At 41.9% G+C, this 72,089-nt stretch overlaps 2 protein-coding genes across 5 annotated transcripts; one reads left to right on the forward strand and one right to left on the reverse strand.

Moving 5' to 3' along the window:
- Positions 1–6,430: 6,430 nt before the first annotated feature.
- On the reverse strand, positions 6,431–36,124 carry EXOC5 (exocyst complex component 5). Of its 2 annotated transcripts, none has more exons than XM_069951422.1 (18): positions 35,451–36,123; positions 29,266–29,357; positions 28,860–29,007; positions 26,976–27,170; positions 24,446–24,510; positions 20,673–20,701; positions 20,473–20,582; positions 18,649–18,693; positions 18,422–18,562; positions 16,140–16,222; positions 14,318–14,527; positions 14,056–14,203; positions 12,638–12,746; positions 12,281–12,401; positions 12,106–12,192; positions 11,790–11,898; positions 7,288–7,503; positions 6,431–6,623 (listed from the first exon to the last, which is right to left on the reverse strand). In XM_069951422.1, exons 1-18 carry the CDS (start codon positions 35,475–35,477, stop codon positions 6,435–6,437), a joined length of 2,124 nt encoding a protein of 707 aa, XP_069807523.1. In that variant the 5' UTR covers positions 35,478–36,123; the 3' UTR covers positions 6,431–6,434. The 2 variants fall into 2 exon arrangements, with proteins under 2 accessions (XP_069807523.1, XP_069807524.1); XM_069951423.1 differs by having other exon boundaries at positions 6,500–6,623; positions 7,272–7,503; positions 35,451–36,124.
- AP5M1 (adaptor related protein complex 5 subunit mu 1) lies at positions 35,479–55,104 on the forward strand. 3 transcript variants are annotated; one of them, XM_069951427.1, is made up of 10 exons: positions 36,163–36,270; positions 38,536–38,591; positions 40,011–40,111; positions 40,222–40,867; positions 46,098–46,325; positions 46,514–46,653; positions 47,604–47,689; positions 53,595–53,713; positions 53,980–54,076; positions 54,955–55,104. In XM_069951427.1, the coding sequence occupies exons 3-10, from the start codon at positions 40,044–40,046 to the stop codon at positions 55,035–55,037; spliced, it is 1,467 nt and encodes a 488-aa protein (XP_069807528.1). In that variant the 5' UTR covers positions 36,163–36,270; positions 38,536–38,591; positions 40,011–40,043; the 3' UTR covers positions 55,038–55,104. The 3 variants fall into 3 exon arrangements, with proteins under 3 accessions (XP_069807527.1, XP_069807528.1, XP_069807525.1); XM_069951426.1 differs by lacking the exons at positions 36,163–36,270; positions 38,536–38,591 and adding an exon at positions 35,479–35,691; XM_069951424.1 differs by lacking the exon at positions 38,536–38,591.
- Positions 55,105–72,089: the final 16,985 nt, after the last annotated feature.

The following is a 72,089-nucleotide window of genomic DNA, read 5'->3' on the forward strand; positions in this document are numbered from 1 at the left end:
CAGAAGAACAAAAGCTTTAGAGAGACACAAGAAACACAAGGTATAGATGCAAACAGCAATGGCATAAGCCAGGGTAACAAATAGGAGCTCCGCTGTAAACAATCCAGGGCTGACAGTCGAGATCCAGAGCAATGGATCAGCTGTGAGAGAAAAGAAACGGTAGATGGGAGAAAGCTAATTTATTAAAGTTGTCCAGGGAGCAGAAGACTGCTTAACCCTTCTGCTCCCCCCAGGCAGTGACGTAGCTACCATAGAGGCAGGGTAGGTAGTTGCTATGGGGCCCATGCAGGAGGGGGGCCTGGGGGTGAAGGTAAGAGTGTGTGTCCTTCTGCTTAACCCCTTATGTACTGCAGTGTGTAAGTGACCCAGTGTTTACTTACATGCTGCAACACAAAAAAGGATTAACAAAAAGAAGACAGAGATTTCTGCTTCACTGCACTGATAACCTCTGGCCTCTGTTCTCCAGCTGGCTATCAAGTAGGAAAGAAAAATGTGCAGAGCTCCATGCAGGGGTCAGGGGTTATCAGTGCACCAGCAGTAAAGCAGATATATGCGTTAAATGCTTTGTGTTGTGGGTAGTGAAGGGAGGCCTCTTAAAATGTTTTGCTATGGGGCCCTGTAAATCCTAGCTAGGCCCCTGCCCCCAGGCCTTACTTTTTGTGGACCCATGCCTTCCAAGACATGGAGGGGGCAGACGTATATCCAGATCATGGTGTGCGGGTGGCATTGTGCAGCTATTGGACATCCATGATCAGGATTAACACTAAAAAGGACACTATTGGTTTTATATAAAAGCGATAAAATCAGTCTGAAGCAAATCAGTAACAATCTCATGCAGTTTAGCAGGATCCACCCAGATATACTTGTGGTCCAGATGGTCCTTATCATCAGGTTGCTCTTGTTCCATCTTTGTACATGGAGCACATACAGTACAACAGTTTTTACCTTGTTCTCTGTGCTGTTTGTGTGCATGTTATTAAGAAAATAATTCATTTGTAATTGGAGAAAAGGAGAATTTGTGTTTTGTTTTTTTATAGAATTTTTAAACTTTTTTCCCCATCAGTACTGTAATCCCTTTTATACAAATTTTATTGCACTACTGTACTGTGTTAGGCCTGCTGAATATACCAAGGCCTCCAATTGTGTTGCGAGGGGCCAGTGAAGCAATCTCCCTCTTTCAACTTGATTGCACAATCACTACTGACTGCAGCATCTAGGGGGTTAAAGAACTTGAATCGGAATCATCTAATAGATTTATTTATTTTCCAATCTGTCAGAACGAAGAAGAATGAAGACCACCGGATATCATCTTATATATCATATAGATGGGTCGGTGAATTTGCACTGGGATGTGGAGAAAGAGATGGCACCATAATGCACAATTGGAAGATGGAGAGTAACTGAAGAAAGTGTGATGCCCTGGGTAACAACAGGGTTCTGGCATTCATTATGTTATTTTAACACATAATACTGGTCTTAAACATTGTTACAGACCAGGTACGCCACATCATGACAACAGTACTTTTTTAATCTTAAAGTAGCCTTCATTTAATCCCTTCTACAATGCATTGAAATACAGTTTAACACTGACAGGCAAACTATTATGTCATGCCTCTGGCATAGCCTAATAAAGCAGATGCTTTTGGCAGACCTGGGAGCCATTTTCAGGCGTATACCTGCCATAGCTAAGCATTGTGATGCTCATGTGCCGACAGATGGATTGGGGCTTTGATGCCCAAGGCTGTTGTTAACATCCCAGGCGCCACAGCACCGCAATCGTCTTCTGAAGTGTCACCGTAAAAAAGAAAAAACAATGCATTAGAAGGTTTCTAAACAGATGCTGAAATAAACACTATTCAGCACTTGGGAAGTCATTAACAAAATAGCAAAGAAAAGGCACAAAATTATATGGGTTTATATTGTGTATTTTGTTGGAGTTTACCACAGTAATATCAATGACATCATAACACACAACTAAGTTAATTGAAGGGAAGATGTACGACAGGCGCTCTATGTTTTTGCCACTGTTTTACTGGGGGGCTCGCATGAGAACAAAATATGTCTATCCATCTCTCTCCTATCTATCTATCTATCTATCTATCTATCTATCTATCCATCCATCCATCTCTCTATCGCTCTCCTATCTATTATCTATCTATCTATCTATCTATCTATCTATCTATCTATCTATCTATCTATCCATCTATCTCTCTCCTATCTATCTATCTCCTATCTACCTATCTATCTATCTATCCATCTATCTCTCTCCTATCTATCCATCCATCCATCTATCTCTCTCCTATCTATCTATCTATCTATCTATCTATCTATCTATCTATCTATCCATCTATCTCTCTCCTATCTATCCATCCATCCATCTATCTCTCTCCTATCTATCTATCTATCTATCTATCTATCTATCTATCTATCTATCTATCTATCCATCTCTCTCTCATCTATCTATCTAGATATAATATTACAGTGGTCCCTCAACATACAATATTAATTGGTTCCAGGTCGACCATTGTATGTTGAGACCAAAACTCTATAGAAAACTGGTAATTACTTCTAAATCCCCCAAAATGAGAAAAGTATGAAAATTTTAAGGAAAATAAGCAGCTAATATGGATAGAGAAGTTCTTACATACAAGTCAGAAAGAGCTACAAGAGACTCTAAATTACTTTCTATGTAGAGGACTGGAGCGTTTTCAGGTCCTGTATAGGTCACAAAGACGCCCTACCTGGTGCCCAAAGGCGCAGCTCATCCTGGGCCAGGTAAAGAGCAGTACAGGACATGTAGTATCACACTGAACTGTAGAGAGGAGATACCAGACAGCCAACCACTGCATGCACTTCACTAATACTGGGATTTTACCAGTAAAATGGCCACTTTCATTGGTCGATCAGCAATTTTTTTTTTTTACATATTCCGCAGATCTGGACTGTCTGTAGCAATGTATGTTGAGTCTGGTATTTTTGTTTGTTTGTTAATGGATGTTATATCCTTCCTGCTCGCTAACAGGGTGTTTTTTACATCAGCAAGCCCCCTATCTCTTAGGGTATGTTCACACTGACCAAAATGGCGGAATTTCACGGCGGCACTCTCCGCCGCGGAATCCTGCCGTGCTCAACGTCCTTTAGTGAGTGAATGGGAGAGCGCACATGTCCGCTTCCTCCCCTCTCCACTCAAAGAAGTGACTTGTCACTTCTCTGAGTGGAGAGCAGCGGCAGCGGAGGAGCATGCGCTCTCCCATAAAGATGCTATGCCACACTGAGGCAGGCGGAATTCAGTGGCGGAGAGTTTCGCTGCGGAATTCCGCCTATTTTACTTAGTGTGAACATACCCTTAGGGTATATTCACACAAACGGTCTCGCAGCGAGATTCTCACTGCGAGACCGGCAGGTCCTGGCAGTTCCCACAAACTATATACTCGCTGCGGAGTATGTAATTCTGCCGCCCAGCCGCAGCCAGTGTTGCCCAGCCGCAGCCACTGATTGGCCGGACGGGAGAGCAGGACGCCGGACCCGTGCAGCGAGGACAGGTAATGTATGCTTACAGCGGGGGAGCCGGCCGGGAGCAGAAGGGGTTAAGGGCGGCAGAATTACATACTCGCTGCGGTCGTTCAGAATTCATGGACACTCTGATTGGTCAGTATCCTCACCTGGAAGAAGGGTTTTCCCACTAGAATACCTTTCTGATTCTTCTTCTGTAGAAGATATTAACTTAATTGTTCCTTCCTCTAGAAATTCGCTCCGCCTAATAGATTCCATATCAGGGGCCCTCTCAGGTGCAGGAGTAGCGGCACCTCCCTAACAGGCCTTAGGATACCTTTTTCTTAGAGCGTCATTTACACTTGGCACACCACTTATTGGCGCAGGAAATAGTAGTAAAAAAAAAAAAAAAAAAGATGAATAAGATACTCACCAAGAGAGTCCTATCATCTCTCAGGTACCAGGCTGGTGGACTTAAATGGTTTCTCATGGTGTCCTTTAGAGATAAGCGGGTAGTGAAATATTCAAATATCGAGTCGAGAAGACCCTGATACTCTAATATGCGATCGAATATCGGATTCCATTAAACTGAAAATAAAGACAAAAAGGCACAGGCACCTCGTGTAATACCAGAGGCAAACGTGGAGAGTGTAGGGGTGGTATTGTGCTCACCTTAAAGCCACTTGGGCTAGTAGCGTATCACCCTAATTAGGGTATATATCCAAGCCGGGGTCTCTTGCTTGCTAGCTGGATTCACAGGACTGCAAAAGCTGGTGGTACCTCTAAACGGGATGCTCCCAGGGGGGGTCCGTGTGTAAACAAGAGTAAAAAAAAAAATCCTGTCACTGCCAGAAAATCCAATTCACCAGGCGGATGAAGAAAAACTTATTTATTTAGTTGAACAACGTTAACATGTTTCGGGAGAGAATCCTCCCTTCCTCAGAACCAAAGTGCATAGTGAACTCATGGAAACAGTGTGGTTTAAAAGACATGGCAAAATCAACCACACTCACCCAGGGGGCGGGGCGGAGGAAAGAAAGCAAAACATAGGTTAATATATATTCAAATATAAAAGATATAAAACTACTGTATATAGCACAGCACTAGCGTATATATGTAGGTATAGGCATATGTGTGTGGACCTAAGCACCTTCGGATTAAAAAGGTGCACTTTATTCAGACACAAGTATTTCTAGTCTGCCTGTATCAGTGAATGTACCAAGAAGCTAACAGAGGTCCCAGCTGTCCCAGCGAGACAGGATTCTGAACTGAATTAGCATAATGAATAAGGTCCAGCTGAGATAGTGGACTGGCTGACAGGGAAATCCTATACAGCCATCAAGGAGTACAAAAGAGGCGGGCTCTCAGGACACCAAAATTTCCAAGCTGGTATGAATTATGATTTAAGTATGAATTATAAATTAATAATGGTTATGACGATCTAAAGTAAAATAAAATAAAATGAATGAAGTCAAGATAATAAAAACGTCATGTCTCTATAACAATAATGTGAAGATAAAAAGGATATAGCAATAGATACATGCTGTTAGTGTGTGTAAGATAAAAAGACATAAGTCACTCAGTATCAAATATTAATAGATAATGGGAAATAGAAAATGTATGTATAAATTTATGGCAATAAAAAAAAATAAAAAAATAATGAATATATTAAGAGCAATAAAAGTATGATTAGACCCATAGGTGTAATATCTATTTTTTTTTTTACATATATATACACATACATACATATATATATATATATATATATATATATATATATATATATTAGAAAAATATGTGCAAAGAAATTTAAAAATGAATCCTATATTCTATTCCATTTGTGGACATTCTCAATGTAGTTTTATATCTTTTATATTTGAATATATATTAACCTATTTTTTGCTTTCTTTCCTCCAATCTGTAGGAAAACCAGGCAGAACGTGTTTCTCTTCACTGCAGCACCAACAAAGTCAAATTACATAGTGTCCATCGAAGTCAATGAATTGTCTATGTAATGCATGGACAATCCATATCCTCCGGGGAGAATATGCTTTGTAGTTGTTCTCCTCCACTCTTAAAAGGGAACTACCCTTTATTGGGGCATAGATTTTATAAACCCGGGCGCACCATCTATACACCAATGACAACACGGCAGTTGTCAATGATGGGAATCCACTAGTGCAGTGATGGAAAACCTTGGCACTCCAGCTGTACCAAAATTACTAATTTCCATCATATCTAGGCAGCCAAAGTCATATCTTTGGATGTCCAGGCAAGATAGGTATTGTGGTTTTGCAACAGCTGGAGTGCAAAGGTTCGCCATCACCACCCTAGGGAAAAGTCATTTTACTGGGTGAACACAATGTAAGTTCTTGCCCTCCTTGCAAAGCCAACTAAGCAAGTAATACATAGAGCTCCAGGACCAAAAACTGTGATGGATGTGGCTCCTGGCTTTAGTAATAGATGGAGATCAAGGTGAGAGTCCACATAATAAGGAGAGAAGTTGTCAACAGCAGAAAAACACCTTTAACCTTTGTACAGAGTAAAAAAAAATGAGCAGTTTGTTAACATCAGAAATTAAACTCCAGTGACAGCACAACACAAGGAACAGGACTTTTATTTCTTATTAGTGAATTTCTACCATTTTATTACAATGAATACTGTCCCTTTAAAAATGAACTAGATGAGCAAACAAATCCCTTTATGATAAGCAGTTCTTTCTGAAGGTATATACAGGGGTGGAGTGTTGGCCTTGGAGCAAATACACATCTAGCATCTTCCATGGGAAATATATTTGCTCCCGTAGATTAAGGCAAAAGAACAGAAATACATGGCCGCTCTTCTGTACTAAAGCCAGTCACTGAATTGAAAGATCTGAAGTAACTTCCATGGGGAAGCGGATTCTGTGCCATTCTCTAGCCATGGCTTAGCATCTCAGCTACTCAGTTAAAGTGCCGGGCAAGGCGGGATGACCTGTAGTCAGCTCTCAGCTGCACAAAGGAATGAAGAATATTCTTATCCAGGGTGGCAAGCTGCTCTCCAGAACACACCTGCTTTAAGTTTTCTGGGGCCACCACCAAAAGGTTGCAGAGGGAATGAAGTGTATCAAACAGCTGCAACACAAGAGGAATCTGCAACGAGACAAGGCAACAGTAATAAATGGTTCACCGTTCTCCATCATGATAAAAAAAAAAAAAAAAAAGTTTACCTGGAGTGGGTACTAGGGATGGGCGAAAATTAAAACTACAGCTTCGAACTCTGTGTCGCTCCACTCTGGGTGCCTGGAAAAACTCAATCCAGTCCTGGGATACTTCTCCCAGTTTCCCAGGACTGTATTCAGCTTTTCCAGGCACCTGGAGGGGAGCGGCACAGAGTTCAATGGCGGTCCGCTTACAAGCTGACGGCTGAGCCTACAAAGCGCTTTGTTAGTACTGTAAAGTCACTCATCCTTTGGGGTTACTATATACACCAAAACTGCTCATACTTCTTCAGTAGCTGTTGGCTGACAGCTCCTGTATTCCTCTTATCTCCCCTAACATATACACACACACTAAACCAAGTTTGCAAGTATTCTCAAAAGACAAATGGAAATAATGTTATTTTGATTACAAAGACCTTCAATTTTGTTGTCAGATTTTGTTATGCTTTACTACTTAAAAAAAAAATAAAATATGAGTCAGAATAGGGCAACTCAAAGCAACTTTTTTTTAGTTTTTTTGTGTACAGAGCTAAGTATGGGAGCTATATTTGGCGTCATGATCTGTAGTTTGTATATGTACCATTGTGAAGACACACCTTGAACTCTTTGGCACACTTCCTATACTCTGCAACATCACAGATAGCCATCATGCCTCCCATTAAGCTGTAAGAAAACTGCTGCAGATGGTCATTTATAAGGCGATGAAAGCGCACCCCGAGTTCCATCAGTAACGTGTCCACATTCTTTCCATCCATTGACACGCGGATCTTATCCACTTGTTTTCGGATATAAAGGCAAACTTTGGCACAAGCCTATTTATAGGGTACAAAAACAGAATAAATAGAAGAGGAATGTCTGCTACCGAACAAACATTAATATATCTCCTAGAAACTCCTATTCATGATCTGTGTGTAACGGTGAGCAGCAGCACTAGAAAAAGCTTGTGTTGCTTTTCCTGAGCAAAAAAATAAAAAATAAAATACTTGCTTTAATGTGTACTTTAAGATAATTCAGACATCTCTTAAAGTGTACCTGTCGTTATAACTTTATTTTTTTTTTTTAGTTATCATGGAAAATGAACAGGAGACAGTCAGAAAACAGGAAGCCCTGTGTATCCCAGGCCATCTGAGCACTCACAGAGAGAAGGCAGTCATGTGATTGATGGACACATTGAGCCGTAATTCTCTGTACTGTCCGGAATTCCTGTGTTTAGTCTGTTTTTTTTCAACCAGCACAAGACTAAAAATCTGCCTTCAGGAGACTGGACCTAGATTTCTGGTAAGTACAGCTTTGTTTTCCAGCAGGATAGCAAAAACAACTTGCTTTATATCACATCTACTGTTGATTTAGAGCATGGGTCTCCAAATTGCGGCCCTCCAGCTGTTGCGAAACTACAACTCCCATCATGCCTGGGCAGCTAAAGCTTTGGATTTGGCTGTCCAGGCATGATAGGAAATGTAGTTTTGCAACAGCTGGAGGGCCGCAGTTTGGAGACCCATGATTTAGAGAGTTATAACAACAGTGACAATTTAAATAAGCATGGCTGACCTCTACCTGATCTAACAGACTTGCATTATAGGAGAGTCTTGGTCACATGGTACAGAGACAAAAGAATGAGTTCGTTCGGGCTCCAACAATCAGTTGGGGTCAAAACGGTCAGACCCGGACCAATTAAAAATTTTGATACATTTTTACAACCTATCAAACTTTTTTTTTTTTTTAAAGTATATGGTCATATAATTCAGGACACACCCATTAAAAGAATAATCCCATTATGAAGTGGTGGCATACTGCCAGGATATACCAACACTTTATAATCAGTGAAGATCTACACCTTAGAACTCCCACCAGTTCAGAGAACACAAAGCAAGCCTCCACAGACTGTACGGCAGTGAAGCTATGGCCTATCTTACTGTTATGGGAATACACCTGGGGGCTGGGTTCACACTATGTATATTTGAGGCTGTATTTGGTCCTCATAGCAACCAAAACCAGGAGTGGATTGAAAACACAGAAAGGATCTGTTCACACAATGTTGAAATTGAGTGGATGGCCGCCATATAACAGTAAATAACGGCCATTATTTCAATACCACAGCCGTTGTTTTAAAATAACAGCAAATATTTGCCATTAAATGACGGCCATCCACTCAATTACAACATTATGTGAACAGAGCCTTTCTGTGTTTTCAATCCACTCCTGGTTTTGGTTGCTATACAGCCTCACAAATACAGCCTCAAATATACATAGTGTGAACCCAGCCTCAATATCAAAACTTTTTGCAGATCTAAAGCAGAACAAGCAAAATACTGGGCATCATTCTTGAAGTGTCACTTTTGTTTTTATTTTTTTTCTCCAGAAATCAATAGCGCAGGCGATTTTAAGAAACTTTGTAATTGCGTTTACTAGGCAAAGATGCCATTATCTGCATTCAAAAAGCCTTTCCCCAGTACCCCCCTCCCTCATTTACTGCTTATTATCAGGAAATCGCGTCTTGTTTACATCAGTCGGGCCCTGTCTAATCTATGGAGAGGGGAGGGGGGAAAAGGGAGGAGAGAGATTAGACACCAGCAGAGAACAAAGGATTACACAGTGGGAGCTGTGTGAAAGCGGTATTCAGAGGTCAGAGAGGTCAGTGCTGACTTCAGAGGAGATAGCTGTAAATTAACCCTTTGTTGTCCTGTTTTGGTGCCTCATCTCCTTCCACCCCTCCCCTCTCCATAGATAACCATGAAGACAGGGGGGAGAGCCTCAAACTGCTTTTTAATGATAAAAATGCATTTTTCGGCTAATAAACCCAATTACGAAGCTTCTAAACATCGCCTGTACTATTGATTTCTGCAAAAAATGGAAAACCTTGGCACTCCAGCTGTACCAAAATTACTAATTTCCATCATATCTAGGCAGCCAAAGTCATATCTTTGGATGTCCAGGCAAGATAGGTATTGTGGTTTTGCAACAGCTGGAGTGCAAAGGTTTGCCATCACCACCCTAGGGAAAAGTCATTTTACTGGGTGAACACAATGTAAGTTCTTGCCCTCTTTGCAAAGCCAACTAAGCAAGTAATACATAGCGCTCCAGGACCAAAAACTGTGATGGATGTGGCTCCTGGCTTTAGTAATAGATGGAGATCAAGGTGAGGGTCCACATAATAAGGAGAGAAGTTGTCAACAGCAGAAAACCACCTTTAACCTTTGTACAGAGTAAAAAAAAATGGGCATACTGCCAGGATATTCCACTTTATAATCAGTGAAGATCTACACCTTAGAACTCCCACCAGTTCAGAGAACACAAAGCAAGCCTCCACAGACCTTACGGCAGTGAAGCTATGGCCTATCTTACTGTTATGGGAATACACCTTTAATATCAAAACTTTTTGCAGATCTAAAGCAGAACAAGCAAAATACTGGGCATCATTCTTGAAGTGTCACTTTCGTTTTTATTTTTTTCTCCAGAAATCAATAGCGCAGGCGATTTTAAGAAACTTTGTAATTGCGTTTACTAGGCAAAGATGCCATTATCTGCATTCAAAAAGCCTTTCCCCAGTACCCCCCTCCCTCATTTACTGCTTATTATCAGGAAATCGCGTCTTGTTTACATCAGTCGGGCCCTGTCTAATCTATGGAGAGGGGAGGGGGGAAAAGGGAGGAGAGAGATTAGACACCAGCAGAGAACAAAGGATTACACAGTGGGAGCTGTGTGAAAGCGGTATTCAGAGGTCAGAGAGGTCAGTGCTGACTTCAGAGGAGATAGCTGTAAATTAACCCTTTGTTGTCCTGTTTTGGTGCCTCATCTCCTTCCACCCCTCCCCTCTCCATAGATAACCATGAAGACAGGGGGGAGAGCCTCAAACTGCTTTTTAATGATAAAAATGCATTTTTCGGCTAATAAACCCAATTACGAAGCTTCTAAACATCGCCTGTACTATTGATTTCTGCAAAAAAAATAAAAAAAAAATGAAACGACTGTGAGACTTTAACCCTTTGAGGATCAGGCCCAAAATGACCCAGTGGACCGCACAAATTTTAAGCCTTTGTTTTTCCCTCCTCCCATTCTAAGAGCTCTAGCACTTTCACTTTTCTATCTACAGGGACATATGAGGGGTTGTTTTTTATAGGAATAGTTGTACTTTGTACTGGTGTCTTTCATTCTACCATAACATGTATGATGGAATCCCCAAATTATTATTTATGAAGATATAAATAGGTGGAATCGTAAAAAAGAATGCAATATGGTAACTTTTGCACTTTATGGTAAAAGTGACATGATACTATTATTCTATAGGTCAGCCCGAACACAACCATATTTGTGAAGATCGGACGTTTTGATCACTTTTTATAAAAATTTTTTTATTTATAATGTAACATAAAATCGATAATCAGCGCACTTTTTTTCTTCTTTTCGTCTACGCAGTTCACCGTTTGCAATGACGCTTGTTATATTTTAATAGATCGGACAATTACGCACGCTACGGTATATGTTTATTTTTCAATTTTATATGTTTTATTTATTTAATGGGATGGGGGGTGATTTAAACTTTTATTGGGGGAAGGGCTTTGGGGTAGTGTATTAGTGATTTTAACTTTTTTTTTTTTACACATTTTAAGTCCCTTTGGGGGACTTGTACATACATTACTTTCATTTACTACACGGATCATTGCTATGCCATAGGCATAGCATTGATCAGTGTGATAGGCGATCTGCTCATTGAGCCTGCCTGTGCAGGCTTAGTGAGCAGATCGCTGATCGGACTGCATGGAGGCAGGTGAGAGACCTCCAGCGGTTCGTTTTAACGATCGGGGGTCGCGATTGGTAAGTGACTCCCCCTGTCACTTACACTTAAACGCTGCGCCCGTGCCGCGATCGCGGCATTTAAGGAGTTAATGACACGCTGCAGCACTATCGCTGCAGCCTGTCATTAACGGTGAGGTGCCAGTGCATTGCACCTCAATGCAGCCGGTCCCCACCTGCTGTGAAGCGCGCTCCGCTCCGGAGCGCGCGTCATAGCTCAGGATGTACTGGTACGCCCAGGGTCGTCTGGGCACAGACTTCCAGGGCGTACCGGTACGTCCTAGGTCGTCTAGGGGTTAATACTTACATTCGTGTATTGAATTAAATCATTATTTTCATCCTCTGGCTTGAAATCGGTCTTTTTCTGCTCAGCCGCCAATATCTGTTTCATCTGGCCGACCATACAATTTAGTGTCCTGCAGATGAATCAGAGAAATATTCATAAATGTCCCAAAATAAACAGCAGCCAGATTACTACCTCTCATAAATACAACTTTTAGGCAACCTGTGGTGGTTTTGTGAAGCCACAGATCAGCTGCCAGTATACCTGGATCTTAGGATACATAAGACGACAGGCCACAGGTTACCTCCAACTGATCTGCAGAGAAATGCTACCAGCTAACCTGTCGATGCCCGTGTCCAGCTTCACTTCCATTTGTTCAATGATCTCTTTCTTTTTCTGCAGACATTCTGTCAGTTTTGGAGACGAGCTATAAAAGAAAGCAGATACACATGGCGGCCATTCTACTTGCTGAACAATCAGTATTTCCTATAGATTAGGAAAATGAAGTGCACTACCTCACTAAAGGCATGAGATGATCATTCAGATGCTTATCGAATAAATGAAAGATAGTGTTGGCTTGATGTACAACATCCAGGAAATAAAGGTTGGCATTTCGAGAATCAGGAGAAGGGATTGCTAGAATAGAGAGTATAAACATATTACTGAATGGTTCGTCCTGGATCAGAAGAACATGGCTGCTTTCTTCCAGAAAAGTGCCATGAATGTCCAGGGGTTATGTGAGTTACTGCAGCTCTGTTCCATTTATTGCAATGGCGCAGAGCCGCAATACCAGATACAACTTTCAGACAAGTGCAGCACTGTTGTTCATGTTCAAATATTGAATAACAGAATGAAAAAAAGACACATCTTACCTGCTAATCCTATTTCCAAGGCATAATCAATGTGCTCAATGCACAAGTAATCAACGAGTATTGAAAATACTCTGAAGGCATTCTTTGGAAGGTCAGATGGATCAGAAAGCTGAAAATGTACAACATGAAGTAGGGATAAGCATACTGTATATAGACAGCAAGGTACACATTACAGTGCAAACAGCAGCAGAGGACATACATATATATAGCTGTATATAGCTACTCAAATAATCATAATACATATGGTCCTGCCTGTCAGCCAGAGCAGGGACTAATAGTCCATATGCAATGGGGTAGTTCACATGTCAACCTCATTTAAACCTCTATTAACAGGGTCTGTCAGGTTAAAAAGCGATTTTAAGTGTATTCAACTGGCCATACAACTAAAGTTGGGTACACATAATACTACATTAAAGTGAATCTGTGACTCCCTGAGCGCCTACAGAGGGGATGACACCACTGGATAGATATAAATGAAAGCATTCGGAAGAGGCCGCAAATGGAGCCCGGCTATCCTAGCCTCTGCAATGGTTTAGCACGCCTCCCCCGGCAATATGCCTACCTGGGCAGCTGGGCAGCAGGCCTGCACGTGCCCAGGGAGCTGACCCCACTGAGATCCAGGATCCATAGCCGCTCCTCGGGGGGCAGGGGGCAATAACCCCGATGGACCCGGCTGAGGGGTAAGTACACTATTCGGGTACTTCTTCGGGGATTTCCTCTTTTCGACGGATTCCCACCTCTCATGCCTTCCCAGAAGGGACAGGAAAAGCACTGGTGATAGTGGGAAGGGGAGGAGCTTTTAACCTCTCATGTTGTGCTTTTCCTGTCCCTATGGAATGAGTTACCTCCTGTGGTGCCATCATGAAGATGAGGAGAGAAAACACATTTATTTAGGGTTGTAAATGGTGTCAAAGAGGGGGAGCCTACTATTCTCTGGGCCCTAGCACCGCTACGCCTTACCGTGCTGTATGCCTGCCTCTTGCATAATCAGCCATGTACACTCTGCATACATCACAGTGATGTGTAGCCCAGGGAATTATAGGCTCCGCCTCCTTGACACCTTTCACAACCCAACTAAAGGTTTGTTTGTTCTTTAATATGAAAATAAAAACACAGACACCGGCAATGCTTTTCAATACTTTCATTGATCTATTCAGCTGTACCATTAGCTTGGTAAGTGGCCAGGGAGTTAGAGAGTTGCTTTAATGAACTTCCATTGGGACACAATGGTATATTTAGAGTATTTTCATCAGTATTTGTAGCCAAAACCAGGTGTGGAACTGAAACTGAGAAAAACTAATGAAAAGATTTGTACTTTTTTTTCTGTGTTTTGGACTCCTGAATTTGTCTGCCTGCTGTTGTGAGAATGGATAACTAAACCTCACATTGTGTTAGGGTAAAAATCTTTGGGGATTTACCTTATGGCATCTTTCAAAGGCATGTTTGGTTTCTTGTAAGAGGTTTGCCACCACTTCTTGTGCCAGAAATGTCTCACCATGAGTTTCTATGCTAGGGCCCAGAGGCAAATTGGTGCGTTGTCTAATTCTTTCCTTGAGGTCTTGAATTCTGTCAGTGAACACAAAAGAGTTATCCATAAGAAAGTTGTTATACATCCAAGAGCTCCACTGCTGAGATGAAGTAGATTATATGGCAGTCTATATGTGTGATGTAGACACTCACCCTCCAGATCCAATAGGTCGCTTCTGATGGTTCTTGGAATCGTAATACCGCTGCAAGATCACTGAACTACGACTTCTTAAGTAACCAATTTCTACATCAATATAGTTCTCCAAGTAGCTAATGAAAATGGATTTGATTAACTTGGACAAGAAAGTCTGCTTGTCTGTCCCTAGATTGAATTCCATAAGTCTACTGGAAAGGTTAGTAGTTCTGTAAAAAAAAATTATAATAAAGTTACAGAGAATCAAACATAAAGCTTATAGATTTCAATTTTAAACATAGTGTCTGACTTCAGTGAACTGTTTCACAAAAATCCCCTGTCCATATATCATATCCTTCACATTCAAATTACCCAGAAATGTGTGTTTGCATTAGAACTGACATAAACCGAGACTGAATGGCATTAGAGTCAGGGTCTGTGCATCCCTGCAGTTACAGTCATTGGTAGCAACAGAAGTGTCAGACTGTCCCCGATTGTTGCTACACAATGTAAAAAAAAATAATGAAAAAATAAGTCATTTTTATTTGCTTAAAGTGTGACACATATATTGCAAAATGACAATATAAATATTTCTTCAATATAGATTTCTTTTGATTTATATAAGCATCAGCCACTTATGGTCAGTACTAGAGATGAGCGAACTGGGTTCGGGTTGATCCGAACCCGAACGTTCGGTATTTGATTAGCTGGGGCTGCTGAACTTGGATAAAGCTCTAAGGTTGTCTGGAAAACATGAATACAGCCAATGACTATATCCATGTTTTCCACATAGCCTTAGGGCTTTATCCAACTTCAGCAGCCACCGCTAATCAAATGCCAAAAGTTCGGGTTCAGATCGACTCGAGCATGCTCTAGGTTCGCTCATCTCTAGTCTGTACTTATTACTTTCCATACAGTGAGGAGGAACAGGACTCAAGCTTAGGGTGGATTCACACTAGGTTTTTTTCATCAGTTTTGTGCAAAAACTGATGCATTTGTGTGCTTGCGTTATGATCCGTTTTTCCATTGACTTCCATTTTAAAAATAAAGGATCAAAACGGAACGTACACAAAAACATAGACGACCTCACTTTTTTGTGTTATTAATAATTTTAAAAAAAGAACAGTTTTGATCCTTTTTTTTTTTTTTTTTTTTAAATACTGGAAGCCAATGGAAAAACGGATCAAAAAGGATCATAAAGAAAAAGGATTGGAAAAACGTAGTGTGAACCCAGCCTTAGGAACATAGAAACACAGAAGATTGTCTTGGAAAATATAATTGGTATATGATAATAGAAGTATAATAAAAGTTTTTCTTGGACAATCTCTTTAATAGAATGTATTGTACATTTTATACTGGTTAATTAGACAACTTCTTTCCCAAAGCATAAGGTCACTATAAAGTGGGGTGTTTCATTCAAGACCTCCTCTGAGCCAGAGCGGAATTGCCAGTTAAAAGTGGCCCCTGTATTGTTGAGCCTGGCCTATGCATTTGAATAATCACTATTTAATACTCCAACAATTTTTGTTTTTTTCTTAATAGGACATATGCTCAAACATTTAAACTGTTGACGTAAAACATTTAAATCACAAGCCCAATGTCTATTTCCTATGCAAATGATAGACCACGAACCCCAAAGGACACAAAGCACGCCAACTCCAAATCTACCTCCAGATATACAAATAAGCACATCAAAAAGTTCAAAGTAATTATATTTTCCAAGACAACAATTCCAGAGTTTTCTGCCTGCAGCTTTTACTTAGACAAACACCCCCTCCCTCAAAAAAAAAAAAAAATCTTTACATTGCTCAAAATACAATTTTCCAAATAAATCAATTTTACCTTGTGTACAGATCATAGAGATTCTTCAGATATTGTTCTGCATCCGATTTTCTGCATTCTTCCAATTGCTCCCTTACAAAATTCTAGAGTCAAATTTAAAAGGACAGAAAGGCAGAATCTTAGCCGACTGCGAGAAAGAGCAGATTATGTGTGTCCTGTACAATTAGTCACAGCGCATGTAAACAACATTATGAATGCTCAGCTTTTCTTTTCATCTCAATGTAAATAAGCCAATCCTAATCTCGTGTGGTATCAGGCTGCTAGGGATGCAATGCAACTGCTGCAAACAGGCAGACGCTAAGAAAGATATCAAGCAGGTAAATACTATACTGAGAGCTGAAGGGAGAAGGTGCATCCCCTCAGCCCAAATTCTGCACGCTCCAATATGGGACAACAGTTCTTATTTTATTTACTGTATTTACCATGCAGGTTACATAACAATTGGTTGTTGGCGTGTTGGTTCCAAACCCAGAAGTATTAATTAGTATGTTTTTGTTTTATTTTTACCTAATGAAGCAATGTAGATCTCATTTTGTTAACATTTTAAACATTATTTTTGCAGCCCACTCAATATATTATACGCTATAAGGCTATGTTCACACTACGTATATTTCAGTCAGTATTGTGGTCCTCATATTTCAACCAAAACCAGGAGTGGATTAAAAACACAGAAAGGATCTGTTCACACAATGGTGAAATTGAGTAGATGGCCGCCATATAACAGTAAATAACGGCCATTATTTCTATATAACAGCCGTTGTTTTAAAATAACAGCAAATATTTGCCATTATATGGCAGCCATCCACTCAATTTCACCATTGTGTGAACAGATCCTTTCTGTGTTTTTAATCCACTCCTGGTTTTGGTTGCAATATGAGGACCACAATACTGACTGAAATATACATACTGTGAACATAGCCTCAGGCTGGGTTAGAAAATTCTTTTCTATTATTTGTACTGGATTGGTGGCTTTACTATGGATTTCCCCAAATACAGTGGTGCCTTGGATTACAAGCATAATTCGTTCCGGGACCGCGCTTGCAATCCAAATCCACTCTTAAACCAAAGCAAATTTTCCCTTAAGAAATCATAGAAATGTAGACAATTGGTTCCACACCCCAAAAATTATGATTTATTATTGGAGAGGATGGGAAACACAAGGGCGGACAGAGACTGCAGGGAGCATGAAGGAATGAGCAGGGTAGATGTGGGCACATACATGGAGCACTCTCTTTCCGGGGAGAGAGGGGTTACAGCTATGGAGAGATTACCTCCACAGTCCTGTCCCCTGATGCAAGCCCCAGCCTGAAGTGGATCTGCTATGATTTGGAAGGTGAGGGAGACTTCCTTGGTCATAGTACAAGGCTGTAGACCACTCTATGCAGGCCATGTCCCTCCTCCACTGGCGCTCCCACCCAGTTCAGGGAGCTCTTAAACCAAAGCAATGCTCTTAAATCAAGTCACAATTTTGAAAAATTGTGAGCTCTTAAACCAAGTTACCCTTAAACCAAGGTACCACTGTACCTCCAGAATGGAGATGCCATAGATTTTATGATAAACAGCATGCTCCGATTTCCATTCAAAAATGTTTCTGTGCTCGTAGTTGAGGTATTGTAAAGCCAATCCACTCTATTCACACTACATGTTGTGATAAGTCGGCGATTCTGCTGTTAATCGATGATTCAACTATGCAGATACAAATTATTGAATTCCTACTCTCCTCAGTGAATGCTGCAAGCTGTTGCTTTTCTTTGGTCTATGGCTACTATGACTCTTTGTCTGGGTAATATGGCCCTTTCACATGACCGGATGCAGCACCACAAATCAGCAAGATTGGCGCTCGTTTGCACAGACCTTTTTTAGGCTCCATCCTGCAGCTGGGCAGCACAAACAATGACTGGATTGTTCAGGTGGCCTATAAAGCTTTACTATAACTGGCTGCACATTTACATGGAAAGATGTTCAGCATAGTGATTTGAATGCCCAAACAAAAGATGCAATAAACAGATGAGAGAGAAAACGCTTGTTCGTCGCTCATTACATATCCTTTTATATGGGTAGTTCCTACGTGTTGATAATGGACACTGGTAAAAGGAAACCTGTTTTTTCCCCACAGATTACCTGTAACTAGTGGACAGTAAATTTACCTCTTCTGACATAACACGAATTATTAGCAGAATATGCATAATACTAGAGGAGACAGGAGCCAACAGGCTATATTTATAGCCAGCCATTTAAATAGCAAGTAGTTTTTTTTTTAATAATCTTACAATACACGATACCTGAATTTTGACTTCAAAAATGTTCTGTATAAGTTTGGCCAATATAATTTCTGGATTGCTAAAGATGTCCCCAACTTCCTTGTTCACACGTTGGCACAACAGGGCCGAGTCCTCAAATATGTCATTCCTTATGTAGGCCCCCTAAAATAAGACAAACCATCATAAACATGGCTGTGGACATGTATGACTGAACACACATATGTATGAAAACAGACTGGTCCCCTTACCTCCTGGCACTGATTTATGTACACATCCACACAATGGGAATAACCCTGTTGAAGAAAGAATCAGATACTTCATAAATATGTCACCAAGCAGCTTTAATAGATGACATTACTTATACTGTACTCAGTTCTGCCAGCTGTTAATGGAAAAAGCTAAAGATTTGTTCTCGTTGTTAGATCCAACATTGAATTTGTTGTATAGGCCGCTGCCAGACACCTATCTCCAAAGAGAACAAAATGATTGGGTGCTAAAATTCAGCATGCCCAACCATACCATCCCTGACCTCAAACGTCAGCAGCCCTCCATACATAGACAGCCTTTGCCTTCAAAAATCTTCAGGTGCAACTGATTTTAAAGTGGTATTTCCATCTGGGCTTGTTATCCCAAGCCACAGGACCATTTCATGCATGTATTTTTGGAATATGGCAGAAAGCTTTAGTACCAGGAGGAAACACACACACAGAAAGAGAAAAGAACATAGACGTTCAATGCTGAGGATGTTCACGGTTGGATTAAATCCAGGATCTTAGTGCTGCAAGTTAGCACTGACAGCAATCTTATTAATAGATGCCTTAGTCACTTAGACAAGTTTAGACAATGGTCCATAGTATAGGTAATAGTGTAGTCCATAGGATAGGGGATAACCAAACTGTTTGCTGGGGGTCCAACCTCTGATCCTGAGATCGCCCTCCATTGACTGCAGGGCAACTGTATCCCTGTTCTCAGCATCGGTGGGAGTCCCAGTGGTTGGACCCCCAGCGATCAGCTTTTCATCCTCTATTCTATGGACAGCGGATATTTGTCCTCTGCTTCCACCTTCATTGTCTACACTTGTCCAAGTTACTAAGGCATCGACTAATAAGACTGCTAGTGGCACTGGCTTGCAGCACTGAGGTACTGGATTCAATTCAACCAAGGACATTCTTAGCATTGAACTTCTATGTTCTTTTCTTTTTGTGTTTCCTCTGGGTACTAAGGCTTCCTCCTAAAATCCAAAAACATATGCTGGAAATGGTCCCTCAGAGACATGGAACTGGGAAATGATGGACAGAGATCTTTTTTTCAATGCTACAGAATATGCTGGCGCTTTATAAGAGACAAGGAATAAAAAGACATAAATATTTACAATTAACTTAAACATCACAAAGCTTAAAAAGGGGTATTCCGCTCAAACATAACTTTCATATGTTGCTGCCCATCATGAGACTAACAATTCCTTCCATACTTGTTATTATCTATTCAGTCTCCTTGCCCCATTTCTGATCCTGCTGCTTTGTGCTGAAGACAAAGAAATATGTGTGTAATCTGCTCTCTCCAACTAGCCCTCCCTTCAGAGACGGCTTATGTAAACAAGTCCCCAGTAGGCTGTATCTGTAACTTTGTAATCCCAGAAGGGTTCATCACAGCAACTTGACCTCAGATTAACCCTCCTGACATTAAAAATATGCTACAAAGTTGCAGATACAGCTTGCCATAGACACAGAGAAAAGCTCACACACAGATTTCTTTGTCTTCAGCACAAAGCAGCAGGCTCAGAACTGGGGGAAGGAAAGTGAAGTATGGAATTAATTGTTAAGGCCCTAATACAGTAAATAATTATCGGCTTAATCTGACCAATGACTGACCATTCAAGCTTATAATAGTTTATTGTAATAGAACATGTTGAAATAATGGCGCTGTTTTTGAAAGACAGCAGGTATGCTTTTCTAAAGCACAGATGACCCCCTTAAATGACCGCTCATATGCCTATAAAACTAACACTGGCCTGTTCCCAGCATTGCTGAGTGGGGGAGCAGCTCACTGATGAATTGCACAGCCTTACATACCTTAAAATATAGCAACACTGCGGCTACTTCTCTCATACGAGATATCTCCCCTCTCCGCTGAGCACTTGTAAACTCCTGAATTAACTGGTGTTCTAGATCATGGTATTTACCTGTAAGAAACCATAAAGCACGGTCATTTCATGCACACCCCAATCCAAAGAAATTATTATAATATACTGACTTTTGGAACTAATACTCACTGGCAATTTTAGATTTCACTTCAGCAAATCTGTAAAAAAAAACAAACATTTTTTTAATTAATATCACACATTCAAGATGGTCTAGTGTTTTATATTAACTTTACTACAAGAGGCTGCCGTTCATGGTCTCTATCTATTGACATGAAAAGGAGTTGTGTAAGAGCACATTTTCTTCCGCTCTTTTCATTGCAATGAGACCACCCATAGATAGCCTGCAGCCTGCCAGTGGCTAGTATACAAACTAGCTGCTAGTCATGACCACAATCCCAGCGGCACTAATGGTGACAGTAGTTGGCCGGATTCTGCTACTACGGCTTCCCAGTAATGGCAATCAGTAGACAGCAGTAGTGTGAGAGTGTGCTGATGCCTGTAATAGATTCCTATGGTGCTGTAATATAGGTTCAGCAGAACTATGGCAAGTCTGAGTGTTACATCCAGAACAGTGACTATTAAGCACAGTTAGTTCAGACTTATCATTACTTCGGGCAAACAGGGCAAAGGGGAAGCCCCAACGGTACGTAATGTTCCGGGATTGCAGAAGAGCTAACAACGGCTTTAGCGCAGCTCGCAAACGAAGAGTGCGCCTGGAGAGATCCGGGAAGAGCAAAAGCTGGCTCCATCAAAGTCCACTTCGGGCAAGAGACGAGCTTTCTGCATAATTTCCTCTTTCACTGAGAAAAAATGAATCCTACAGATCATGTCCCGTGGTCTGGCTGGGTCCCCACTCTGCGGCCTGAGAGCCCTATGGGCGCGATCAATATCTATGTGAGTTTCTGGTGGGGGTCCAAGAAGTCCATTGAAGATACCCAGTAAGGTTGGAAGTAAATCAGCTGCACGCGTCGCCTCCGGCAGACCTCGGATCCGGATATTATTGCGCCGGTTCCGATTTTCAAGGTCATCCATATGCGCTAAAAGCATCTGCTGCTGAGAGGAATGGGCAGAAATCTGTGTTCGCATTTCAGTCAGGGATTGCTGCACTGACGTTTGGAAAGTTTCAAGGTCATTCACCTGGGTTTGCAAAGTAGAAATGTCCGCTTTGACTAGGCCCAGATCTTGTTTCCAAGCGGTTTTCAAGTCCTGCGCCATTGTCTCCATGTCTTGTTTAGAGGGCAAAAACGCCAGCAAAGCTTGGAGCTCCGGGTGAGCACTGAGAATAGTTGCTGCTTCCCCCTTGGGTAGTGTCGCCGACATCAGAGGTGGTGGGGGGTTGTGTATGGTTGCCACAGTCACACTGTCCGCCATCGCTTTGGGAGCCATTCGGGCCGGGGGGTGGGCAAGACAGGGTAGCGAGGCCATTATGCGCGCTGGGGGGTGCGCAGCAAGGGTATCAGGGGCCACTTGCTCAGTCTGGCTGCACTGGGTTGGAAGGCTTGAGGTGCTGAGGGGTAGCTGCTGCGATCCCGGGGTGGCAGGGGTAGAGAAAGTTACAGGGCAGCGTCCACTGCAGGGGCCAGGGGGGCACTCAGAACCCGGCTGTGAGGCTGCCAGCACTGAGGTGGTGTGAGCCGCAGCCACAGCACAGCCTTCCACTGAGGACGGGGCTGATCCGATGGCTGAAGGCTCAGAGGTGCCGGGAGCCTGTGGAGTGCCAGATCTCCTCAATACCAGCACAGGAATCTTGCTAAGAGGCAGAGGATCCGGGCGCCGGCACGGGGCACAATCAAGCTGGAGTGCCGGCACGGAAGGACTGTAGGTGTGCAGCACGTGGGGGCAAGATGGCCGCGTTCCCTTACCGGTCTGCTGCTGTGGGTCAGAGTCCCCAGGCTGGTCCCCAGCCGCGCCACCGCTGCTCCGGTCCTCCTGACAGCGGTGCCCCGGCGAATCGCCAGTCTCTGTCGGCAGCTCCAGGTGCCGATCCTCTCCCTCAGGACACCGGCCCGCACGGCAAGATGGCGGCACCTCGTGGTGCTGGAGAGGAGGGCCGGCGCACGTGTCCCGCTCCCGCAGCCGACGGTCTCCCTCAGGGTCAGTCAATGAGACGGGGGTCACCGGAGAAGCCGGTACCGTCGGGATCTGGTGGGCTGCTTCTCCTCGCCTGGTCTGCCTTCTCTCCTGCGTTCCCGGCGCTGGGCAAGATGGCGCCTGCTGTCTGCTCTCACCCGCCGTGTCCTCAGGAAGGCTGGCAAGCGGCGAGAAGTAGTTTGAAATGGGTGTCTGAGGGGTCTGGGGCGCAGATGGCACCTTCTTATGGATTTAAGCTTCTTCAGCCCCATTAAAAAGCTCTAGGGACCCCCAAATGCTCAGGTCTGTAACGGAGCTTCTACTCCTTGCTTCCTTCTCCTTGCATGGCTAGCCACGCCCCCCCCAGCACAGTTAGTTCAGCCTGACCCTCAGCTGTTCCCCAGCCATAAATGGAACAAGTTACTAGGAAATTAACCCTTGTATTCTCTGTAGGCCACACAGAGGCTAGAAGATTATCACATTTTCTTGTATAAAAGTAACTTGATGGCTGCAAATGTCTTTTATATAGTGAGTTCCCCCCCAAAAATAATCTGCTAACACAATGGGGTCAATTTTGTGCCTCTTAGGTGTTTTAATAATGTAAAACAAACCTGCAGTGTGGTAAGGATTCCTAAAGAGAATCTTATATACTGTGAATGGTAAATGTTTTAAAGTGTCACTGTCGTTTAAATTTTTTTTGCAGAAATCAATAGTACAGGCGATTTTAAGAAACTTTGTAATTGGGTTTATTAGCCGAAAAATGCATTTTTATCATGAAAAAGCAGTTTGAAGCTCTCCCCCTTGTCTTCATGGTTCTCTTATGGAAAGAGGATGGGTGTAGAGAGAGAGAAGGCACCAAAACTGGACACCAAAGAGTTAACTTACAGCTACATCACCGGGCTATCTCCTCTGAAGTCAGCACTGACCTCTCTGACCTCTGAATAGAGGCTTTCACACAGGTTCGCTGTGTAATCCTTTGTTCTCTGCTGCCGACTAATCTCCCTCCTCCCCCCTCCCCTCAGGTTACACAGGGCTCGACGTATGTAAAAGAGTCAAGATTTCCTGATAATGAGCAGTGAATGAGAGGGAGAAGGGAGGGGGGGACCTGAGGAAAGTATTTTTGAATGCAGAAAATGGCATATTTGCCTTATAAAACCGATTACAAAGTTTCTTAAAATTGCCTGTACTATTGATTTCTGCAAAAATAAAAAATAAAAAAAATACGACAGTGATACTTTAATGTTAATCATCCACATCCCAGCCAGCCTATCATGTTCTAGTACCTGAAGTTCTTGGGAACTTGAAGATTGCTGCATTTAAGGAACAAAGTGAAATGCTTCTCTAAATGAGTCAGCACCATTTTCAACCTGAGCTATATATAAAAGTTATTAGAGGCTTAGGTGACCTCAGAGCAGATGAATTCTGCTGCCATCTCTGTCCATGTCAGGGATTGTCCCCAGTGTTTTCCCTTGGGATTTGTTGGACAGTTCCTGACATGGACAGAGGTGGCAGCAGAGAGCACTGTGTCAGACTGGGTAGAATACACCACTTCCTGCAGGACATACAGAAGCTGACAAGTATTGAAAAGCTTGATATTTTAAAATAGAAGCAATTTAGAAATCTGTATAACTTTCTGGTACCAGTTGTTTTAAAGACCATTTTGTTCCCGCTGGAGTACTCTTTCATTTCCATGCATACAAAACATCAGTCATGTGTAACCTTAAGGTCCCTCTAAACCCCAACGTTATGAGGGGAAACAATGAAGCATTGATTTTAGCATTATTAAAAAAAAAGGGCCATGTGCTACGGCATAGGTACAGCAAGAGACCTACTTATCAAATGGTAGCTCTTGAGCAATCAAATGCAACTTCTGAATAATATCAGCGGCCTCCTTTATCTGTAAAATTAAAAAAAAACAAAAAACAGATTATTATTGCAAAATCCCAATGAAAGCAGAAAGCTATAGATGTTCTCTTTAAACACTACGTACAATGTACCGATCCTGGACCTTATGGTTCGCGCCCTGTTGCTCTGATAATGTTACAATAGAAGAAGCACCAGAACCAGAGCTAAGGGACCACAATAGATAGAGCCATTCACACCTCTTTATATAGAACTTTCACAGAAAATGACCCACTGTTTAAAGGTAAAGGAAGTTTTAACATATTTAAAAATGTATGGTAATCTTTTCCTAATATTCCATTTTGCTAAATATTCCTGAAATCTACTAGGTCTAAAACTAAGCTGTTCTGTCTGTGGTGATAAGAGGAGGCTGCTGTAACGTGATTTGTACAACATTACAGTGACATCTGACATCATTAGATAGATAGCAGCAGTATAAGGGCCCTATGACACATAGGGGGAGATTTATGAAAGGGTGTAAATATACACCTGGTGTAAAATGCCCCCAGCAACCAATCACAGCTCTTCTTATATTTTACCTGAGCTGAAAGCTGAGCTGTGATTGGTTGCTGTGGGCAGTTTACACCAGGTGTATATTTACATCCTTTCATAAATCTCCCCCATAGTGTTTATCTGCCAAATCAGGTCGATTTGGGCAGATTTCACTACATGTAATAAAGCAATCATTCGTGCATCGCTACATATATGTGATGCGTGGCTGGCAGCTGACAACAGTGTAAAGTAAAACAATGAACAGGATGACACCAGATAGCCTGGAGAGGTAAGCAAAACAATATCTTTACTATTATTATTATTTCTATTGTGCCTGCATCTCTAGGTCTTTGCAGCACTGACGCACAATTACCAAGCAGTGTATTGGTTCAGTAAGTAGCCGCTTTCTTACAGTACTGGGTGGGGCCGTATAGCCGTATCGGCCCTAAGATAAAAGCCCCCCCCCCCCCCCCTCATAGAATGACCTCTGCAAAGATTACGCTCAGTAATGTTTTACATTCATTCAGGGAGCCAGGTCCTGTTCATTATCATCTATGTTGTGTGGCTTGCGGTAAAGCATATCACTAAATGATGTTAAAAACAGCTCAGGCATGATGGCAGCAATGTACAAGAAAAAAACAGATTATAAAAAAAAAATTCAGTATGTGGCTCTAATAAATAAAAGAAAATCTAGGCAACAGATTACATTTAAATTACTGTTGGCCATATAGCACTGACTTTTGATCTCAATGGAGATACACCTCCACCAGGGGTCTGACAGTGGCTTACCCCTGTTACCCAATTAAAGAAACATGCGTGTGTTGGCATGAGATGGTGTTCATGCATGTATATGATGGTGGTTGCCCAACTGCTGTATAATGTGTATGGCCTGCTTAAGTCACTTCAATAATAAATTAATTTCTTTTGTGACTCATCTACTCACTCTGTATTGTGTGTCTACCACCCTCCCCTACGCTACTTTGCAGTCAAAAGACACACACAACACACCCTTGCAACGATACACTTTAAAGGGGGTTATCCAGGCTTAGAAGAACATGACTGCTTTCTTACAGAAACAGCATTGACTTGTCTCCAACTCTGCTCCATTGAAGCGAATAAGGGTCCATTTACACAGAGAGATTATCTGACAGATTATCTGCCAAAGATTTGAAGCCAAAGCCAGAAACGGACTATAAACAGAGATCAGGTCATAAAGGAAGGCCTGAGATTTCTCCTCTTTTCAAATTCATTCCTGGCTTTGGCTTCAAATCTTTGGCAGATAATCTTTCTGTGCAAATGGACCCTAAGCCTCACTGTAAAACCCCACCAGAACTGAAGACAAGAGTCATGCTATTTCTGGAAGAAAGCGGCCATGTTTTTCTAATCCTGCATGTCCACAAGGACATATCCGGACCATAAACTTCATTACTGCACATGGACCTCCTAGAAAAGTATTTTCCAGCTCAGAAAGTCCTATTTCGAGCAAGGTCTGCTGATGCATTCATGGTTGCCCAGGTTATGGTTATTTTTTTCCTTCTTGGGATATCTATGGGCCCATTTTAACCCCTTGCTTCCCACGCTTTAATGAGAACCCCCTTAAAGTATCACTATGACCTTTACCTTACTTTTTAATTGTTATTTAGATAATTGCGGCGCTCTCCATCTGTTCTTAGTGCCCTTCTGTAAAACAGCTAGGAAGACGTAAAAAAGCTTATGTGTTTGTTGAATTAAACATACAAGCAGCTGGGCAGAAAATCTAACATGAAAAAGCCCGGTTAACACCATTTTAAAGTATAAATAAATGTGAAGCGCTCGGCAGGATAATATTGTAAACGCACACTTGTGAACAATTAAACTTTAACAAGTCCGTCTCTGAGCGGCTGTAAGTGTGACCAGCACAAGAATAGGCAATTAGGGCAACGCTGCTGGTCGCTTGCAATCACTTCACGCCCTGCTGGCGGTCCTTACCTTTTCAGGGTTGTTAAACACATCAGACTGCAGATTTCCATCCAGAAACTCATTAAAATAGGTCATCAGTTTTTGGGCCTCCACAGCTCGCTGCCGCGGCGTGTTCACCCCCTCCAACTGGTCACCAAGATGACACACCTTCGTAGCTACATAGCTGATATGCTCATCAAGCTCTTGGAAATGCTGGAAAGCAATCTAAAGGACAAAGTAGACAGGCTTGTTAACTCTACACTGAAAAATTGTAACTATGTGGCAACACCGTAACAAAGAACTAAGATAAACTAATACACTATATCAATACAGATGGCATAGGTGGAGGGAAAATGATGTATGCAATAGTTCTATTTTCTAAAAGGTTACTGCACATACCATTACTCTAAGTAAAAGGTAGGACAGTCACCCCCCACTCAATATATGGGGAGGTGAAAAATGACCTTTAATACAGTCAATGTAACTGTAATGGCTAGGACTTCAGTCATTTTGGTCACAACAGGGGGTCTCGTGACCAAAAAGGTAAATTAATGGGGTCCTGTTGTGACACACGTGACCATGCCTGCAACAGTCACAATAAATCCACCTCGGGTGGATTTCTTGCAGCTGTGACCAGATTCGTTTACTTTGGATGTGATGTTACATTGCGTAACATGTTGCAAAACCACAGGCAAAATCACTGTGTAGCCCCAACCCTAAAGGCCCCTATTGTCAACCTAACCCACTGCTCGTGGTGGAGTCAGCCATCAGTCTAGAGCATGGGTCTCCAAACTGCGGCCCTCCAGCTGTTGCAAAACCAAAATTCTCATCATGCCCAGACAGGTATAGCTTTGGATTTGGCTGTCCAGGCATGATGGGAAATGTAATATTGCCGCAGCTGGAGGGCCGCAGTTTGGAGACCCATGGTCTAAAGTGTATGGGGCTTTCCCGAACAACCATTGACAGGTGTCATTGGTGATATGGGTCTCACTGTGACATACTCCTCTCCATAGACAGCACAGGAGCGCTCAGCCATGCCGAACATTCCTGTGTATGGGGAGAACAGGCGATGAGCAGTTGAGATTAATTAAGGTGGAGTATGGCCACCCTAAGGGTAAGCTCACTTTAAATAGACTTTCTGCGCATTTTACCTGCACAGATAAAATCCACAGCAAATTACAATACCATGCGTGAAAATTTTTGCATATTGATCTATTGTTGAGAAGTAGGGAGAAGCATTAAATCCTGCCAAGCTCCTTCATCACAAACAAGTTTTAAAGGGTATGTTTATACAGAACTGAAATGCTTCAGATCTGTTGCATACGTTGGCTTACCTAACAAAACTGGGAAAAGCCACTACAAGTCTGATGCAAATCTGCAGCATGAAAACACTTTGGAACACTGCAGCATTTCAAACAAAAAAAAAATTAATTCAGGTAGAATTCGAGAGACTTATCGATCAAGCTGATCCTGGCAGAGGGAAGCCAAAGAGACTGCCTCCGAGACACCTCTCCAGTGCCACAGTACAACCTGCTAGTGATGAGAAAAACTGTCTGGATTTAACACTGCCCATAGTTAAGGTGGAATCAACTAAAAGACTCCCTTTAAATGTGCAACATATCACTGTTCCCCACTTCACAAGGAGGATATGAAGGCTCTCTGCAGGTTGCTAATTCCATTGCATCTAAAAGATTATCTTTTTTCCCCCTAATTCTACTCCTACGTGTCCTGGGGGATCACCTGAAACACTTTAGCCCTTTGCATTGCTCTAGATGAAAGATATGACATGTTGGTGGCATAACAGGAGTCTCGCCTGGTATTACTCAAAAGAATGCTACTTATGGCTAATCTGATAATTATTTAAAATGTCCTTGTAACATTAAAGATACCTGTAATGTGTGCCCTGCCGCTCACCTGGTTGCTTTTCTGGAGCTCCTGGACTTTTCTGGCAAAGTCTTTTGCTTCTTTCTGGCATTGATTTTCTAGTTTCTCCACTTTTCTTTGGATTCTTTCATCCATCAACTTAAGCTCCTCAATGTGGTTGACAAATTGATCCAACAACCTGCAACACAGACTATTGCTTTATTGCAATCTAAAAAATAAAACAAGAAATAACAGTAGGACAGTTACAGTGTGACCAAAAGCAGCTGAAAGCCAATAATTCTGGTCCCATTGATCGAGGATAGGTGGTACCTTTTAACATTGGGATAACCTCTTTACATTAAACCACTATTCCACTACTGGAAATCGTGAGTAATGCATCTTGTCTCTATAAAGTATTGACATATGGTGGAATGGCTTCTAAATAAATGTACAGTACCTTTCTGGATCAAATGCGTCTGATCCTCTGGACCCTCCTCCTAGAGTTCTCCATGCCAGTCTCTCAATGTATTCATCAGCATCAAATGGTTCCTACACAGAGAACCACATCATCATTTCATATGTCTCCTCCCAGCTGGTTCTCCTTCCATCATGGCACACAGTCTCATACAGGGAGCTGTACCCATCTATTACCCATCCTCTTATAACCATTTTATTGTAGACAATTCAGTACTTACAGGGGTATTCCTAAATCTAAATCAACAGGGGATGTGATATAAAGCATGTTTGCAATTTACATTTTTTTTCCTTTAGTTATGCTTTGAAACAAAGCTATACTTACTTGTATCCAGGTCCAACCTCCTGAAGGTAGGTTTTTTAGTCTATTATTGGTTTAAAAAAAAAAAAAAGGCAGAAAAACAAATGACTGCCTTCTCTGTGAGCACAGATGACTGGGACTTCCTATGTTTAGTCTCTTTTTTTTAACCAGCACAAGACTAAACTGTTTCCTTGAGAAGACTAGACTTGGATACAAGCAAGTATAGCTTTGTTTGAAAACATTATAAAAAAAAATACTAATAACAATAATGTTAATTGCAAACCTGCTTTATTTCACATCCCCCACTTATTTAGATTTTGAAAGTTAAAATTACAGACACACTGAATCACTGCTGCCACCTCTGTCCATGACAGGAACTATCCAGAGTAGAAAGGGTTTTCTATAGGGATTTGCTAGTGCCCTGAACAGTTCCTGTCATGGAAAGAGGTGGCCCCTAACAGATGTGAGCTGTGGCTTCTTTCACAATTTTCCCTGTACAACGTTGCTATCAGTATGCAGGGAATTATAACACAGCCCCATCCACTAGACTCGAGCAGTTTGAAGCCTGAAGTGCACTTTCTATTTAGCACTAAGCGAGAATCCAGAGATCACCTATCCTGTAACAGTTGTAAATAAACTGTAAAGTTGGTATAACCCCTTTAAAGCGACTCTGTACCCACAGTCTGACCCCCTCATCTCAAACCGCTTGTACCTTCGGATAGCAGCTTCTAATCCAAGCTCTGTCCTGGGGTCTGTTCGGCAGGTGATGCAGTTATTGTCCTAAAAAACAACTTTTAAACTTGCAGCCCTGTGTCCAACGGCTTGGGCTTAGATTGTGTATGCACCGCCTCTCTGTCCCTCCTCCCCGCCCTCATCATCATTAGGAATGCTCCAGGCAGATTGTCTCTTATTCATCACCTGTGTGAGCATGGCACATGGGCTGGATTGTTAAGGCACCTGTGCAGTGTTCAGACAGGAGAAAATGTTCTAGGGGCATTCCTAATGATGAAGAGGGTGGGGAGAAGGGACAGAGAGGCTTAAAAGTTTATAAGTTGTTTTTTAGGACAATAACTGCATCACCTGCCGAACGGACCCCAGGACAGATCTTGGATTAAAAGCAGCTAGCAGAAGGTACAAGTGGTTTGGGGGGGGGGGGGGGTCAGATTGTGGGTACAGAGTCGCTTTAAGTAATTTACTTTTCTTCTATTTAATGGCTCTGTTTGGCATAGCATAAACTTTTGTACATGTTAAAATAGGTCCCATAGTTTACTGAAAAATAAGCACTGACAATGCATTTCCTACTATTGTCTGCAAAAGAGCAGGAAATGTCCATCCACACAATGTGTACACCACAGAAGATAGCCAGGAAAAAGCACTCAGGTTCATTGAAACGATAAAGACAGCAATGTAAGTCTTTCAGACCCACAATATCCATATATTTAATTTTTTTTAATCTTTTTTGACTTTTTAAATCACCAACATACACACAAAGTTGGGACTTGTTTTTCTGTGCATTCTTTGTAGGAATTGTCAATATAGAAAACTGTGAAATAGGTAAATTAGCTTCTTGGATCACTGGGGGGTGTTCCTCAGCCTCCCAGTGCACGGTTAAGCCCACCTGCCACCTCCATCGGTCATGCCTACCCATACATATTTAATTATGTATAAGCATGCTGGTCATTAGGAAGGTGTGACTGAAGAAGGTGGCAGGGGGGCTGAAACGTGCAATATTTTGAGGTTGATGCAACTTCTGTTTTTATTTCTTAAGTGTCTCTGTAGTTTCATTTCTTAGTCCAGGCGATTTTAAGAAATGTTGTAATTGGGTTTATTAGGCAAATATGCCATTATCTGCATTCAAAAAGACTTTCCCCAGCCCCCCTCCCCCCTACTCTCTTTCATTCACTGCTCATTATCAAGAAACCTCGACTAGTTTACATCAGTGTAGCCCTGTCTAATCTATGGAGAGGGTAGGGGGGAGGATTACACAGTGGAAGCTGTATGAAAGCTGGTATTCAGAGGCCAGAGCTGACTTCAGAGGAGGCAGCCCAAAGATGTGGCTGTAAATTAACTCTTTGTTGTCCTGTTTTGGTGCCTCATCTCCCTCCACCTCTCCCCTCTCCATAAAGAACCATGAAGACAGGGGGGAGAGCTTCAAACTGCTTTTTCGTGATAAAAATGCATTTTTCAGCTAATAAACCCAATTACAAAGTTTTAAAATCACTTGCACTATTCATTACTGCAAAACAAAAATTAAAAAAAATAAAATATTTAAACGACAGTGACACTTTAAGGGATATGATTTCCACAATGTTGGCAGGCGCCGGGCAATGTGGTCCGGGGGGCGCGATTGGGGGGCCGCGGGTGATGAGGTCCGGGTGGGGGGTCGGGGTACGGGCGGCAGGCGATTGGCGATGTGGTCGGGCGGGGGAGGGGGTTGCGGATGTTGATGTGCGGCACCATCCGGAAGCCTGGGCAGACCAGGAGCAGGGCAGCCGAGGGAGCCGGGTGCAGGCCAGTGAGTTCGGAGGTAGAGGGGTACGGGTGGGGGTGCGTAGAGAGTTCGGAATCCGGACACTTTCCTGACATGCATCAGGAAAGCGTCCGGAGCTCGGGCGCTCCCATAGACTTCTAGAATTCCGGACGAAAATAGGACCGGTTCTAAAAAATCTGGTTCTATTTTCCGGAATGGACACCCTTCCGGAAAAATCCGGAAGGGTGTCCGTGCCTAATGAAAGTCTATGGGTCCGGAAATCCGTCCGGATTTCCTGATAGAAAATCCGGATGGTTTTTCCGGACGTGTGAAGGGGGCCTTAAGAATAGGAATAAAAATAGAAATGCCTGGCCATCTAAAATTAAAAAAATGTATAGACCTGCATTTGGCACTCCGTGTCTCTATGCAGGCAAAGATTACTATAGCTATAACTCATATAGGTATACTTGGTGGATTCCAACTCTCACCCACTCCTCGTGCCTGACAAGATGCTCCTTAGATGGATTCTCTGCTTGATTGTACTCATACAAGCCATGAAGACTCAAACATTTGCCCTGCTCCCGGCACCATATTGATACAGGATTCCAGGTGGGGAAAGAGTCCACTACAGCGCTTACCTGTCCATAATCCCTTAGAATCCATTCTGTGTGGTGGATTTAAAAAAAAAAAAAAAAATTGTAGAAGCAGCACCTCTTCTTTATTATTATTTTACTATGATCGGCACCTTTTTTTGGACTCAAAACTGTATCATAAAAGTTGCAACAAAAATGCACAATGAAAGGCCACACAGGACCAATGTGTTTCAATAGCCCCACCCCACCCCGCGATCCATGCCACAAAAGAAAAAAAAGACAACTGTGGCACAGATCACCATTTCGTGTACGTACGTGTGAATGAGACCTTAGGCTACGTTCCCACATTTGCATTTAGAATGCATTTTAAACAGGGACGAATCTACTCCATCATTACTTAGCCGTGCAATGTTGGCAGAACGGTTAGTGCTTTTATTGTGTTTTTTTACATAATTACAACCTAGTTATTTATGTGGGCCTCTGAAATTATACCTAAATTGCCTGTCTGGGCCACATAATCAGCATTGCCAGGTTTAGGCTGTGATCACACACTGCAGTTTCATTGCAGTAATCCATGATGTAACTGCAGTACTGCATCCTTTCTGTAAAGACCCTGCAGTTCTGAACTGAAAATCCATGTGTGAACACAGCCTTAAAGCAAATGTACCATCAGGTATATGGCTTTTTTTTTCACATTAGCAGATCAGCGCCAGCATGGGGATCCTGGTGGCGCAGGCCTTTTTTTGAAAGGCCACCTGGTTCCCACACTTAGCGCCGGTCCTTTCCCATGCATTGGCCCCGCCTCCCCCCAGTATGACACTACTTCATTCGAATCAATGAGTTCACACTGTTTATGCACACACGCGCACAAAAAAAAAAGATGAAAAAAACAAATACATTTGTGTCCATCTGTTGTTCCACTGACTTCCATTATTAAAAAAAAAAGGATAAAAAAAAACAGATCAAAACGCATCCTTTTTTTAACGTACACAAAAATTTGGTTTCGATCATATTTTTTTATCCATTATAATGAAAGTCGATAGAAATACAGATAGACACAAATACACCTTTTTTTTCCATAAAATGGATGAAAACAAGCCGATTGCAAAACCGCAAAGTGAACTCAGACCAAGGAGTATAATAATCTGCATCAGGAGGACACTGAAAAACAGTGGTGAGGACACTGAAAAACAGTGGTGAGCACGGCAGGATTGATAGAAGAAAATGTCTACTCTCCAAAAAAAAACATTGCTGCCCGTCTGCAGTTTGCTAAAATACCTCCAGCCTGATGTGCAGGACTAATGTTTGACCTGGTTCTCTTTATCTACTTGTGTGGGAATCTGACATAGTTGTAGGTCACATTTATGCAGAAACGATAGGGTACGTTCACACGTACAGGATTTGCAGTGGATTTCTCGCTGCGTATTGGCAGCGAGATCCGCTGCGGATCCCTGCCTAGTAAACTCTATGGGCAGACAAACTCGCAGCAGGATGGACATCCCGCTGTGAGTTTGTCAGCAGCCCACCCCCTTAACCCCCGGCCGCCGGAACCTATACTTCACCTGGTCCACACTCTGGCTTGCTTCGGGGGTTTCCAGCATGTCCCACTCGGCCAAACAGTGCGCAGGCTGCAGATAAACTCACAGCGGGATGCGCATCCTGCTGCGAGTTTGTCTGAACATAGAGTCTACTGGGCAGGGATCCGCAGCGGATCCGGTAGGTGTGAACGTACCCTAAGGGTACAAACCCACTTGACGTATTTGCTGCGTGAATCAGTCTTAAAAATAAGCAGGCAAAACGCAGGTTGGCTTTATACAATTGTTTTGCGTTAAAATACGCAATTGCGTATTTTTGAAGCGTGAAGCTTGTTGTTAGCAAAGCATCAGTTGTTAACAACCTGTGTGAAAAACGCATGTAGCTTCACGCTTCAAAAATACACAATTGCGTATTTTAACGCAGAACAATTGTATAAAGCCAACCTGCGTTTTGCCTGCTTATTTTTAAGACTGATTCACGCAGCAAATAGTGGGTTTGTACCCTAAGGTTCAAAAATTTTCAAGTACACCTGGAGTTAAAACGGGGTATTCCAGCAAAAAAATAAATAAAAATTCTTTCAAATCAACTGATGTCATAAAGTTATAAAGATTTAATATCTACTTCTATAAAAAAAAATCTCAAGTTTTCCAACACTTATCAGCTGCTGTATGTCCCGCAGGAAGTGGTGTATTCCTTCCAGTCTGAGACAGTGCTCTCTGTTGCCACCTCTGACCGTGACAGGAACTGTCCAGAGCAGCAGCAAATCCCCATAGAAAACTGCAGTTCTCCAGACTGGAAAGAATGCATCACTTCCTACAGGACATACAGCAGCTGATAAGTGCTGGAATACTTCAGAAATACCACCGTGCAGGCATCAAGCAAGTGCAACTATGGGCAGATGAGAGCCCCTATAAGAGAGTAAGTGATCAGAAGCATTGTACTCCACAGCTGACAACCTAATGTACAATGAGACAGTGAATGATGGGGACACACAGGTGTCACCACTGTCAGTACAGATCTCCCCCCCTATTGTCCCTGCACTATGGCGCCCCCATAACATGAACATGTCCCCAGGCACAGTGCACTTCTCTGTATAGTAGGCACAGCGCACTTCTCTGTATAGTAGGCACAGCCGTATCTGATCCTCTCCTAGAGCTATATTACACATCGATATCCAGGAGGAACATGACCTGCAGTTTCCACGGTTTCCTGTGTGAACAGTCCCCAGAAGAGGATGCGTCTCTTGGGCAGCAGTGTCAGTCACTCACCTCGAACAGAGACTCAGTGGCGGCCATGGTGCCGTCTATGGGGACAGCAGACACCGTCCTCCGGGCCCAGCAGCAGCTAGTTCCCGGCCGGGCGGGGATCAATGAGCAGCTGTTGTTACCGGAAGTGAAGCTGTGACAGACACCGGAAGTGTGCGTCCATAGTTACAGCCCCCCGACTAGAGGAAACTCAGTAGAGTAGTAGTAGGAGGAGGCGGCGGCGGCGGATGTTGGAGAGCGCAGGGTGAGTTCACAGTCGCGAAATCTCTTAAACTATTCGGATTATATCGCTCTTTGTTCTAAAACCATAGAACTGAATATGCCAGCATCGGTGCATGCTGGGACTTGTAGTTCTTTGCGACCCCTGCTTCGAGAGGATAATACGAGGGGAGGGGGGTTCTGTGGGGACGCTGGTGCATGTCTTGAAGGGATTTTAGAGAAATGCGGAAGATTGTGATTGTGTGGTGGATTACTCGCCAGTGAATCGCTAGTCGCCATTTTTATTCCTGGTATGGGAAACAGTTTGGCCGACCAGAATGCATTTCGTCTCTCAGTCTAGTTCCAACCCGACCAATCGTAAGGCGCCGTGTCACCTGATACAAACAATTACAGGATATATGAAAGTCAAGGAAGCGGGGCGTTTAGCTTGGGGGAAGTTGTGGGGTGGGAGAGGGTGGTAGGCGCCGACCCTGGAGTCCTTACAGGAAGGAGAGTATATACTGCTGCGGTCACATGATCCGAGTCACATGTGCAACACTCCAGTCATAGGCTCACGGGGTCACGTGACCACTGGACACATAAAGAAGGGCAACTTGTTACCATGGTGATATGGCTGAGGGCATCATTTTATTATATTTTTTGCCAACCTAGTGGCAAGGTTTTTTTTTTTTTTTTTGGTTTTTTTTTATGTGTAGTGTGACTGCATCTAATGCCTGAATGATAGAATTTAAAGGGGGTATCCAGCACTACAAAAACATGGCCACTTTTTCCTCTCTCTTGTCTCCAGATTGGGTGGGGTTTGGAACTCTGTTCCATTGAAGTAAATGGAGCTTAAAGAAGCAGTTCACTTTTTATTTTTTCCGCCCCCCCGGGTAGCCGCTGTCATGTATACTTACAGAAGATGATCGGTGTCCCGTTCCCGTCGGTCAGTTCCGTCCCGCGGTGCCGTTCACATCGGTCGCGTGCTCACTTCCGCCGGCTGCTGCCAGTCCTCTTCTCTGCCCAGTGATTATACACCGGAAGTCACTCGCTTCCATGCATTCTCTATGGAAGCGCGTGACTTCCGGCGTTCAAATGACAAGGGAGAGAAGAGGAGTCACAGCGCCGGCGGAAGTGAGCGCGCGCCCGATGTGAACGGCACCGCGGGATGGAACTGACCGACGGGAACGGGACACCGATCATCTTCTGTAAGTATACTTGACAGCGGCTACCCGGGGGGGGAGGGGGGGCAAAAAAAATAAAAAGTGAACTGCTTCTTTAATTTCAAACTACACCTGAACTGGAGACAAGAGAGGGGAGAAAGTAGCCATGTTTTTGTAGCGCTGGATAACCCCTTCAAGTAAACCATGTGATAAATTCAGTGACAGGGCCTCTTGATGCGGTCCCACTAAGCTTGCAGTCTAATCTACACACGTCCTGTTACAGCTCATTTCTAATGTTCACGTATGTGGACATTTTTCTCCCTCTTTTTTTTTTTTTTTTTTATAGAAATCTTTAAATTGATATTGCCACCCTCTCCCCCAATCTATAGGAGCAATTCTCAGCACCGTTTAGAAGTTTACATACTGCACTATTCATATGCTTTTTTATCATTGGCGGACAGTGATGTTGCCCTATCCTTATATGCTTTTACCATGCCTGCACCACAGCAGGAGAACCCTGGCCTCCACGCAGTGGGAGCGACCAATTCCAATCATGTCACATAGGGGGACGTGGACTACGGTGCTAATGTTAATGAGAAGGGGGCACAATGGCGTGAACCCCCACCCAGATGACACTATCCAGCAATGATAAAAAGCATATGAACTGTGCCGCGTGTAAACTTCTAAATAATGCGGAGAATGGCACGTATTAAAAGGGAGGTGACAATATTACTCCAAACCGCATAAAGAAAGAATACCAATAAATGATAATTTGGGAGTATGGTGATCCTGGCCATCGTTCATCCATCTCTCTCCTTTACTCTCATCACTCAGGTCCTGATCTTTACAGCACAATTTTTCTATTACCATAATTCTCAGCAAACGCTGTATTGAAACAACTTGCATAAAAGTATTTCAAAAAGCCACATGTTAGAAATTATAGGTAGGAATATGTCATCAAGTAATAAGAATATGTCTAGAAACGGACGTAGCTAAAGATATGTTATCAATTGATGTGTTTCAATTTCACCGCAACTGGACCTAGGTCAGAAGACAAAGAGGAACGACCAACATGCACAAGGCAGGAACCTTAATGAAAAAACCTATACTACTTACACCTCTCTATACCGTTGTTAACGATCTTCGTTTCTCCATTTTATTATGTTTATTGGTATCACTATGATATCTCAACTGTTTCTTACCAGATTGTACTTTTTGTCTTTGTACATTTACAAAATAAAAAACACTAAATAAATAATGTTTAAAAAAAACCACAATATTATTGACATAGGAAATTAAAAAAAAAAAAGCATTTTACAATAACAGTGAGGAAGTGACCTATTTTTGACCTCAGGCAGTAAATAAATATGAAATCAAAGTAAAAAAACATATGTATAAATAAATGTGGAAAGATAAACATCGAGTAGCACAGTGGCCTACCTACCATAATTCTCAGTACTCATGTTAAGTATAACATCATAAAAATAAGATATACAGAGTGTGGAGAATGACGCTACTGTATGCTTCTCGTCCATTTTCTGGAAAATACCTGTGAGGTTAGATTCTCATCACACCCCTAGATGAATGCGTTGAGCGATGGAGTTTGTAAGGTGTGGTCACTGTATTGGTCCTTAGAGTCTCTGCCACATAGCGGCAAAAATATTTGAGCATAATTTGTTCTCCATTAGCCCTAACACAGTCCTTACTATCTGTGTCATTCCATGTAGCCAGGCAGCAGGTAACTCGGCTAATTGGGTTAATGTCTCCAGGGCCCTGAGATGACGTAAGTGTGGAAACTGCCATTTCCATTTTGCATAATCCACGATGCATTTTATGCTGGAAAACACCCATTAGGGACCATATGGTCACTACTACCAAGAGTCTTCTGACTAAAGCTTCTTTATAATTCTTCAGTCTTCAGAGCTGAAATCTCAGTTTTCCTTGCTTGTCCATTGACTATACAGGCCTTGTTTGGTGATCTGCGGTCTGTCAAAACTTTTATATACTGTGTATTATGGTACAGATATGAGAGGAAGAATTATGAGGGCACAACTGGTCACAGCTGTGTCTAAGGGGTCATTCACATGTCTGTAGAATTCCATCCGTACACAGTTGGAGCTCTGCTGACTGGACCTGTCAGTACACTAGCATAAACTTAAAAAAAAAAATTAGGCGCTCCTGACATCATAATTAATCATGCTGCTAGGAGCTCTCAGGTCTAGGCTTCAGAAGAGTTTGTAGTTTATCTGACAATTCAGTTAATAGTCAGATGGGCGTGAACTTAAAGGAGAAGTCCGGTGAAAATTTTTATTAAAGTATTCTATTGCCCCGTTAAAGTTATACAAATCAGCAATCTACACTTATTACCAGGAATGCTTATGAAGTGCTTTTTTTTCCCCTGCACTTGTAACTGCATCAAGGCTTCACTTCCTGGATAAAATGGTGATGTCACGACCCGACTCCCAGAGCTGTGCGGGCTGTGGCTGCTGGAGAGGATGATGGCAGAGGGATGCTCAGTGCCCTGTGTCCCTCAGTGTCCCTCTGCCATCATCCTCTCCAGCAACCACAGCCCGCACAGCTCTGGGAGTCGGGTTGTGACATCACCATGTTATCCAGGAAGTGACATCACCATGTTATCCAGGAAGTGAAGCCTTGGTGCAGTAGTAAGTGCAGGGAAAAAAACACTTTAAAAGCATTTTCTGTAATAAGTATACTGTATATTAGTAATTTGTATAACTTTTGAGAGATGATACAATACTTTAATAAAAATTTTCGCCAGACTTCTCCTTTAATTTTAAAAAAGTGGGTGAATATCAGGTGATGGGTGGGATTATACAGTCAATGGGTACGTATTAGATATACGCACCCCTCAGTGTAAATCATTCACGCCCCCTGACTGTACAATCCCTTCCATCACCTGATAGTCACTCCCATTATTAGAATGAAGGTCACGCCCATCTGACTATTAACTGAATTGTCAGACAAATTTTAAGCCCATATAGATCGGAAATAAAAGGGGTGTATTAAGAAACTGTTAAGTGTTTTATAATCGGGGCAACCTATGTTATTTCATGATAGTAACAGCTCATTTTTGGGGGTTGGTTACATGTCCACTTTAAGTAACCCTGAAAACAGCAGGAATATTTTGTGTGAATCTAATAAATAAATTTCACAGCTTTTAATTTTGTCAAACTTTGTTTAGGTTCCAATTTGGTGTGAATCGTACAGTAAGATAATGCCTATCCGTGGACTTTGGATCTTACATCACCAGCCTGGGGGGCAAGGAGAGGTCAAATTTTCAAGGTAATAAGGATCCTTACTGACAATTACAGTAAATGACACCTCATTGTGTTTTTGGTTTCGACTTTGCATAATTCCTTGAAATCTTTGATATGATATGATGTGTCTTGCAGACGTTACCCTACAGTGGAGAAACGCGCAAAAGCCTTCAACAGGTCCAGCTACGTAACCATCCCGGAAGATGGAGACCTCTTAAAAGCATTACTCCATGAACTGGGACTGACGGACGAGAACAAAAACTTTGTGGAATACAGAGATAACTGCGCCAGGATCAGTAAAACAAATGTCCACTCCCTGCTGGTCTCTGAGGGGAGCCTCTGGCCTGTCCTAGCCATTCAGAGTGGGGACTTTATCTATGTATGCCTTCCTCTTGTGGAGCAGCTACTGACACCTACCCCACCACTTATTGGTATCAACAGCATTTCTGAGGCATTTGCCCTTCTATCTGGAATCATGCAGTTTGTGAACCCTGGACACAACACAGAAACGGACGTTTCCTCCAGGTTCTCACAACTTCCTCTTCTGGTAACGCAGGCCTGTCCGCTAGGCTCTCCTGTGGACACCAACCTGCTTGCACTGCCAGATAATCTAAGCAACGTACCAGTGAACCAGTCGTATAAATCTCCAGCATGGAGGACTTGCAAACAAAAGGGAAAAGCTCAAATTGAAGTTCATATAACAGAGAAAGTGAATTCGACGCAGTATGACAAAGGGGATGATAGTGACACGTGGCAGGTGTATGGGTCAGTTTCCTGCAAGGTAAGAACAAATATTATGTAGGACAAGTACAGTTTTTGAAGTTGATGCAAATTTAAATATCCAAGTGACTTTAAGGGATATTCCTGGCATGCAGGAGTTAATACCAGAAATGGGAAAGGCAATCGGTGACATGGTCTACTAAGGCTCATTGATGTGCATTGGGTGCATAGGCTAGCCTGTCTGGTCCAATAGCACTAGGGATGAGCGAATTTACAGTATAAACAAAGCAAAGTTCTTCATTAGCTCGGTAGTCGGCTTATACACCGACTGCCTTTGAACTTCTTGAGTGCCTGTAAAAGCTGCATCCAGTCCTGGAAAACTTCTCCCAGTTTCACATCATTGGATCCAGCTTTTCCCGGCACCCAACAGCTAATGAAACACTTTGTTTATGCTGTAAATTTGCTCATTTCTAGATAGCACCAAAGAGCTCTTGTAGTGCAAAGTGGCAACAAAGTTTCTACTGGTTATGATAGGTGTCAGTACACACTGTGCATCATAGATCACCATGCACAGGGCAGTGTAGTCACTCTATACTGACCCTTATCCAGTGAAAGTATTTCTATACTGCAGGCACAAATGAGCCAGTGATTGTCATATACCGTCCCTAAACTTCAAAGAAATGCATCACAATGAAAATCCAGCCCACTCTTTGGGGAGCAGGGGAAACTTTACAGAGTGATATATTATTTGTGGGAATACCCCTTTTAAAGGGTGTCTTCAAATATAGCATATTACATAGGGTATTGTTGTTTTTTCCCCAGAGTATGTATGTTGTGTTCTAAAAGGGTTGTCCAACCTCTAAAACCTCTGAGAAAGTGGTCCTAGGTCTTGTGTAAAAATGGGGCGGCAGTTGTGTGTGCACTCTCTCTCCTTTCATTGTGTATATACCATATTCGGACCCCCTGCAATTATAAACTTATCCTCTATCCTTCAGCATGTATTTGCAGTAGTTAGACTCCCTAAATGCTGTTTTTTATGTGAGAAAATAATTATGAGGGGAATGTGCCTTTTAAATGTGTAGGCTAGGGCATGATGGGAATTGTAATTTCGGAACAGCTGGAGAGCCGCAGGTTTGACACCCCTGGGCTAGGGCTACGTAGCAACTTATGGGTGTGCAACAAGATTGCAATTTAATTCTGGTAAAATCATAATTAAGTATAGCGATTATGGTCACACAGGTTTGGATTTCTGTCATGTTGTGATAACATTCGCTATCAATACTTATTATTAGTGATAAGTGAGCACAAAGATGCATTTTACAATGCCAACGATGTTAAAGGGGTAGTGCGGCGCTAAACAATTATTCACAAAATAACACACATTACAAAGTTATACAACTTTGTAATGTATGTTATGTATGTGAATGGCCCCCTTCCCCGTGTTTCCCCCCACCCACGCTAGACCCGGAAGTGTGGTGCATTATACTCACCACATCTCGTGTTGACCCCCGTCTGCCATCTTGGGAAAATGGCGTAGTCTTCGGGAAGCCGGCCGGACCGCTCCATCCGTCCCTCATGCCGGCAGAGGGGGGCCGGTATGAGGGACGGATGGAGCGGTCCGGCCGGCCTCCCGAAGACTATGTCATTGTCCCAAGATGGCAGACGGGGGTCGACACGAGATGCTATGAGTATAATGCACCACACATCCGGGTCTAGCGTGGGTGGGGGGAAACACGGGGAAGGGGGCCATTCACATACATAACATACATTACTAGGCTGGGTTCACACTATGTATATTTGAGGCTGTATTTGGTCCTCATGTCAGGTCCTCATAGCAACCAAAACCAGGAGTGGATTGAAAACACAGAAAGGATCTGTTCACACAATGTTGAAATTGAGTGGATGGCCGCCATATAACAGTAAATAACGGCCATTATTTCAATACCACAGCCGTTGTTTTAAAATAACAGCAAATATTTGCCATTAAATGACGGCCATCCACTCAATTACAACATTATGTGAACAGAGCCTTTCTGTGTTTTCAATCCACTCCTGGTTTTGGTTGCTATACAGCCTCACAAATACAGCCTCAAATATACATAGTGTGAACCCAGCCCAAAGTTGTATAACTTTGTAATGTGTGTTATTTTGTGAATAATTGTTAAGTGCCGCACTACCCCTTTAATGAGTAATGAACCCCATTGGAGTCAATAGGAGACTCCTCAGCTAGTTAGTTGACCCCTGCTCTGCAGAGAGGAGAATGCCTGGTTCACCTTCAAGGATCGTGTCAACAAAATTTACAGAAATTAGAGCAAAAAAAACGCAATAGGTTACTGCAAGACACATGAGAGCTCTGCGAGTATGCCATCAACTGACAGCATACCCCCGGAAATCTTGTGTATTGTATTGCATTTTTTATTTAAATTTTTTGTATATTTCATTTACACATCTCTTCAAGGGTTGAAGTGTACAAAAATTAGAACCAAAACATGTGGAAGCGTTACTGCAAGACAATTGACGACATACTGCCGGAGTTCTAATGTGTCCCTCACTCACTCAACACTGGTTAATATGTATGAGCATGACTTTGTGATCTTATGTCATACGGTCACAAGTCGTGAATGTGGCAGTATTACAGATCAGGTGCTAATCCATCATACAGCACCTATAGTGGTGAATGCCTCAGATTTGGGGCGTGTTCCTTTCCGTTGCTTCCACAATAGGAGAGAATATCTCAACGCATTCTCAGTGCATTAAGTGAGTGCTGTATAGCAGCACATTGTGCTTATAGATTGTAATACTTAACGATGGGGATTCCATTTAATGGAAAGTTTTATTGACATTGGTCAAATTAATGCTAGATCTCCTTTATCCCATTCTGCGACAGTAGGGATAACCCATATTCACTCTTTATACTTCTATACGCAGGGATAAAACAGGCTGGTAAATAATGTGGTTAACACCGTTGTTTGGGAATCGACATGTTGGCTTCAAACAAGTGTTTGGCGTTTTTTTTTTTCCACATTCACTTGTAAGGCTTTTATCCCTGAAAAGAAGTGGATCTCATTTTCCCTTGATGTTCATGCCATGTCTAATGGGCTATCGAGAATTAACATGAAGACAGGAAATGGCGGTGGAAATTACATTGCTTCTGTTACCTGTTCCAGAATGATCTGTTTTGCCTTGTAAGCCCCTATGTATGTGATTAGTGAACACGGTTTATGGATCTTAGTTCCAGGATGTATATAATTTGTAGGTAATTGTCAGTGAACTGGTTACTTGCAACTATCCGTAAAGTCTGGTGGATTTGTTCACTTTGCTATTATTTCCATTTATTCTCTTTATTGCATTTATTCTAATATTAAACCATGTATGCAAATGTGATTTTCTTCCTTGTACAGTTTAGTAGAATCCCCGACAGCTCTTCGGAAAGCAAAACTCGCCTAAGCTAAGCGTATATGAGATACATGGGCAACATCCCCCCATCCCCAATAAACTGCTGATTTTGCCTGGGGTGCAGTTGACTCGATTATGCCCCCACATTGTAAATACGGTATTATATTCTGACCATGAAATATCTGCAGAGAATTCATCTTGGCACTGCTACATCCCCGCTCACTTCCTGGTTCAGCTGAGTGGGATACAGTACAAAGACAGATTTTCAAGCTTAAGGTTTAGTTTGGGGGGAAAAAAAATCTTTCGGGTACAAACCCACACACCGTATACACATCAGATACGCAACAAATACGCAGCAGATTTGATGGTGCAGACTTGATGCTGTGTTCAGTTATTTAGATCTAATCTGCTGCGTATTTGCTGCGTATCGCAGCAGTAAATACGCTGGTTATACGGTGTGTGGGTTTATACCCTTCTAGTGATTTTTTTTGGTGGGGGGGGGGTTTACCGAAGGTTTTCAAAGGTTTTATCTTCACATACAGGGATTCTTTACTGTAAGAGCAGTGAGACTGTGGTACTCTCTGCCATATGGTAATGTATCTGTTGTTCATTGAACAAGGGGCCTGGATTCCTTTCTTTAAAAAAAAAAAAAATACAAGTATGGCTAGTAGATTCTTGGAGACAAGAGGATGATCTAGAGGTTTATTCTGATTGCCATATTTGTATTTGGGAAATGATGTTTCCCTATGGGGCAAATGCTCTATATTTCATTACCAGTGTCTGACACGTTAGATGAAGCCCCAGGGAGTCCTGGAAACAGCCTATGGCTATGTTCCCACTGCGGGAACATATCAGGTAGAGGTGGCAGTCTTGTTAAATATAGACAGTCCCTAATAATGATCATGATCATTATTAGACGCCATCTATGTTACAAGATGGCCGCCTTCCCTGATATTTTCCCCAAGTAGGAACATAACCATAGGCTGTTTAAAGACTCCCTGGGGCGTCATCTAATGTGTCACTCTGTAATCAAATGCAGAGTGTTCAGGTTTGGACAAACTTGAACGTGCTCGAGGTTCGCTCATCAATAGTCATAGGCTAAAGAACATTAACATGTTGTGACTGAGACCTTATCTGCAATGCCGGACACAGCCAATGGACAACAATGGCTCTGTGTCTGGAAAAGAAAAAAATAAGAGCATCTTTTTGAATCTGAAAACTCTTCACAAGCTCATAAAATACAGTAGATTGTTTAAAAAACATATTTTTTTTATAAAGATTTTCAAGAACAAATTTTTGTACCTTGTGAAAATGTAGTCAGGTGCTTAGAAATAACTATATAGAATATATATAAAAAAAAAAAAAAAAAAAGACAAAGTGATTTTTCTTCGTATTTCCAAGTGCTTTAGCAGTAACCTGTTTACACAGTTTGCTCATAGTAGAAATGTATTACCCGCATTCACAAGACGGTGCAGTGGGCAGTTAAATCTGAAGCGGCTGAAGGGCAGGCAGATGTTTATGCAGGTGGTGGTCAATGAACATGGTGGGAGCCCGAGTCATTTCAGCTCTTCTCCTGCCGTTTTCTCTTTTGTTTATCTTTGTACAAGCAACATTAGCTCCGAGGGACCAACTTATTCAGCACTACCTAAAATAATGACTCTTTGATTGCAGTCAACCTAAAGTGGCTCAAGGACTTATTAGCATGTACGGACCTATGTAAATTGTTATTATTATTTTTTATTATGCAAAAGGTACATTTGATTGATTTAATGCACAAATCCCACAGGGGGTCATTGGAAGCTTGTGCTGAGTAAGTGGACGTGTGGATTAAAAGCCTTGGTTTGAGCATTTACACAGATCTAATTAACATCATCATTTTTTTTTTCTTCCCAAAGTGTAATTTGGAAACAATCAGCCCAAATGTAATAGTCGGCTTGAATCTTCCTGCCAATGGCTCCCCCCTTCAGGATATCCTGGTCCATCCCTGTGTGACTTCCATTGACTCTTCCATGCTGATCTCAAGCAGCGTGGCTGTGACAGACGATTCTGCTTTCAACGGGCCATACAAATTTCCATTCATTCCTCCCTTTGAATTGTTTCAATTGTGTTACTACACATCACAGGTAAATAGGAAATTATGATTTATAGTGCTCTATTTTATCTTATAAATGCTGTACCAAGAATATCTCCCTTATTCTAGTAGATACAGGACTACCGTGGTTATATGGTTCCACGGATATTGACCTTCTAAGAATGTAGAAATATTTTGTGCATGATCTTTTTTTTTTATTCATCGTTCTTTTTATTACAGGTACCTGTTCCACCAATTTTAGGTTTTTATCAGCTGACAGAAGATGGGCATCAAGCACAGATATCCGTTAAATTAAAGCTTCACGAGAGCGTTAAAAATGCTTTTGATTATTGTGAAGCACATCTACCCTTTTTCAACAAGTAAGAAATAGAATTGATATTTCTATTCCTTTAATACATAGTCAGTGTAATTTTTAAAACAAAATTATACATAGACATTTCTGAAAAGCCTCAATGTACATATGAAAAATTTATTTTTTTATTTGTATTAGTAAAATTTATAAAAAGTGTTTACAAATTTTTAAAAGAAAAAATTATATTATAATAAGTATATCTGTTGAGGTCTTTGTCTTCCTACAAGTACAATTTATGATAAGGTATTATTATTTTCCTGCAACAAAAGCAATGTTTGTAATAATAATCATAAGAAAAATGTATTCCTTTAATATCTACTTTCAATTTTTTTGTAGTAATTAATTAATTTTTTTTATATGGACTATGGATTTAGAATTTTGGAATATAAGGGTTAGCTTGCTGCATGAAGGTGCACAAAACAGACCTTTACATTTGTGCTTGGATTCTATATTTTAGTTACATTTATAATATGATTTACAATGCAGTTTTAATTTGGTAATCTTTATTGTGCATCATGTTATTTTATGGTTTTTTTTCTCTTTTAATCTATAGAGCAGTTTAGAATACTATATTGTCTGTAGAGTAGTTTAGAATACTATATAATCTATAGGGTAATTTAGAATACTTTTATAGTCAAAAGGGTAGTATAGAATAATAACTAACAAGCAACTGTCCCAGGTTTGTATTCCTCATTATACATATGTAGCTTGGTTAAACAAACAATATGCTTTTATGAGGATTATTACTAGATTTGGGGGGGGGGGTTTATCAGATATTTAGTGAGTAAAATGTCTTAATTTCTCTCTAAATGTATCATGTTAAACATCTACAACACTCGAGACTATACAACTCCCTTTGATTTTTGTTTTTTTTATTTTCTGAGAACAATAGAATTAAAGTGTTGCTATGCCTTAGTGTAGCCCCCTTTAATATTTCATGGCAATTGTGTATTACAGAGGTCAAATAAAGCATTTTGAATACAAAGTAAGTCACGGGCAGCTTGAGTTATCAAGGGAAAAGAGTCTTCTTGTTTGGGTAATAGGTAAGTGTTAAGATTTTTTTTCTGTAACAAAAAAATATCTAGTTTACTTTTTTTCAACATGTATATTAAAAAAAAAATTGAATAATACAGATGCAACAATGATATATTGAAAAAAATTACAGGAATTAAATAAAATTGTATATAGATGATATAATTGAAAAAAAAACTTAACCTGTCATAGGTGTTAAATAATCACACCAAGTAAAATTACAAGTTTCCATAATTAATTAAGTTCTTAGAATAAATCAAACCTTAATTAGTTGTATTGAGAGAACTACAATAGTAAAAAAATATTACCATTACTATTATATTATATAGTAAAATTACAGTAATATTTTTTAAAATATTTTACTAAATTATTTATCTACCTAAATGGGCACCGTCATTACCAATTAAGCATGATATACTACATCTTTGAAATTTTCTTTCTTTTTTTTTCTATATGTAACAAAATTGCTAGGTGTCTCCTTTATTGGAAAACTGCAGTGAAGGCTCTGTCACTAAGGCCATTTGGTCTTTAGTAACAGCAGAAAAAAGACCAAATGCAGGAAGTGATGTCATTTGTCCGTCTTCTCTGCACAGACTGGCCCAGCGAAGATGAATGCTGATTGGGCCGCACACACTCCCCAGCACACACCCCTGAGCACTGCTGCAGATGACTATACTAACTGATCTAAGGGTCCGCCCACCAGCTCAGAGTGAAAGGCTGCATTCACACGTTCCGTGTTTCGTACAGAACATGGAATGCCTGTAAAGGAGCCCCGTTACAGGCATTCCACGTCCTTCTGCCGTGTCAATGCAGCCAAATGCAGAATCATGAGCAGCACAATGGGGCCCTAAATCGAGTGCTGGAGCTACAAAATTTAAACCGACAACATAAATAAAGCAGCCTTAAAGGGGTAGTGCGGCGCTAAAAAATTATTCACAGAATAACACACAGTACAAAGTTATACAACTTTGTAATATATGTTATGTCTGTGAATCGCCCCCTTCCCCGTGTCCCACCACCCCCGCCCGTGTACCCGGAAGTGTGTGGTGCATTATACATTACCTGATCCGTGTCGAGGCCGTCTGCCATCTTGTGCCAAACGTCGTCTTCGGACGGACGGCCGAATCGCTACCGCCGCCCCCCCCCCCCCCCCCGCCGCGTCATAACTGTGCTCAGCCGCGATTGGCTGAGCATAACTGTGTGTAATGTGTGTTATTCTGTGAATAATTTTTTTGCGCCGCACTACCCCTTTCAAGGAAAAGTACCAGCAGGTTAGATGACTCTAACCTGCTGATAGCTCTCTATTGCGCATGGGGCGCTGAGGATGAAGAGAAGTCTCTTTCCTTCATCCTCTGCGCTATTCCAATGCACTTTGCAGTCTAATCTGGCATGTAGTAAGGCTGTTTGGAGCACTGGGAGCAGGGCTACTGCACCCCAGAGCTCTGATCTGTCCCCGGCCCGCCTGTTCTAGTGATTACAATCCGAGCCTACTAATCAGCTGTAAGAAAAAATGGAAGTGAGTGTTTCCTTGCAGCACCACCATAGAAGAGACAAAATATTGCACATTGTAATGTATAGTTGAGCTAGGTCCTCTGGATATCATATACGGGTATCAGCGCTGTGGAGTTGGTGAGCCAGATTACCAACTTCCTTTTAGCCCACTCCCATAAATTGTTCATATATAATAATTAGGAATAAACATTTATCTACCAAAATTGTAGCATTTGGCTTAATTCCCCATGACGTACATGTGTATCATGGTTGTGTTAAGTATATCGAGGACTCGGGAGCTGAGCCTGCTCTATACACAGCAGGAGATGTCTGTTAACCACAGCTGACATCTGCTGTCAGTGGCTGGGATTAAAGGAACTCTGATGCCAGCCATTTACCCCAAAGTGGTGCATCAATAAGGGGAAGATTTATCAAAACCGGCTTACTTGTATGCCAATCTTAAATAAAGCTTTGATCCCATACAGTCCACCAGACTTACTAAGAGGTGTACGCCTCTTAGTAAATCCAGTGGGACCTGTGCTTGCCACACATCGTCTGCAAGTGTAAAATGTAATGAATTGGGAGTGGGGGAAGGCCACACCTCCTCCCAACTTTGCTTGCCCATTAGAGGAATTGGGCATACACCACAGAGAAGTCGCAGATTTTCTGTGGCATACACCATGGATGCAAATGATAAATCTTCCCCATAGAAAAGCATAATTTAAAAAAAAAATCTGCCCCATAGATTCCAATATGTGGTACCCTCGGGCCTTTAACCTCTTAACGACGCATGACGGGTATACCCGTCATGCGGCCGTTAAGAGTAAACAGAGAGGGCTCCCGGCGTGAGCCCTCTATGCAGCGCGCGGTCCCCGGTTGCTAAGTGCAGCCAGGGACCGCGTGTATTAGCCGCCGCGGCCGGCTAATTAACTATTCAAATGCCGCTGTCAAAGCTGACAGCTGCATTTGAATAGCAGCTGTGCCCCCTCTCCCTGGTGTCCAGTGGGGGATCTCCCCCCGCGATGCGATCGCGGAGGGGAGATCCGTTCTAATGAGCCGGCCGGGGCTCAGCGTCGGAATGACGCTGATCCCGGCTCGGCAATCTATTCAGATGGTCTGCAGCAGACAATTATAATAGAGCACCGATCTGATGGATCATTGCTCTATTATATACACAGGATTGATCTCAATGGGAGATCAGTTCTGTGTATATAGAAGTCCCCCAGGGGGCTTCATATTACTGTAAGGGAAAGTTAAAAAAAAGTGTTTTTATTAATAAAAAATCCCCTCCACTAATAAAAGTCTGAATCACCCCCCTTTTCCCCATTTTACAAATAAAAATAAATAAATAAACATGTTTGGTATCGCCACGGGTGTAATCGCCCGAACTATTAATTAATCACATTCCTGATCTTGCACGGTAAACGGTGTAAGCGCGAAAAAATCCCAAAGTGCAAAATTGCGCATTTTTGGTCGCATCAAATCCAGAAAAAATGTAATATAAAGCGATCAAAAAGTTGTATATGCGCAATCAAGGTACCGATAGAAAGAACACATCATGGCGCAAGAAATGGCACCTCACACAGCCCCATAGACCAAAGGATAAAAGCGCTATAAGCCTGGGAATAGAGCGATTTTAAGGAACGTATATTTGTTAACAATGGTTTTAATTTTTTACAGGCCATCAGATACAAGAAAAGTTATACATGTTATATATCGTTTTAATCGTAATGACTTGAGGAACATATATAACAACTAAGTTTTTCCATAGGACACACAACGTAAAAATGAAGCCCCCCCAAAGAAAAATAATTGCGTTTTTTTTTTTCAATTTCACTGCGCGTATAATTTTTTTCTGGTTTCGCAGCATTTTATGGAAAAATTCAGCCTGTCATTGCGAAGTACAATTAGTGACGCAAAAAATAAGGGCTCATGTGGGTCTGTAGGTGTAAAATGCAAGTGCTATGGCCTTTTAAGCACATGGAGGAAAAAACGAAAACGCAAAAACGAAAGTTAGCACGGTCCTTAAAGGGTTAAATACCCACCAATTGCTCTGCCACCCTCCTAAAATGCAATTTAGGGATGCAATTGAGCATTTTCAGGTCCTCCAGAAAGACTTAGTGTCATTAAAAAGGTAAAAAGAAAAACAGGTTTGTTTTTTTTTAAATTCCAGAGCTGTTTTTACAGCAGTCATGCACACAGTCTAGTAAATCTTGTCACATCATGCCTGAACATCCAAAGGGTGTCCAGGCATGTTGGGAATTGTAGTGTTGCAACAGATGTACCTCTAAATGCTGTTAAATGTCCTCATAATAACATCCAAAAATTAAAAAAAAAAAAAAGGTTAACTGCAAGCCCCATGGACTTATACAGCATTAAATTGGAGCTGTTCCATTGACATGTGCGAGAAACATTATTGGGTATACTCAACACCGTTTAATACTTTTTAAGAAGGCATTCTACGGGGAGGGGCAGGAAGAGCTGTAAATAGCTATTGTTTCCTCTACTGTTGTCACTTTGGTCTCACTGGTCACGCTTATTAATGTAATTCTGTACACACTACAGCAGCCTCCTCATTATCACTGATAGAACAAGAAGTTTAAGCCTACCTGTAACTACTACCTCTGCTACTACTGTTCCCTTCATCCACTAATACTACTACTGCTGTTACTACCCTTTCTACCCTCCTCCAAATACCACTACTACTCCCCTCATCTACTACCACTGCTGCTATTACTCTTACCACTACTGCTACTCCCCTCATCTACAACTATTACTTCTCTTATCTACTATACCTCTACTATTACACCCCTCATCTACTATACCATTACTATTATGGCTGGGCGATTTAATCGTGAAAAAAACAAAAACAAATGTGACCTTGGTTAACCAAACTGATCCTATGCAGGTCACTTTTTACATGTGACCTACTCATCCAGCAACCACAGGAGCCAAATTCAAACTGACGTTGCGAAGTTTGAACACCCACTGCTCCTACCTCTCTCCCTGTCGACACCTTACCGACATGCCCGAACATTCCCCACCTGGCCGCTGTCTGCTAATCCGGCGCCATGATTCACCTGCCGCTGGCCTGCCCGAGCTCTGGGAAGCCTCCTCCATGTCACTGCTGATTTGCCTCCAGTGACAACTGGCAGTGCCTTCAAATTTAAAATGCAGCCACACCACCTCTCCCTGCGATGGGGACACTACTGCTAGCCTGCCTAAGCTCTGGGACACCTTCTGGCATGCCCACACGTCCCCCACTTTACTACTCTCTCCTCCACGGGGGGAACCGCTGACAGCTTCCCCAGGCTCAGGGACACCTGTGCGTCACTGAGTTTCAGGGCATCTAGAGCGGTGGCAGTGTACTGCGAGCAGAGGAGCGGCGGGCATGGGGCACTGACTTCTCCCTCTCTGAATGAGCTGAGCCCGGGTGTATGAATGATTGCTGGGGTCCAGGAAATGTGTGGGATCCAGGGTCTGTGTCCATGTGTTGCACGCTCTTTATATACTGTATGTGTGTGCAATATGTGTGTACCGGAGCATGAGTCGAGCAGGTCTGTACACCGCACTAGGGCTGGCACAATGTACATGGAGAACACTGGCACATTATATACAGACACTGCACTGTCACAGTATATACAGTCTGTATATACTGTGGCAGTACACTGTGACAGAAATTGCACTGCCCCTGTATATATAGGCACTGTCAGCTCTCCTGGCCTACAAGGAGCATGGGGGGGGTATACTGCAGGGAAGAGTAGGGATAGGGATAGATTTAGCAGAAAAATAAAGATTTTACTTTTTTGCCATATCGCCCAGCCCTATCATAGAGGGATATATACAGTCTATTATTAAAATAAGCAATCCAGCTTTAATGCAATTAACCAAGAAAAAAATAATTGAAACAAACATTCTGAAAATGAGTGTGGCTTGCAAGGAGGGGTGTGGCTTATAAAGGGGGGCAGGGGCAAGTCTGTCTGGCACTGCATGAAGAGATAGAAGGATCTGAGCTGCGACATCCACAAAGGATGTTGGGTTAGTTCTCCAAGATGTCTGTAACATCCTCCCTGCTGAGTTCCTTCATACACTGTGTGCAAGCACCTACAAGAACGGGTGCTGTTTTTATAGCTAAGGGCAGTTACACTGAATATTGATCTGATTTAAATTTATCTTCTGTTTGTTCACTTTGCTTTTTATAAATTGATAAAAAAGAATCAACTATTACCACTTCTCCATTTGAAAGCTTTTTATCTTTTTTCCCCACACCTGTCTAACACATTTGCACAGCGTTGTATACCAGAAATAATTAGGAGGTTATTTGGTCAGTTTATTCATGGGCTGACCAAAGGTACTGACTTTGTTGATTTGGTGAGGGTTAAGTATATATGTTTTATTCATTATTTAATTTTTGTATAATTTTAGGCCAGAAGTTTCCAAAATCTTTAGAAATCTCCCTGTCAGGAACTGTGACCTTTAGCTCAGAAGAACAACCCAATGACCCAGTGGATCCCATTTGCGTTGAAAACACGGCTTACGTCAAAGTAAGTCACAAATTTGGAAAGTTTCCACCACAGTGATGCAATTTTATGTACTTTTATGCGCTAAATAGGACTGGGCAATTTTTATTTTTTTTTTTGGGGGGGGGGCTGCAGTTCTACAATGTAAGAAAGAGACTTTATGCGAACTGATAGAACATGTTTTCTTACACAGTGGTTTTGAATCTTAAGTTATGTGAACAGGATATTACTTGCACAGGTTTATGTTTTGTATATGACTGAATGTTTACGTTGTACTTTTGCATCCATAGCTTTCATTTAGAATTCCTGACTACAGTTTGACGGGATGTTACACGGACCAGCACTCTATTCAAGTCTTCTCAACAGCAAAGCCAAAAATTTTTACCTGTAAGTCTCTTTTGTTCTTTCTGTGGGGTTTACATATTTTTTACTGGGTATATTTACATGCTGTTCGGCAAGGACAGTCAAAAATATTTTGTACACAGCAAGGACAGTCAACTTCTACTTTTTCGACACACTTTAAGGTAATGTGTCATGTATTGGATTTCGTTTTTTACAGTAAATTTAAAGGTTGTATCCCAACATTAAAACTTAATTAAGAAAATGCTCATTAGGGGAAGAATTACTGAAATATATACCATCATAAGAAGGGTGGTTCCTTATTCCACGAACGTGCATGGTCAGCCACTACTCCTAATCCAAAGATAAATGAGTGCAGCCTCACATTCTTCTCCATAGCCTTTTGCTCGATAAGTTTTTCTTTGACATTTGATGGACACCTCTCCTCCCCACCAAGTTGTGTTCCAACTTTCACTCGGATACCTAACAAAGCGGGAATGTAGACAGATAGTAGATGAGTCCCCACAACAATTAGCTAGTTATACAACTTCCTTGGGGCACACAACCTGTCTCTTTGATCTGTGGTGCTCAGAATCTTCACAAGGAGAACATGAGTGATAGCCAAACTCAAGTAACAAACTGGTACCCAAGGTGGGATAACTTCTTTAAGGGGAAATGAATAAGTGACACATTTCTGTTGAGAAGGGATCAAAAAATAGACTGGCAATGGATTGACCCTGGTGCTGCAGGGGGTCCAGAAGGTGAATATATATTTTACAGAATACTAAGTTATGGCCTGTTTAAATATTCATGATTTTTTTTTTATCAACTTCACTACTTAAGGTTGCCAGACAGTAATTTGGATTTACTTTTTGTCTTCTTGGAGAATGACCTATATCATATCACATTGTTTCTATGTCTTACAGCTCGGGAGCTCATCTCGGCAGACTACTATATATGGAACTCCAAGGCTCCAGCACCTATAGTATCCAGATCTTTCTTTGATTAATAACCAATAATAATTATATTTGTTAAAACTGAAAATAAATGTGCAATAAAAAAAACACTTTACTTAATTGGTTTATGTCATTTCACAAATTTAACTAAAAAGCAGTACTATGTAAATACCATTACCTATGGAGAGGGTTTTTCTTCATTGGGAGTGCCCATTGCGCTTTCAAAGGAAACATTGAAACAAAGTTGTGTGTATGAAACACACATGTGAGTATTTATTATCAGTTGTATCATCCTAATTTTGTGTCTCCAGTTGGCTTTTTTAGCTTGAAATCTACTAAATTGTATAGACTCGGCCGCAGGAACATCATTTTATTTCTGTTTGGATTGCGGGCACATTCGGGTGTGCCTGCAATTTAATTAGCCATGGAACTCTGTGCAATGTACGGCTGTCAGAAAGGCACAACTAGCACTAGTGGCCGCAAATAATTGACAAGTAAGTTATTTGTGCGGCCATAGTAAACAACAGCTGTTGTTCAATACAGCGTGTGATCAACCGCAGCTATTCGCATAAAGTTCAGTGCAGTACATTATTTTAGGACAAGAAAAGCCCGTTTTAATTGCCAACAACAGCCATTGTCATAAAAATTACATTGTGTGAACATAGCCTTAAAGTGTCACTGCCGTTTAATTTTTTTTTTGCAGAAGTCAATAGTATAGGCGATTTTAAGAAACTTTGTAGCCGAAAAATGCATTTTTATCATGAAAAAGCAGTTTGAAGCTCTCCCCCCTGTCTTCATTGTTCTCTATGGAGAGGGGAGGGGCGGAGGGAGACGAGGCACCAAAACAGGACAACAAAGAGTTTTTTCCAGCTACATCACCGGGCTATCTCCTCTGAAGTCAGCATTGACCTCTCTGACCTCTGAACACTGGCTTTAACACTGGTCCCGCTGTGTAATCCTTTGTTCTCTGCTGGCAACTAATCTCCCTCCTCCCCCCCCCCCCCCTCTATAGGTTACACCGGGCTCAACTGATGTAAAAGAATCGAGATTTCCTGATAATGAGCAGTGAATGAGAGAGAGGAGGGAGGGTGGGACCTGGGGAAAATCTTTTTGAATGCAGATAATGGCATATTTGCCTAATTAACCCAATTACAAAGTTTCTTAAAATCGTCTGTACTATTGATTTCAGCAAAAAAAAAAAAAAAAACGACAGTGACACTTTAAGCTGTACAATTGACTAAAACCTAGACCTAAAAATGATCTGGTCCTGAGTACTATTAACAGGACCAAAGACTCTTATTTGTGGCCAAAGAGAGGGCACATTCACACACTCCACATATCACAGATGCTATGGAGCGCGGAGCTGCGGGCTGGCATTGAGAACTCCCGGTGTCATGTATCATTATGTTGCCAGGAGCTCCAAACCTATTAAAATCTACCCACTATTGTAGTGACCCAAACGCGCGGCCGTGTCTTTACAGTAGCAAGACTTGAATAAGTTTGGAGCTCCCATCTCCACGCTCTATAGCACCTGTGATGTACAGAGCGTGTGAATGCACCCTTAGGCTTTGTTTACACTACGTAAGAGACCGGCTGTTCCATGACCCGGCCAGGTCACGGAACGGCCGGTTTTTGAAATTATCATCCCAGCCAGTAACGCGGTATCCCAGCCAGGAACGCAGAGTTTTTATGCAGGAGCATCCGTGCGCGCCCACATCAGAACTCCCCACTGCACACTATGGAGCGAGCGGCCGCAGAAAACTGATATGTCAGTTTTCTATGGCGCCGCTAGGGATCCTGGACAGAGCGTATACCATGTGTATACACCGTCGGGGATTCCCTCAGAAGACAGCACTACGTAAGTTCCGTGGGAATCACGGCCGTTGTGACTTACGTAGTGTGAACATAGCCTTATACTGTTTTGTGAAGCAGAGAAGTTTTCAGCTGTAGTTGTGCTGTCATCTGGACCTGAAACAAAGCGCACAACTCTCCCTACCCACATGCATAATAATAAATATCCTTTGGGACATGAATTTCAGTTTGAATTGGCGTCAAGTGCTCCGGAACTGATACAAGTCAAGCAGAGTATAGATAAGAAACATGGAATAATTACCCCATGGCACCAATTTTAGTCTGTTCTATCTTGACATAATTGGATTTTTGCACCTGGACAGATACATTTCATATGTTATATAATGGATACTTATATGGCTGATTCATTATGGAGGCAAATATTATTGATTAAATTAACTATCATAGAATGAAACAAAATGAAAATTACTAAGTAAAATTATATATCTGCTCCCAATAAATAGAGAAAATCCTATGTGTTAGAATGGATAAGCGAAGATAGATAGATAGATATAATATACTGTGTGTATGTATGTGTATATATATATTTTTATATATATAGATAGATAAAAGCAATGTGAAATTGTTCTCTGGTCTTAAAGGCCTAAAAATCATGTAAGGGTTAAAACATGTTTTTGATTTGTTAAAAAATCCCATTTGATATACCCTTACCCTGGTTTTTACCCAGACTTATTACCGAGCAAGGGTTTATCACTGACAATCTCGTAAAGTCGGTTGGTGTAAGGGTCCTATTAAACGGAGCGATTTTTAACGATTAATGACTAACGATAAATCGCAAATGAGATTGTATATCGTAAACCTGAAATCGTTCACCATATTATACAGAACAATGGTCGTTAGTTACGATTGTTACTATGATCGTTACTGCGATCAATACTATGATCATTTACTGCTCCTGATCGCAGCAGAACAATGGACAATGTGCAATTACACTGAACTATTAGTGAAAAAATGCGGAACTTGAGCAAACAAATGTGGAATTTTAGCGAACGATTAACAATAATTTTAGGTTGCGATCTAAATAAACAATCAACGACGTACAATTTTTAGATCATTGCTTGCAATTCCACAAAAAGATTATTGTTTAAATTCGAACGATATAACGATTTTTTGCACAATAATTGGTCTGTGTAATAGGGCCCTAACAGTGGCTGTGTTACTTTGAAATATACAGTAGTCTCTTTAAACTGTTTTTATTAAGCTTTAGCATCATACAAATGATTAACGTAAACATTGAAATAGTAGTCAGATAGTAATACAACAGTGTATATGAGTGAACTATATAGTAGTCTAAATGAAAATTTACCGATATCTACCAAATTGTACCAAATTTCTAATTTAAAATTCACTAACAAAGGCAATAGGTTTTTAATAAAACTTTGGTGAGCATTTCAAAGAGCATGAAGTAATACTTGACTCATGTGGGGAGTCTTGCTTTACTGCCTACAGCTAGAAGAATAGCCTGGTGCCATCTTCAGGAGATCCTGCTCTCATTCCACTGTCCGCTTTGCTAGAAAACCTTCTTTTTTTATCCATTGTTCTTCTCACCCGGCTGGAAAAAAAAGCTTTTGATTTTGTCTCAAAATCTGTCACTTGAAGATACATTTTTGAAGACAAGGTCTGTTTCCCCAGTTTGGTAGGTGACCTGTTTAATGTTCTCCCTGTGTCTGGGAACGCCTTAGTGTAATTAGCGACCTTTGCACTCCACTGCTAATCCCAAGCTAGTTTGTATTCCTTGCTCATCTTTAAGTCCAGACCTTTCTTTTCTTTGGAGTCCACTGCCACAATTAAAGAAGAAACAGCTGCATTTCAAAGGGATTCCGATTCCAGACCCTTAATCGTGATTGACAAGTTCTTATACTAAGCTATATGAAAATAGAGTCCTTTCTTGGGTTAAAACTTCAATCATTTTCTATAAAATTATCTCAATATGGATTTTATTAATTTTCTTTGATAGTGTTTCTTTGCATATATTTAACTTGAAAGATGCTTTGAGTCTTCAGTGTGCCTAAGAGTTTCCTTTGAAGGCCTGAATGGTGTCAGCCTTTCATTTGTATCGGGATGTATTGATAGTGCAGTGAAACCTATATGTTGGTGACTAATGCTAGAAGAGTGGACTTTGAAGAACGCGCTTTAAGCAGGTGCATTATACAAAGGTTAAACAAGTTAGCTTCACAACTGGTCCATTGAGTGTTTGTTAAAGGTCAAAAGCCGTCAGTATCTAGTTCAGAGTATTTTTAAACTTTTTATTGAAGTTGTAAATTATTTATAACTTAAGACTTTACAACTGTATGGTGTCGGTATACCAAAAAAACTGAAATTGTTCCAAGATAGTGTCGTGGAAAACCCTGGAAGTTCTATATTTCCACAAGGTATGTCTATTTGTCTGCTCCTGGCCTAATTATTATAGATAAAGTGCATGCATAGAAGAAAAACGTCCAATAAAATTTTCAACTTTTTAAAGAAGCTGTGGATATACGGGGGGATTTACAAAGCGTACACCAGGAAGAAGGTGCAAATTAGCCCCTTCTCCCTGGGGTACGCCTCCTGCACGCCCTGCTGGCCCGATGGGCGGGCTGGCGGAGCTTGCGGAGGCGTGATAAGGCGGGAGGAGTTGTAGCCTCCTCCCGCGCCTCATTAGGCGTAAATCATGACCAAAATCTACACCTGCTGGAAACAGGTGTAGATTTCGTACGTCGGGCGCCCGTCCGTCCGAATTCACTTAGAGGTGTACACCACTTAGTGAAACCTTGCGGCAAAAGGGGGCGGGGCCTAATATAAGACTGGCATACATGTACGCTGGTCTTCGTAAATCCCCAACCCCAACCCATTGTTTTCGTTTGGATAGAAGAAAAACATCAGACACAAAGTCAGATGGAAGTTCTTCCCTTGATCAGAGAGTAACTGACTTTATTAGCTATATACACAAACTTATATAAAGCACTTAGTAAAATGAAGTCATTCGCTTTAGCAGGCACAGTGTCTCCGGATTGGTCGTTTTATCTTGTTTCTTCTTCCACCCAGACCCAGTTTAGCTCAGACAGGGCGTTGTCCAGTTTGGAGGCTCCATCTTGGTACGTTACAGCTAGCAAATCAGCAGATCATACATTTACATGTGATTAAGCCATCTAGTGGAAGGAATGTTCTATTTATTTTAACTCTTTTCTCCACAATTGTATCTCTGGAGGTACAGAATATGAGACCAATAGCAGCATCTTTCCCCTTCACCTTTGGTGGTCTTGCTCAGCTTCATGCTAAAGACAAAAATGAGGACTGAGCATAAAGTTTTCTTGTAAATATCAGTATTTGATGCTGTGTTAGTACAAATTCAGGCTGTCTGTAGTTCAAATGACCTGTGTTATTGACCAGGTTCCTTGAGTATAAAACCTTGTCACCTGCCAGTCATATAGTTCTACGTTTGGCTTACAACCATATCTGTAGCTGCCAAATGCTGGAAAGGTAATGCTGATTTAGCAAGTTCATAGAAAAAAAAAAGCTTCCAATCAACACATGGATATTGTGCAAGTAACACATGGATATTGTGGCCGATTAACTATGGGGAAATCTATGGCTTAAGAAAAACCTGTCACCACTCCTTACCTGTCTAAGAAAATACTGATAAAATAGTACTGGAACATATCTTTTCTAGCTCTGTGATATGCCGTTTTTCTGTTATTGGTACTAGAAATCTACAACTCCATAACCAACAGGGTGGGACCAATTGGGGGCGTGTCCATACACCATCTGACACTATCCAATCAGAGCTGACTGTGACAGTGTAGAGACACACCCCATTTGGTAACCAGTTGATTACTTATCTTCAGTAGTAAGAATTACTTACTAGAAATAGCATAACTATAAGAACAAATCTAGAATTATTTTATTGGAACATACAAGTATTTACTAAGGCTTTGTTCACATATGTCAGGGATGGGAAACCTTCGGCCCTCCAGCCGTTGCAAAACTACAATTGCCATTGTGCCCAGACAGCCAAAGCTAAACCTTCAGCTGTCCGGGCACGATGGGAATTGTATTTTTGCAATAACTGGAGGGCCGAAGGTTCCCAATTCCTGACATATGTTTTCAGAATGTGATCCGAATGCTGTGAAAACCAGTCACCCGTATTCTCCCCCAATAGTCGTGTGATATGGTCGGGACTATTGGCTATCGAGGGAAAAAAACGGGGACGTGGTTTCTCCAAGAGAGAAGAGAGTTACACTATTCCTACTGAATTCAATATTTAGTCAATGAAAAAAAAAAGACGTGTTGGGTCCATAGCAATAGGGGCTTCTTAAAGATTTGCTCTGCTCAAATTAAAAATAGTTACAGAGATGATCCTATTTAAGATCTTTTAGAAAGCAGTTTTTGAGACCGGTATCTCTACTCTGTTTCTGCCATCAATGTACAGCATTATAAATAACTTAAAGCTACTGACACGTCATAGTGTCGTTCAGTAGGTGAGAGCATAGATACCCTGCTGAGCACTGTCTTACATTCTGATCAGCTCTCCTGGAAGGAAGCAAGCATGCTTTTTTAATCTTATACAACCCCGTTAAACACTTAAACCTAAATTGAAAATCCAGCTACGGACTTGACCTTCCAGTAAAAAAACCCCGGAAAAGTGCAGTTGTAATGTGTCAGCTAATCACTAATATAAGACAAAAAGGTCACTATGGGTGTTAATAAACAATCCTTGGGGGTTTAGAGGACTTTTCCTGAGGATTACATTTTAAATTTGAACAAATCTGATTTAGGCGATGGTAAAGTGAAATTGATCCATCCCTCATCCAAACTTTTTGCAATACTTGCCTGTACTGACACCATTTAGATAGTTAGCGGTATTATAAGATTAAAAGCCATTGTACGTGGCCAGTGAAAAGAAAAGATGGCAAGAGCTAAACACGGGATGAATTCGGAACCTTTTAACCTGGCTGGAGTATGTTGGTCCCTGTGATGCAAATTCCTTCAATCCTTCTCGAAGTTCAGTGGAAATAATTTTCTTGAATGACAGGTTTATTCAGCGTGGATTCAGTTGGTGATTAATCCCCTCTTTGATCTAGCCTATTTCTCCTAACTACCAGTTACCTCGTTCTGACAAAGTGTATCTGAGATTAGGGAGATCACTAGAATACTAGTAGGGTGTGCGTCTATTCTCTATAACCTTTTTAAGCAAGGTCCAGGAATGTAATCTATTTTCAGCATTCAAAGCGGTCAAAATCTTTTCAGCTAAGTTAGGAAGTCAATGGAATAGTTAATGAAGTTTGCTTCTCACTCGGGACACCGGCTGCTTTGAGTCCCCAGATTGTGATACATTGACAACACATATTCTCTCTGAGGGTGTATGTATCAGAGACAGACTTTGCCGCTACTATAGAGACTAGCCCAGTTTGGCTACATTCCATATTATATTTTCTATATTTTATTTTAAGTAGTAAGAATCGGTGAAGTTATCCTCTTCATAAATCTAAGGTGATATCAAGGAAAGTATATAAAATGGCACTTTTTATAAATATATGCTATAGGATGCCTTACATCCATGTTTTCTACTAGCTGTCTCCACCATAAATAGAGTGATATGTGATAGGATAGGCAGATTTAAGCAGGGACAGCGACTAAGAGGACATAGGCTAGACCTGCCTGGGCTCTTGCCATGCTAGGGAACACCCCCTGGGTTTTAGAGCTTAATTTACATTACAAAACCAAACGTATCTCTTAGCGCTGGAAGGGACTATGGAGATTTAAAAAATTAGACCCATAGAGGTCTGTGGAAAAGGGAGGGGAAACGTGAGTGTTATTAAAAAAAAAAAAAAAAAAAGGGAGTTTTAACTGTCTTGAGTTCAGTGACAGAAACAAAAAAATTGTGAAGCCTAAAACCTTGAATTGACATAAGTATTCAGATCGTTTACTCAGCACTTAAACTTTGGCAGTGATTCCAGCCTCAAGTCTTCTTGGCTATAATGCTACAAGGTTTGCATGCCTGTATTTGTGCATCATATTTACCATATTTGCCACAAACCCCCTTAAGGGCCTTATTTACATGTCCAGTGATTTTTAAGGACCGAGATTTTTGTCCAATAGCTAGAACCATGATCCATGGAAGGGGGGAAAAAGCTGTGATTGCATCCGTTTTTACATACATGTAATTTTTTTTCACTGATGTGCATAACCTCACCCCAGTATGTATTCCAATCTACAGCTGAGCTGATCCTCACAAGTCAGATGTAGCAGAGCATCCCCACACATGTAGCAGAGCTGATCCCTACAGATGTAGCAGAGCTGATGCCCGTTTTAGTCAGCTACAAGCCCCTAGACAGCTGCTGATAGGTATCCCTATGCGCTGCCAGCGGCTGCTCTGGGCTGAGGTGATGCGCTGCCAGGTCTCCCTACACCCCCAAGAGCAGCCACACCCTCCCGATTTCAAAAAGGTGACATGGAATCCTTTTTCACTTATTCCATCCGTGGAATCAGTGAAAAACACATCCCATATTGTTCTACTGGGGGATCTGTGCCGAGATCGTACTCAGAGTTATGACAAGTCATATGAATAGACTCATAGGATGACCCCTAAAATTATCCATGGTCGCGGATCCTTGATCACAGAAAATTTCACAGGACATGTGAATAAGGCCTAACCCCTTCCTCACCCAAGACGAGGAAATGTAAGATAATAACTGCCGTACCCCTAACTTTTCCAGTTAAAATATAGAGTTTGGGATATACTCGCTGTTTAAAACTACCCCTCTTCCAACGCACCAAATAAAAATGAATAAAACGCATCAGACAGCAGCGAGATCTGAGAGGCGGAGAAGGAGGTATAGTAATACCGGTAGGATACAAGGGCAGGCCAGACAGATGAAAGAGGTGTGTTTTTCTGGGCACAGCACCACTCTACCAAATCTCTTTTTGCCCATACCCCGGATTCTTGCAGCTTGCTCTGCCCTTCATACGGTCTCCACATATGGATAAGATACGGCCGTTTTTTTTTGTGCTTCCTCCACCATATGCGGCGACCACAGATTCTCCAGTCTGGCTCCGAAGTTTTTCAGCACCAATAAGATGACACCTGGTCTATAAGACGACACCTGACTTTTGAGAAGATTTTTCTGCGTTAAAAAGTAGTCTTATACACCGGAAAATACAGTACTAAAGTTCTATAGACTACTTGAAATATTACTAGGAAAATATATCTAACTCATATGCCACATAATATTAGAATGTGCTTGTAGAAAGTTGGAGTATAATAGGGAGGGGGCAATTCTATATCTGTGGTGTACGCACGTAATGGAAAACCAAGGTGACATGAAAAAATATATATTAACACAAATTAGTGTGTATGTTTTGTGCTCTCCGTAACATAATTTCATCCCAGAGGGTCTCTTCTGTGCTCCTTTTTCATATTGTCGCCGATTGTGTGTATAAACTATTGCTCCTATGCTCAGGCTGCTGCTAGCGCTGGCGATTCACATAATTGGCTCTGTGAACTACGAGGGGAACTGATGATGACTACAACTAGGAGAATTACTCAGCCAAATTAAAAGAAACATCTCCTCGTACACAGCTCCGTAACAGTCAGATCACAAAGCCTTGGAGAGCAAATTGCTGTTGAAGAATTATTTCAGCACTACGTTGTGACAGCTCCGCAGGTCCCCGCTGAGAGTCGGAGGCGAGGAAAGCTCTCGGGGATCCTTTTTTCTTTTCCGCTAACAAGAGACTCATTATAAAGATAAAGAGTCAGTTTCATTTATTTAAGTGTTTAGGATATATTATTAGCAGCGATTTCATCTTTTTTCTGCCCACCTGTTACTTTTAAAAATTAGCTTTTTTTTGTTTTTCTGTTTAAAGGAATTCAGATTTTGCACAATATTTTTCATAGTAATAAATACAACAAAAACATGTAAGAGTTTTTTTGCCCCACTTTATGTGCCAGAGCCCTTTATGAGGGCTTCACATCAATTGAGTTGAGCTGCAATACGACATACAACCTGTGGACAGGTGTGGCACTATTTTTTAATGCAGGGACCGTAAAGCGAATGTATCATCGAGTACATCGCTTTAAGTTTTTTATATGAATAGACCGGCATATAAAAACTGCGGCCCGGTTCCCGCACACGGCACCGGTCTATTCTTGGGCACCAGCCCAGCCTGAAGCTGTGGAAACGGGCCCGGCTATCCCCAGTGTGAAGAAAGCAGCGAGGATTCAAACGCTGTTCAGTTTTACTCCAGGTTCGCTCCACACTAATTATTACTGTATAGGGGACACAGGGAGCATTATTACTGTTTGGGAGGCATGGGGCATTATTACTGTAGGTAGGTACAGGGGACAGTATTACTGTAGGTAGGTACAGGGGCAGTATTACTGTAGGGAGGCACAGGGGACATTATTACTGTAGGGAGGTACAGGGGACAGTATTATTGTACGGAGGTACAGGGGACATTATTACTGTAGGGAGGTACAGGGGACAGTATTACTGTAGGGAGGAACAGGGGACAGTATTACTATAGGGAGGCACAGGGGACAGTAATACTGTAGAGAGGCACAGGGCACATTATTACTGTAGGGAGGTACAGGGGACAGTATTGCTGTAGGGAGGTACTGGGGACAGTATTACTGTAGGGTGGCACAGGGCACATTATTACTGTAGGGTGGCACAGGGCACATTATTACTGTAGGGAGGTACAGGGGACAGTATTACTGTAGGGAGGTACAGGGGACAGTTATTGTACGGAGGTACAGGGGACAGTATTACTATAGGGAGGCACAGGGGACAGTATTACTGTAGGGAGGTACAGGGGACAGTATTACTATAGGGAGGCACAGGGGACAGTATTACTGTAGGGTGGCACAGGGCACATTATTACTGTAGGGAGGCACAGGGGACAGTTTTACTGTAGGGAGGTACAGGGGACAGTATTACTGTATGGAGGCACAGGGCACAGTATTACTGTAGGGAGGTACTGGGGACAGTATTACTGTAGGGAGGCACAGGGACAGTATTACTGTAGGGAGGTTAACTTTATTTGGAGTTGACTTTGGAGCCAATCACAAGTCATTTTGGTCTTTCTCTCATGGGTTGGTTATGTCCTCTGCATGCAACAAATAGAGCAGGGAAGGAACCAGCAGCCCCCCAGCTGTTGCAAAACTACAATGACCATCATGCCTGGACAGCCAAAACTGTGCTTTGGCTGTCTACTTATGATGATAATTGTAGTTTTGAAAAAGCTGGAGGGCTGCTGGCTCCCCAACCCTGAATTACAGAGTTCATGTTTCAATTAATAATGAATTAATATACATGATTGCCCCAGTTGTTATCCAGTAAGCACAATCCGATGCTGAATTTGAGCCAGATGTATCGCCAAGGCCCACGTGTATGCCCTGCTAATAAATTTCATCTAAAAAACAACACTAAGTTAGAACTTGTCTCTATATTCCTCACTTTTCAAAGTACAATCCCCATCTATTTTTTTTCCAACATATACAAAAAAGCCTCACGGGGGCTTCATAACTATGATGTTTTTAATGTATTTATACTAAAAAAAAAACTGTCCCGCTGTTTTCGAAATAAGTAAAATATTTCCTTTCCCGAGAACATTTTACTAAATAATGTAAAATTGCTTTTTAATGGCAATGGCCCTTTAACAGCATAGTAATTAAAGAAATCCAAAAATTTGGCACAGTTTGATTTTACAAGAGGTTTGGTCAAATTCTAGACTGCAGCGTGATCAAGTGATCTCAAACAATGAAATATCTGCCTTTTATCTCTCGTCCTTCATTTACAAGCCCCCTCATATCAAATAATAGCCGCTAGGAAATAATAGGAAAAATTGAAAGTCCTGCACACTCCATTTCTTTGTGTCTTATGCCCAAATTAAATGACACGTTATTTTGTACTTTTTAATTTTCAATATTTTCTAACATTTCCAATTCGCTTATTTTTAGCTCTTTACTCTAGAATGTATTGAAGCTGATATAATTACACCTTTTAATTCACAAAAGACATGTATTTGCCTATTTGTGAAAAAGCTTTTTCACGCTGGCATGCTGTTGCTATGACAAGACGACTTTGAACGCACAGTGGGTAAAATAATGTATACTTCCATGAGACCCTAACAAATGAATGTTAATTTAACCAGTAAGGTAAAAATAAATTGCAGTGCCTTTTTATAATGATAATAATTTTCTAACTTATATAGAAATGGCGGTAGAGCTGAAATATACTGCTGCAAATTCATTGGATTTAAAAGAAAAAATAAAAAAATAAAAAATTACCGGTTGAAGGAGTTGGGCCAGACGACGCTGTAGGACAGAAATACTGAGATAATGCAAAAATCAGACTTGGAAGCAACGTCCCCTCCCTCAACTTATCAAGTTTAATGTAAAGGCTTATACTTTGCCTCCCTTTTGGGTTCATTGTGGTACAGAGCAACTTGCAAAATATGGAGTGTAGCGCACTGATGGATTACCGCTTACCGTGCTGAAAGGTACCTAGGTCAGCTGAGTGATTCCTGGAGTGCTACTATTAATTAGAAACAGTCATATTTATAGAAAGATACAATTTTAGACAATCCCTGTTAAATGAGCCCAATAAAAATAAGTTGATCTTAGGATGCTCAGCTGCAAGAGTCCCTAGTGATTGGCTGTAGAGGAACCAGTAGCAAATGTTCAATTTCTCTGCAGCGCCACCACCGAGGAATTTAAAGCATCACTATCACTGCACAAAACTTTTGACATGCCATAGAGACATGTCAAAGGTTTTGATCGGTCTGGGTCTGAGTGTTCTAACCCATACCGATCGGGAGATAGAGGGTAGAGAAGACCGCAGCTGCAGCGCGTCCTCTCCCGACTCTGTGTCACGTGATCAGTCTGTCTCCATAGATCTCTATTATAAGCAGGGCCGTATTTACTACTAGGCACCCATGGTCCGGTGCCTAGGGCAGCACCTTGCAGGGGGAAGGAAACAACTTTTTTTATTTTGATTTTTTTAGTTACCCACCTCCCGTTCAGATTTGCCAGTAAATCTGGTGTCTTTTTGAAGGGGGGGTATGTTTGTATTGGTCAGGTCTGGTATGGTGGTGTTACCCCGTCACAGTATGGTGGTATTGGTCAGGTCTGGTATGACGGTGTTATCCAGTCACAGTATGTAGCTATTGCTAAGGTCTGGTATGGCGGTGTTATCCAGTCACGGTATGGTGGTATTGGTCAGGTCTGGTATGGCGGTGTTATCCAGTCACAGTATGGTGGTATTGGTCAGGTCTGGTGTGGCGGTGTTATCCAGTCACAGTATGGTGGTATTGGTCAGGTCTGGTATGGCGGTGTTATCCAGTCACAGTATGGTGGTATTGGTCAGGTCTGGTATGGCGGTGTTATCCAGTCACAGTATGGCAGTATTGGTCAGGTCTGGTGTGGCGGTGTTATCCAGGCACAGTATGGTGGTATTGGTCAGGTCTGGTATGGCGGTGTTATCCAGTCACAGTATGTAGCTATTGGTAAGGTCTGGTATGGCGGTGTTATCCAGTCACAGTATGGTGGTATTGGTCAGGTCTGGTATGGCGGTGTTATCCAGTCACAGTATGGCAGTATTGGTCAGGTCTGGTGTAGCGGTGTTAAATGTGACGCCTGGAGCTATTACCTACCAATCTACCAATCCTGTGGTGAGAATTCCTTCAGACAATATGCAGACGGCTCTATTCATCAATTCAATGTGGAAATTTGTTAATGTGTTAAGCAGTTAAAAACCATGAAAAAAGAAATTCAGACAATGTTTTTACATGTAAGGAAATGCATGTGGCCGAAACCAGGCTCCCATTTCTTCCCCAGTAGTCATGTGCTGTTACCAGGATTTTTGGCCATACGCCTATTGAGCACGGCATGAGGGCCTGGTTTCGGCTGCATGTGGTGATGTACAGTAAATGTAGGAACACGGCCTAAGACTGATCAGATATCAATATGATGTTCAGAAAGTAGAAAATCATGATGCTAATTAGTGAGTGAACATGGGGCGTCTGCAGGCTTAGCGCCTAGGGCAGCAGCAGCTGTTAATAAGGCCCTGGTTATAAGCCCAACTGATCACGTGATTTCCCGATCTATAAGGGTCTGAACATGCAGACCCAGGCTGATCAAAACTTTTGACATGTCTCTATAACATATCATACAGCAAAAAGTCCAACAGCACCTGGGTTAGTAGAAAATGCCTCTTACTTTGTAGGAGACGGACGCACGCCAGAGGGTCTTTAATCCCAGTTAAAGACCATGATACATCAAGGAAGAATTGGTCCGACAGCATCCAATAGTGAAAAAGTGGTGGTAGTTTATTCAAGCAACACACACCATAGCAACGTTTCGACCCAGCAGGGTCTTGACAAAGACCCTGCTGGGTCGAAACGTTGCTATGGTGTGTGTTGCTTGAATAAACTACCACCACTTTTTCACTATTGGATGCTGTCGGACCAATTCTTCCTTGATGTCTCTATAACATGTCAAAGTTTTGCGAAGTGACAGTGACACTTAAAAGAAGATGTACCATCAGGTACATCCTCTTTAATCTGACCCACTGATAGATCGGCGCTGTCACAGGGAAGCCGGTGCCACGGTTCGAAAGACAAACCGCAGCATCGGCTTCCCCGTGACAGCGCTAGTTCCTGTGTATGGCGCCATTCTATGCACGGGTACCGGCCCAGTGCTGAAGCACAGAAGGCAGGCCGGCCTACCCCCAGTGGGAGGAAATTTCCTCCCTTCTTTGACGCAGCTCCATTGATTCTAAAGGTTGATTCTAAACTTTTTATACTGAAGCCTCACCCAACAGAGCAAAGAGATGCCTGGACCTCACCAGACTGGAGCCTCAAAACCTGTTGTCAAAGTAAATGAAAAAAATAAAAACTATTGCTCAATCTACCCTTTGGCTCCTAAACTCTGTATAACAAAATCAGAGCAAAAAGAGTCAATAATGTTCCTAAACCAGAGATTTTAGTAGCCAGGGACAGGACTTTGCAGCTTATAGTCACTTTGTGAGAAATGCCTCCCCAGCTGTGCCTCACCAACAACTAGGGGGCGCCTCACTGGTGAGACCTGTTACACAGTTTGAGGAGCACTGCTCTAGGTAACTCTTGAATGTGTTGGGTCCTCCAGACAGGAAGACACTTTTTGTTTTTCCTGTATGCTCTGGCAGAGTGAGGACTAATATATTAAATAATCATCCAATGAAAATGATTGTTTAGTAAATTAATAAGTATTAAGTAAGCAGATCTCCATTTCAAACAAACTTTAGCTTTCATTTGTCAGAGGCCTTCTTAAAAATTAAAGACGCAATCTGATTGGTTGGTATGGGTTGCTACACCACTGTTCCTTCTCACATGGTTTGATAAATCCTGCACAGTCTCAGATTCCCGGGTAAGTGCACCATCAATTGGGTGTCCGTCTCAACTGATTGAGTGCAGGCGGCCGGGACTTCCGGCACAGACAGTGTCTCTAACATACTACCTGTGCTGGAAAAGTAGAACCGTGCAGTAAGAGCAGCAGCTGCAGTGACCAGTGTGTGTGTGTGTGGGGGGGGGGGGGTATCTACTATAAGGGACCACATGGGGGGATTTTACATACTATATTGGGAGAGCATAGGGGCATTACTATAGAGGACCTTGCAGAGGGGGGCATTTCTATAGGGGACTTCATAGAGGGGGCTGCACAGAGGGGGCAAATCTACTTTAGGGGACTGGAAAGAGATGGAGGTCTCTACTATGGGGACTGCACATGGCGCATTACTTCAGGGGACTGAACAGAGGGGGCCACCAACCTTAGATGACTGCACAGAGGGGGGCTCTACTAAAGGGGGCTGTAGGAGGAGGTATTACTATAGGGGATGGCAGAGAAGTGGGGCCACCTACGATATGGAGACTGCAAAATGGGGGGCCACCTAATATATGAAGACTGCACAGAGGGGGGCTCTACAATATGGAGACCATACAGAGGGGACCACCTACTATATGGGGACTGGACAGAAAGGGGGTCTCTACTATGGGGGCTGCACAGCGACATTACTAAAGGGGGCCACCAATTATAGAGCACTGCACAAAGGGAGCGGTCTGATAATGGGGACAGTAGGAGGAAGTATTACATAGAGATGTAGGGGCAGTCTCTAGGAGATGTGATTTTTTTATTTTTTAAAGACAGGAACACTTTAAGTGCCATAAGGCAGAATTATTTGAGAAGTGAGAATTTTGGGAAAAATGTATATGTGCATATCATGAAAGCTTCTCTTCTACCCTTCTTGCTGCTCCTGGGATTTGTAGCTTCATCTGACTGGAGACCACTACCTTATGCTCCACTGTTATAATACAGCACTGATTACTATATAGCTGTTCTATAAGATGACCTATCTCTTACATGTACAGCAAATATACTAGCATGAATGGAAACCAAGTATAGCAAATAAGAATGTGAAACTTTTATGGTTGCTCTCTTTTATTTTCTCATCAGGTAAATGATTGAAACATCCTAGGAGTTAATTGTGGGGAGGTTTAATTGTTACCCTTATCTGGCCCGGCCCCCTCCATAGGGGCTAATACAGATAAAACCTTACTTTGAGCTTCCTCACACTCTCTTCATTAAGCTAATGGAACATTTTCCTCTCATTTTCACTGCGGGGTGGCTGTAGGAGTACGACCTTGTAATTGTTGCTCTTACGGTAATTGAAGGTGGTAGGTGTATTTGTAATCTCATTGTTTTTACTATGGGGTTCAGATGTATTTATGGTTGGTTCGGCTGCTAAACATCTTCTGTAAGTTACCATTATCCCCAATCTCACACTGCTACATTGCACTCACCTACATCACTCCTGTGCTCTTCTGAAATAAGGCTTTTCAGTGTTTAAAAGAATAGGATATGCTTAGACTTTAACACATAGATGGAGAAACAGAGAAAATCTATTAACCTGTATTTTAGCCCAAAGCTATAGTCACAACTCAGAGCTGAAATCTCCCAGCATTCCTAGCTTGCTCAATGTTTGCACAAAGATTTGTGTTGTGGCAAGTGTAGCTACTTATATAATGAAGGAAAACAACTAAGGTGTTGGTGGTGTACCATACCAGGGCAAGTTTCCAGTACCAACTGGAGAAAGTAAGACTGCAGCTCTGGGTTATGTTATAGGTTATAATTCAGACCCAGAACAAAATGGGTGGAACAGGATTGCATTTGGATTTTTAGTATGGTACACAGCAGCCTTAAAGGGAAAGTCCGGTGTCAG

Source organism: Dendropsophus ebraccatus, chromosome 13 (assembly GCF_027789765.1).
Source record: "Dendropsophus ebraccatus isolate aDenEbr1 chromosome 13, aDenEbr1.pat, whole genome shotgun sequence".
Lineage (NCBI taxonomy): Eukaryota > Metazoa > Chordata > Amphibia > Anura > Hylidae > Dendropsophus > Dendropsophus ebraccatus.

Coding starts and splice junctions, on each gene's coding strand:
- EXOC5 (XM_069951422.1), bottom strand. CDS start 35,477: ATGGCCGCCACTGAGTCTCTGTTCGAG. Junction 12,193..12,280: donor CATCTCATGCCTTTAGTGAG/GTAGTGCACTTC, acceptor TTTCTTTTATAG/CTCGTCTCCAAAACTGACAG. Junction 11,899..12,105: donor CTGGACACGGGCATCGACAG/GTTAGCTGGTAG, acceptor ATTCATCTGCAG/GACACTAAATTGTATGGTCG.
- AP5M1 (XM_069951424.1), top strand. Junction 53,714..53,979: donor AAAACACGGCTTACGTCAAA/GTAAGTCACAAA, acceptor TTGCATCCATAG/CTTTCATTTAGAATTCCTGA. Junction 54,077..54,954: donor AAAGCCAAAAATTTTTACCT/GTAAGTCTCTTT, acceptor TATGTCTTACAG/CTCGGGAGCTCATCTCGGCA.